The 71,760-nt window shown below is 36.2% G+C and overlaps 5 protein-coding genes across 8 annotated transcripts; 3 read left to right on the forward strand and 2 right to left on the reverse strand.

Moving 5' to 3' along the window:
• Window positions 1-14,828: 14,828 nt before the first annotated feature.
• LOC142637323 (endoplasmic reticulum oxidoreductin-2-like) lies at window positions 14,829-21,073 on the forward strand. The gene is made up of 10 exons (XM_075811597.1): window positions 14,829-15,412; window positions 15,885-16,004; window positions 16,501-16,756; window positions 17,096-17,206; window positions 17,911-18,029; window positions 18,412-18,516; window positions 18,677-18,879; window positions 20,110-20,233; window positions 20,546-20,731; window positions 20,844-21,073. The coding sequence occupies exons 1-10, from the start codon at window positions 15,251-15,253 to the stop codon at window positions 20,859-20,861; spliced, it is 1,404 nt and encodes a 467-aa protein (XP_075667712.1). The 5' UTR covers window positions 14,829-15,250; the 3' UTR covers window positions 20,862-21,073.
• Window positions 21,074-24,577: 3,504 nt separating this feature from the next.
• On the reverse strand, window positions 24,578-28,018 carry LOC142633943 (uncharacterized). Its single transcript, XM_075808200.1, has 3 exons — window positions 27,589-28,018; window positions 26,475-26,587; window positions 24,578-25,011 (listed from the first exon to the last, which is right to left on the reverse strand). The coding sequence occupies exons 1-3, from the start codon at window positions 27,740-27,742 to the stop codon at window positions 24,931-24,933; spliced, it is 348 nt and encodes a 115-aa protein (XP_075664315.1). The 5' UTR covers window positions 27,743-28,018; the 3' UTR covers window positions 24,578-24,930.
• Window positions 28,019-32,754: 4,736 nt separating this feature from the next.
• Window positions 32,755-36,017, forward strand: LOC142633705 (uncharacterized). The gene is made up of 3 exons (XM_075807946.1): window positions 32,755-33,546; window positions 34,956-35,253; window positions 35,736-36,017. The coding sequence occupies exons 1-3, from the start codon at window positions 32,890-32,892 to the stop codon at window positions 35,807-35,809; spliced, it is 1,029 nt and encodes a 342-aa protein (XP_075664061.1). The 5' UTR covers window positions 32,755-32,889; the 3' UTR covers window positions 35,810-36,017.
• Window positions 36,018-36,738: 721 nt separating this feature from the next.
• LOC142637151 (pentatricopeptide repeat-containing protein At4g19191, mitochondrial-like) lies at window positions 36,739-39,775 on the reverse strand. Its single transcript, XM_075811431.1, has 2 exons — window positions 37,495-39,775; window positions 36,739-37,391 (listed from the first exon to the last, which is right to left on the reverse strand). The coding sequence occupies exon 1, from the start codon at window positions 39,773-39,775 to the stop codon at window positions 37,598-37,600; it is 2,178 nt and encodes a 725-aa protein (XP_075667546.1). The 3' UTR covers window positions 36,739-37,391; window positions 37,495-37,597.
• A 1,663-nt stretch (window positions 39,776-41,438) lies between these two features.
• Window positions 41,439-52,249, forward strand: LOC142637467 (putative ALA-interacting subunit 2). Of its 4 annotated transcripts, none has more exons than XM_075811739.1 (9): window positions 41,439-41,577; window positions 42,341-42,436; window positions 43,991-44,052; window positions 44,148-44,222; window positions 44,311-44,427; window positions 48,950-49,020; window positions 49,716-50,013; window positions 50,877-51,166; window positions 51,825-52,249. In XM_075811739.1, exons 2-9 carry the CDS (start codon window positions 42,364-42,366, stop codon window positions 51,847-51,849), a joined length of 1,011 nt encoding a protein of 336 aa, XP_075667854.1. In that variant the 5' UTR covers window positions 41,439-41,577; window positions 42,341-42,363; the 3' UTR covers window positions 51,850-52,249. The 4 variants fall into 4 exon arrangements, with proteins under 4 accessions (XP_075667854.1, XP_075667857.1, XP_075667856.1 ...); XM_075811742.1 differs by having other exon boundaries at window positions 49,899-50,013; XM_075811743.1 differs by having other exon boundaries at window positions 41,464-41,577; window positions 42,351-42,436.
• The last annotated feature ends 19,511 nt before the right edge of the window (window positions 52,250-71,760 follow it).

The raw sequence follows: 71,760 nt of genomic DNA on the forward strand, positions 1-71,760 counted from the left end.
AAGACTCCAAGACCCAAATTTCCAATTATTTAATACCTGAGGTAAAAGAATATGAAAAATACCTTGGCTTACAGGCAATGGTGGGGAGGAAAAAGAAAGAAGGCCTCAACTATATAAAAGAAAGAGTATGGAGCAAACTCTAAGGGTGGAAAGAGAAGCTTTTGTCCCAAGCGGGTAGAGAGATTTTGCTCAAAGTGGTGGTGCAAGCAATTCCCACTTTTGCAATGAGTTGTTTCAAATTACCTAGGGGCCTTTGTGATGAAATTGAAGCGTTAATCCGGAGATTCTTTTGGGGACAAAAGGGGGAACAGAGAAAAATTCATTGGAAAAAATGGGAGGTTTTACGTAAGCCTAAGTCTGAAGATGGGATGGGATTCAAAGACTTGGGAAAATTTAACGATGCAATGTTAGCAAACAGGTTTGGAGACTACTAAAGGACCAAAATTCCCTATTTTCCTGGGTTTTCAAAGCCAAATACTTTCCAAAGTGGTTGATTTTTGAAGCTTAAGTAGCAGGAGGGTCATATGCCTGGCAGAGTATCCTTAAAGCCAGGAAGGTGATTTCGATGGGTATGAGATGGAGGATAGGGGATGGAATAAGCATAAATATTTCTAATGAAAACTGGCTACCTAGGAAGGGATCTACCAAAGTGGTATCTCCACATGTGCCTGCATTGGAAGGTGCACAAGTTGCTGCTCTCATCAACCCGAACACAAGGACCTGGAATCAAAACATGTTACAACAACATTTCTTGAGTTTTGAGGCTGACTGTATAAAAACCATCCCATTGTGCTGGACAGTCCAGAATGATTGTTTGATATGGCTGGCTTGTAATAGTGGTGAGTACTCAGTTAAAACGGGTTATAAGCTCCTTTGTGAGGAAGAAAATGCTAGTGTCGCATCGAGTTCAGATAGTTTGAAGCAGGATCTTTTTTGGAAATGTATTTGGAAGCTACGTATCCTAAATAAAATAAAAATGTTCCTATGGTGAGTCTGTTCAAATGCTTTGCCAAATAAGGAAAATTTGAAGAGGATGAGGATACTAGATGATGCCAAATGCAATGCTTGCCTCTCGGCACAAGAGAGTACATTCCATGTCATTTGGAGTTGCGAGCAACTTCACCATATTTGGAACCCCTGTTTTAGCTAGATCCGAACAGAGCACCCTCATATTCAAGATGTACAGGAGCTAATTCACTTGGTTGGGCAGTGAACAAACAATCTGGAGTTGTTTGCATTTGTGGCTTGGTTTATTTGGAACCACAAAAACTGGCTGCGACTGAATGAGAAGGGGTTGGCGACTGACAAAATTTTTCAAGCGGCTAAGTTGTTCCTCTCGGACTTTCAATTAAAGCTTCCAAAGACCACACCAAAACCTTCCAGGGGCAGTACAAAATGGAGACCTCCTTTGGGTGAGTTGTACAAAACAAATTATGATGGGGCTGTGTTCAGTGAGTCGGGTGAGGCAGGTATCGGAGTTGTAGTTCGAGATGCTAAGGGGGAGGTAATTGCAGCTGAAAAAAATCACCTACTCGGGGTCAATAGTGATGCTAGAAGCCTTAGCTGCAAGAAGGGCTATGAAATTTAGCATTGAATTGGGTATTTCTTTGTCTGAATTTGAGGGGGACTCGGAGGTGGTGTGCAAGGCATTGAGGACAGCGGATTAGGGCCACCCATCTACTGGCCAGATTATCAAAGACACTTTGTCTATTGTGGGTTCGCTTAGAACCTATTATTTCTCTCATACTAGGCGGCAGGGTAATTGTGTAGCCCATGCTTTGGCTAAGAGAGCTATTGTTTCTTTTCCTTTACTAGTGTAGATGGAGCATGTTACATCTGACATAGAACAGTTTATTATTTTAGATTTTGCAACTTCTTAATAAAAGTGATTGGTGTTGATTCTCCCCAAAAAAAAAACTCCATCTAAATCAATATTATCATCATGTTCAACATCTTGCAAAATTATTTTTTCATAGACATTTTCTTCATTATTATCAACATTTACTTTCTCACTTTTTTTAATTCTAATAATCATTTGTGTATTCTTTTTCTTGGCCTTCTAGCTTTTTAGACTCAATAATAACATCAAAATATAAAATAATTATACTTTCATTTAATACATTATTAATAGCATAGAAAATAAATTTTCAATATGAAAGTGAGTGTTATGAGTATAGTCTAAATTTTGTAAGAGAAATAGAAGGGAGGAGAAGAAACTCATGGACTTGCTATTTTATTAAACTCAATTAAGTTTCCCAATATTTTTTGTTAAAAAAGTCTAACAACTTGTTTAAATCAAATTAAACCACAAATTTTAACAAAAAAAACCCATTTTAAACCCACTTGTTTATGTATCGTACGATATGCATGATTTACCGATATGATATTATTTATATGATATGCACCTATGTATCGAACAATTTATGAGCACTTACAATATGAAACTTTTTGTACACGATACGATACGTATTGCACAATACTTATCACATATCGTACGATACTGAAAACTATGGCTATATTCATAATATTTTCGCAATACTTTCATAACAAATTCTAGGTGACAAGTTGTTATTGATTCTAATTTGAATTAATCCACCATTGAAATTACATTTTTATTTACTAGTAACAACTTATCACCTAGAATTTGTTGTGAAAATGTTATGAATATAGCATTTCTCTTAAGAAAATAGGATATGTTAAGATTCTAAAGATAATATGAAAATCCTAGGTAGCACGTTGTTATTAGTTCTAATATGTTTAGATTCTAATTGAGTGTTTAAAATTTTAAATATAAGATAGAATTTAAGTTCAATTAACATATATATATATATATATATATATATATATATATAATATTGACATGTAAAATTGTGAGGCCTCAAAATTTTATGCAACAAAATATCATGGAGTCAACCAAAAGTTAAATGTTTTTAGCATTACTAATCGCTAACTTGTGCAATGCACAAACAAATTAAACATAATATACTACCTCAAAAAAGTTTAGCATAATATAATCTTTTATATTTTTTTTTTGAGAGATTTTTAAATTTTTTATTTATAAAAATGATGAAATTTGATAATTATGGTAGTTATGATTTATTATACATTTATTATGATTTTTAGTGTATATGGAACTACATGTATCAGCACTAAACATTTATTATGATTGTGTTTATATATGAAATTATATATAATACTACTTAAAGAGAATATGATTTACTAAGATTCTAATGAAAAGTTTAAATATAGAATGATATATATATATATATATATATATATATATATATATATATATATATATATATATATATATATATATATATATATATTGAGAGGGAAAGATAATCTTATATTTATATATCTCTTAATCTTGTAAGTACCGGCCTAAAACCCCTTTTCACTCAAAATACCCAAATTTGGACGAAAATGGTTGGGATGGCCAATGGGAATGGACTGGTATTCAAAGTTCAAACTAACATGAGTTCAAAAAAAAGAAAAAAAAAAGTTCAAACTAACATGGAATAGGGGGTGCAATTCTATTGGTTTAGGGAAAATTCTTACCTAGTCCCAGACTATAAGGTAACCAAGCTAACCTTGTAGTCCAAACCAATAAGAACAAACCATGTAGTGCTAACATCATTTAAATAGTACAGCTCATCAACAATGGCAGCACACTCTTGAAGTCCCCAACGTCAATTCTCAAAAAAATAAAAATAAGTATCTAACATTAGACAACTAGTTAACATTATTAAAAGAATAAAATATAAAAAAAGGGAACTAGCTAGCTGTTTTCCAATTGGGACTTAGGACAAAGAGAACCTTTTAGGATTCTCACTCTTGTGAACAAAAGCCACAAGTCTTACTCCTTAGTGCCGACAAAAAACAAGTGCATAGTGTGACCACAAACAAATGTTACTATAAGTGATTTTTAGTGAAATCAAGTGAAAAGTTCTAGTGTAAAGAGACAAAATCTTGTTCACATAAGCATGGAAGAACCCAATTTTCAAGGTAATGGAGGTATAATTTATTTTGTCTTGTTGTGTTTTGTTTCATTTTTTAAAGAATGTATTATGATTTGTTGTCATATGTTTGCTCCTAAATAAAATATATAGAAATGTAATGTGGTATGAATTTAATGCTTTTTTTTTTGGGTGAAAATTTTAATGCTTTGTTGTGATATGTGTGCTCCCAAATAAAACATATGAAAATGTATTGAGGTATGAATTTAATGCTTTTTTTTGTTTGTGAAAAATTTAATGCTTTGTTGTGATATGTTTGTTCCCAAATAAAATATATAAAAGTGTATTGAGGTATGAATTTATTGCTTTGTTGTGATAAGTTTGCTACCAAATAAAATATGTGTAGTGATATATGTTTTTTTTTTGTTATTATATTCTAAATTTACATGTGTGTGTATATAAATATATATATATATAAGAAAAATATGATAGGAATAAATAATATATTCATCTTTATATTGGTTACTATGTCTAATTTCTAATTATATTTGTGCCTAGAAATGGGGAAACTTTGTAATAAAGCATACCATAGGCCTTTAAGAACACATAAAAAAATTTCACACATAAGATAATTATTGTATTGTAAATTCCTTACATTTTATTTCTAACATTTATATTTTTCATAAAAATTATTGTAGATATTTGCAATTCAAGTGATATTGGAGGAATTGAAGATTGTTTGTTTGTTGAATGACTAGAATATAGTGATGACCATTTGTTGGATAAGGTGGCATATATTGAAGTTGAAGCATACAATTTATACAATAATTATGCATTACGAACAAGTTTTAGTATACGGAAAGGAAAGCCAAATATTTTAATGTGACAAAGAACATAAGGCAACGTGAATTTCTATGTTCAAATGAGGGTTTTAAAATAGATGAAGATCCTTATGAAGAGAAAAATTGGAAGAAACTAGAAACTAGAATTGGTTGTAAAGAATTTATTCGTTTCACAGTTGAAAATGATGTGTGGAGGGTTATTGCATTTAATCCAGAGCATAATCATGAACTTGTACTGCCATCAAAGAGACATTTGTTAAGATCGGATCGTCGTATTTCAAAACCTAAGGCAAGTTTAATTGATTCCATGATGAATGCTGGTATAAGTACAAAGAATACTTATTTGTATTTGACAGAAGAAGTTGGAGGGAGTGAGAATGTGGACTTCACTAAAAAAGATTGTTATAATCATGTGAACACAAAAAAGATGTCACCGATTAGTGCTGGAGATGCTCAAAGCCTATTGAATCATTTTAAGAAAAGACAGATAGAAAATCTCATGTTTTTTTACACAGTTCAAGTAGATCAAGAAAATCGCATGATGATTTTTTTTTGGAGAGACGGGAGTTCAAGGGTTGATTATGATTGTTTTGGAGATGTTGTGGTATTTGACACTACTTACTGCACTAATAAATATAATTTGATTTGTGCTCCATTTGTAGGTGTTAATCACCATTAGCAAAATGTAATATTTGGATGTGCATTTCTTTTGGATGAAACTACTGCTTCTTTCAAATGGCTGTTCAAGTCATTCTTAGACTCAATGGGGAATTGATCTCCAATAACAATTTGTACTGACCAAGATCAAGCCATGTCAAATGCTATTGAGGAAATGTTTTCAAACACACATCATCGCCTATGTTTGTGGCATATTTCCAAAAATGTACCTTCCTACTTTGGAGAGTTAAATTCTAATTCGGAGTTTCAGTCCTTGTGGAACAGGTGTCAAAAATATTGTGATTCAGAATTGGAATTTCAAAACACATGGGATAAAATGATGCATAAGTTTAATCTTGAAGATCATCAGTGGCTTAATATGATGTACAAAATTCGACATAAATGGAGCACTGCATTCACTAAGGATAGTTTCACAGCTGAATTTAAAGCTTCCTCGAGGAGTGAAAACACAAACCATGTTTTGAATAATATAGCAGATACAACAATAAGCCTCACTAACATTGTAATTAAATATGAAAGTGTGTTGGCAGGTATGTGTTCTTCAAAATTTAATGAAGATTTTCGAAGCAAGCAAAGCGCCCCACAAAGAGCAATTAAGAAGAGTGGTATTTTGGGTCATGTAGCTCAAGTTTACACATGTAAAATATTCAGATTATTTGAATATGAATTCCTCAATAGTCTTGCAATAGAGTGGAAGCAAGTTGATTGTCAAGATACAATTGATTTCTTTGAGGTGAAAGAAGAAGATAGTGAAAGAGTACGCATTGTCCATTTTGATCATTTTAATAGCAACATTTCTTGTTCTTGCAAGAAAAAGAACAAGAAATTTGAGTCATTGGGAATTCTTTGTTGTCATGCATTGCGGGTCTTCAATTTAAAAAAATTTGACTAAAATTCCAAGCCAATACATTTTGAAATGATGGACAAAGGAGGCTAAGAAAGGGATGATGGCTTATAAACAAGACAATCATTCAAGTGGCAATGCTAAAGAGGCCGAGATAGTGTGGCGTAATAGCATGTTACGTATAGCTAATACAATTATATCCAAAAGCCAAGAGGGTGATAGCCTTAAAAGCATTTGTCAAAAGATACTATTGGGACTTATGAAAAAATTGAAAGAAAGTCATCAAAGTTGGGGTTGAATGCAAATTTGGAAGAAAATGAAGTTGTGGAGCATCATACAGCTGATGAAATGCTTGGCTTATCAAATCATGTGTCAGTTTTAAATTCCCCATGTGTGAGATCAAAAGGCTTACGAAATGAAAGGCTTACGAAACAATAGACTTAAAGGCCACTTTGATAAGCGCAAGGCAAAATCGTCTAAGGATGCATCCTCTTCACATAAGAAATTCTTTTTTATACTAAATATATGCCATATTTTTATTTTTAATAAACCTTTTTATTTACAATTATTATTATGTTTGATTTTTTTTAATGTGCCATTTTATAGGAAAAGCAAAAAAAACAAGTTTCCAAAGAAAATTCAAATGTGTCATTCGGTGGCTCATACAATCCAACTATATACCAACCACCACATCCCTACTCTCATTTAGGATTTACAAGTGATAATGCACATGGTCAATCTTACATGTCATGGACAAATCATTCTCAAGTATTAAGCATCCTTTAATTTACAAATTTAGAATATTTATAATGTATAATCATAATTTTGGTCATTGACGTAATATCTAAATATGAATTTTGTCTCTATATAGGAAACGGGTTGTGTAAATGTTCCATTTACAACTATGTTGCAAGGTACCAATGTTATGACGCAACTTAGTCAGATAAATTGATGCAATTGATTATTTATTTGAAATGAAATAAAATATCTATCATTTATGTATTAACATGTGTACAAAGCTTTTTTTTTGAAATAATGTTTTCTTATATTTTGATCTCTATAGAATCAAACGACTTATATTCCCTCACAAATAAACTTATTGATGTATAGTTCCAAGCAATCAAATTCCACACATATGCAAGAGGTAGATTTGAAAATTCTTGTGGTGTGTTTGCATTATCAATTTTATTACTTATTTCTTGTTCCCAAGGATGACTTACTTTGTACAATGATTTTTTTTAAAAAAAAAACAAAAGACGGTCAACAATGTAGAACAGCAAGGTTGGGGCAATTGAAGAGTCTCTAGATAAGAGAGTTCCAAAGGTATACTTCTGTGGGGTCTTAGGGTTCGACCGAGAGCATGGGGCTTTGACCGAGATCGTGAGTAGTCCGAGTTCGAGGAGGAATATCTCCTCGGATAAGCTAAACGCAGATCAAATATAGATCCTAATGATCAAAGTGACCTTCCAAGAAGTTCTAGTGATAGGGATGAGCATCATGAACATACAAGAGGGATAAGGACTCAAAAATATCTAAGGAAAAGCTACTACACCGCATTGAATGCCCTGCAGCTAACTTTCTGACCGCATTTATGTGGAAAAAATCCCTGAACAGTGCTACCTCAGCAACCATAACTCACAGAAGGCCAGAAAGGGTGTCTGATGGGACAAGCACTCAAGTGGTGGCTTAAAGAATCAACGAGTGTAGGATTAAGATCATCCAAAAGGAACTATATAATGGAAGAGACCCTTCATGAAAAGGGGATAAAAAAAAGGAGAAGAGAAAGCACTGTAGCAATCTCAACAACTCTTGTAACCATTGTCATCCAATATATATTAAAACAGAGCTTCTCGGACTGTGCCGAGGACAAACTTTCTTGTACAAACCGGGTTTAATTCTTGTTGGCTCATCATCCAAAACCATATTAACTGTTATTCATGCACTAAAACCTAGCTCTTTGACTCACTCTCTACAAATTTATTGTACTGGGTTCATTGGGCCAAGATCCCTTATATTTTGAGCTTGGTCTGAAAATCGTGTCCCTAAAATTGGCACCGTCTCTGGGAAGAGCTTGTGTGATAGTGAGTGCAACGGTTAAATATGGTAGGATAAGGCCCCCATCAATAAGAGTCCCTAGGGAAAGCCATTATGGTGGCCAGTTTACCATGTGAGCAAGTCACTACATGAGGCACACACAGTTGTTGTCCTAACTTAGCTTCCACTCAGGTCTATACTACGAAGTGCTAATTATACAGGAAGGATTGCTGAATGGGGCACAATTTTAGGGGCTTCTGACATCATGTACATGCCTCGTACCTCTGTCAAGGGCCAGGTCCTCGCAAATTTAGTGGCCGAGTTCGCTGAACCTCCATTAGAGGAAGTGGCAGCAACACATGAGCAATTCAAAGGGGCTCTGCGGCGGGGCTAGTTCTTGAAGGTATATATTGATATCTTCTAATCTATTGAAGTGGTTAAATAGAACCTTAGCTATGCCGGGTCCTCAGACCTCCTGCTTTGAGAAAATTAACACATCTTTTGGAAGTGGTTAAACAAAACCTTAGCTATGCTGGGTCCTCGGACCTCCTGCTTTGGGGAAATTAACACACACTGGCATCTTTAGAAGTGGTTAAACAGAACCTTAGTTATGCCGGGTCCTCGGACCTCCTGTTTTAGGGAAATTAACGCACACTGGCATCTTTAGAAGTGGTTAAACAGAACCTTAGCTATGCCGGGTCCTCAAACCTCCTGCTTTGGGGAAATTAACATACACTGGCATCTTTAGAAGTGGTTACACAGAACCTTAGCTATGCCGGGTCCTCGGACCTCCTGCTTTGGAGAAATTAACACACACTGACATCTTTAGAAGTGGTTAAACAGAACTTTAGCTATGTCGGGTCCTCGGACCTCCTGCTTTGGGGAAGTTAACACTCCATAACAACTCTCAAAGTATCATGCCTCAGTCCTCGGACCAGATGATGTGGGAAAGTTAACACTCCATGACATCTCTCTTCAAGTATTTAAACTATAACTCAATCATGCCGCAGTCCTCGGACCAGATGATGTGGGAAAGTTAACACTTCATGACATCTCTCTTCAAGTGTTTAAACTATAACTCAATCATGCATCGGTCCTCGGACGAGATGATGTGGGAAAGTTAACACTCCATGATATCTTTCTTCAAGTATTTAAATTATAACTCAATCATGCCTCGATCCTCGGACCAAATGATGTAGGAAAGTTAATACTCCATGACATCTCTCTTCAAGTGTTTAAACTATAACTCAATCATGCATCGGTTCTCGGACGAGATGATGTGGGAAAGTTAACACTCCATGACATCTCTCTTCAAGTGTTTAAACTATAACTCAATCATGCCTCGGTCCTCGGACCAGATGATGTGGGAAAGTTAACACTCCATGACAACTTTCAAAGTGTTCAAACAGAACCTTAGCTATGCATGGCTCCTTGGACCACATACTTTGGGGAATTAACATTCCATGATATCTATTTGTTTCACTAAGTGTCAAGACAGACCCAAGATTATAACCAAATCCTTAGATTGGTAGCTCTGAAAGGAGCAATTTATAGTACAAATATGGGGCGCGTGAAACAACACTCCCCCGGGTGTAAATCAAAGGATCAAAGCATAATTAACTCTTAAGACTTCAAAACTAGAGTTTTAAGGGGCTATTGTGGGGTCTTGGGCTTCGGCCGAGAGCATGGGGTTTTGGCTGAGATCGTGAGTAGTCCTAGTCCGAGTCCGAGTCCGAGTCCGAGTCCGAGTCCGAGTCCGAGGAGGAATATCTCATCGGATAAGCTAAACACAGATCAGATATAGATCCTAATGATCAAAGTGACCTTCCAAGAAGTTCTGATGATATGGATGAGCATCATGAACATACAAGAGGGATAAGGACTCAAAAATATTTAAGGGAAAGCTGCTACACCGCATTGAATGCCCTGCAGCTAACTTTCTGACCGCATTTATGTGGAAAAGACCCCTGAACAGTGCTACCTCGGCAACCATAACTCACAGAAGGCCAGAAAGGGTGTCTAATGGGACAAGCACTCAAGTGGTGGCTCAAAGGATCAACAAGTGTAGGATTAAGATCATCCAAAAGGAACTATATAATGGAAGAAGCCCTTCATGAAAAGGGGATAAAAAAAGGAGAAGAGAAAGCATTGTAGCAATCTCAACAACTCTTGTAACCATTGTCATCCAATATATATTAGAACAGAGCTCCTCGGACTGTGCCGAGGACAAACTTTCTTGTACAAACCAGGTTTAATTCTTGTTAGCTCATCATCCAAAACCATATTAACTGTTATCCATGCACTAAAACCTAGCTCTTTGACTCACTCTTTACAAATGTATTGTATTGGGTTCACTGGGCCAAGGTCCCTTATATTTTGGGCTTGGTCTGAAATTGTGTCCCTACAACTTCATTATTGACTATTTTAATTGGGGTTTGGTTTTTAAATGTGATTGAGTCAATACAAAATAATTAGAATGGTTATTTAACTGTTAATGTATTCATTTTTGTTCCATTCAATATGCTAATATGATTTTTATATGTTTCTAGTAGGAAGACCAAAGATGTCATGCAGCCAAGAACTCTAGGAACTTCACAAATCCAGCACAAATTGTTGGCTTGGAGCCAAGTGACATTTATCATGACACCAAGTTTCTTTTGTTTGTTATTTTATTTTTGAGTAGTACATTTGTTCTCTTTGGATTTATTTTGACTTGTTGCCAAGTGAAAGTTATGCATTAACTATAGTTTAGTATTAATGGAGATAGGAGTATGGCTTTGGAGATTTGCAGTTTGCATTATTTTTCAACATTATTTTTCATTGATTGGTAATACAATTCATGATAAAACACTGGCAAAATTCTGCATCTTCTACGGTTCTACCCATCGTCTCTATCCTTGGTAGTTCAATCTTCACAGATTCTCTATTTTTCTGCCTCCAGTATATTTTATCAAGAATGACTTCTAGACTGCTTGCATTGCTTTGCTTGGATTAGCTTTGATTGAGGTTGGCAGCTTCTCAAAACTCCTGCTCTCGTATTCCACAAATACACCCTTTAAGCACCTTTTTCTAAGTTTTCGGTGATAAACAAAAAAATGAAAAAAGCTACAAGAAGGTGAAAAAACCAATGAGACCATGACTGTCGGCTGGGAGAGAGTTACAAGAAAGTGATTTTCATTTTTATGTTGAAGAGGAGAAATGAAATACAAGATACAAGCGGGTGGATTGAAATTTGAAATTAAAGTGGGCTCGAAAACTTTTGAAACTGGTGAAAGAACTATTGAAAATAGTTGGCTAACGGGAAAGTTAACGGGTTGTCTAATGTTGGGGATTTTTTTTTTTAAAGAATTAACGTTGGGGACTTCAAGAGAGTGTTGCCATTATTGATGAGCTGTACTATTTAAATGATGTCAGCACTTTCATCTTACATGTTTTGTTCTTATTGGCTAGGACTACAAGGTCAGCTTGGTGACCTTGTAGCCTGGGACTAGGTAAGAATGTCCCTTGGTTCAGATACTCATACAAAAAATATCAATCATACGCTAATACTTTACAAAAATCCAAACATTAATCCTATGGGATGAGTTGAAGTTTGAGTTTTTATTTTTGTAGTAATTAGAATGGTTTGTTTAATAATGGACTTAGAAATATCTTTTTTGTGTTGGTTATGCAATAAAGAAATAATATATATGCAACTATCTTTTTTTGGTGGGAGATGTTCAATCAAAGTAAGTTTATAAGTTATAATTCAAAAATAGTTGGGTTTAGTAACGCAAATTTGTAACCTTTGTACTATGTAGGAATATTAAAGTGGTGGAACTTTGGATTCTAAAATAAAATAAAATAAAATAAAATGTGTTGAAAGTTTAAATTCTCAACAAAAAAAATAAACAAACAGAAGAAGTTGTAAATATTTTTTTTGAGAAATAAGTACAACATACTGCTAAGCCCGCAACTCGAACCTTTTACCACTTAGACCCTCAAGCACATTGTACATGAGGAGGTGTCAATTCAGCTACAATGTCTTTTGCAGAACAAGTTGTAATTTGAATATATGGTCAATATTATTTGAAGGTGATGGACATTGTAAAATCAATGTTTAATAGTTAATTGTTACTGTTTGGGCTTTAACCATTTATATATCCACTTTAGCCTCTGTTTGGATAGAGATGAAAAATTAAAATTATTTTAATATTCAACTTATTTTTGTTACAATTCATGGGCTTTATTGTACTTTTTGATACTATTTATAGACCCTACTGTATTATTTCAACTAACTTTTACCTTTATCTATAGTACTTTCAACAATAAGTTTTTAATTTTAACAAAATAAACGATATCCAAGCAAACCTTTAGATTGTTAATTTTGCTCCAATATCCTTGTGTTGATTTCTAGATGTTGTATGATAAATTCTTGGACACTCGAATGTTGTATGAATATGTCTTGATGTTGCTTTTTGAAGCACGTAGTTGACTCTTTCTTCAATACCTTGAAAAAACATAGAAGCATAGAACTCCAAATATTAAGACTTTTGCATATGTAATGCGATAATATAGATTATTACTGAAAAATATCATGATTTTATTATTATACCTTTCACGTTTTAATAACCTACTATGGTTCTTCTCAAAAAACAATAACCTATTGTGGTTGTACCTTTTTGTAAATAAGAATGGTTTCTATTCTATTTTTAGATATAAATTAGTTTGACACATTTAAGAGATAATTATCAATTAGTTATGCTGAATAATATATATATATATATATATTATATCTAAAGACATTAGGGGTAACCATAAGGACTATTTTTTTTTCTCAATTAGTACAAGTGGTAACTTGTTTAACTCAGACAATTGTTTTTTCATAGCTGAGAAAGGGTAATAGGTTCCATGTACATGGTTGATGCTTAACGGTGCATAGCAAGAAGTTTTTACGATCATTGTGATAAGAATCACCTTATTCCTATACAATTAAGAAGAAACAGGGGATTGGGAGAAAAATGGGACAGTGAGAGATTAGAGAGAGGAAGAGATAGAGATTAAGAAAAGAGAAGACACAGGAATTTGCATTAGATTTTTCATACCCTTATACATTCAGACCCTACATTCCTTTATACCCGAGCTTTAACAGAATTGTGGTACAATGGTATTCCCTATAAGGCTATAACTGCTACTAACTTACTAACCAACCACCCCATCACTCAATAGCTGTAACTAACAGAATAATACCAAATACAACTATCCATTAACTAACTACACAATCACTTAGACACCATATACACGGTAGCAGCAACCCTTGATCACAAGCGCAGCAGCACTTGTCCACATCAGCGCTCCACGCACCAGTCATCAGCACCCCACGCACCAACAACACCCAATACACCAGAGCACTCCTATCATTCCATCCCCCTTTGAAAACCTTGTCCACAATGTAAAACTTGTACAACCCAAATGATAACAACCAATAACATTGCCCACAAGGTAAAAGTAAAACACGCACAACCCAAATGGTAACAGCTAATTGTCCACAAGGTAAAACATGTACAACCCAAAACATGTGAACAGTGGTGAAGTAAAGCTGCATACACCAGTTAATCTGTTCTTTGATGTTCTGTACTTGATCAAATGAACTACAACCTTGGACCCATCCAATTCAATCTATAGGAATGTTAAGCAGTAAAATTAACTTTAAATTTACTCTAACAATTGATAATTCAATTAACAGTGGGTTGAAATCCTTTTAAATTTCTAGGTAACTCCATATTGTCAAGCCCATAAAACATTTTACATATTATAGCTCGAACTCTGACCATTAGCCTCGCGCGTAAATCTATCTACACACAAAATAAAAAAATTTCCCTTTATTTCACTTGAAATTAAAACAACATATTTCACTTTTATTGTTAAAATTTTATTTCTACTATATATAAAGTATTATATTATTAAAAAAATTTAATTAAAAAAAAAGTACTAAACACACTTTTTGATTTACACTATTTAATCAAAACTATACAATAAATTTAATTTAAACAGAGAGAATTAATATTATTATATTGGGTAGTGTAAACAGGCACCAGAAGGTGTCCATTAATAACAATTTTTTTTGCAACTTTATGGCAGCTTTTTGTAGTGTTGGATAATTTTTTTTAGTAATTTTTTTTTTTTTCATGTCAATGGTTTTAAAAAAAAAAAATTATGGTGTCCGTATTATAAAGATAGTTTCTTGTCAATACATCAAAACACTAAATATTGTAAATTATATTATATAATATTCCCAACTTTGTTCCCCAAATCACAAAAAGAAAAGTACTCCTAATAAGAACCAGTAAAAGTCAACTGTAGGCTGGGCCTTACTATAAAGTATAAATAGGCTTAGTCCAACCAAACCCAACTACTAGAACATTCGAACCCAAAAAGTCCCCCTTACCCCTGATTTTGATTTTCTATGACTCACACTACTTTTCCTCGTCTGAACCGTTGAATTCAACAAAACAGAAATTAAAAACCATCAACACCACACCGCCCACCAAAATTTTCATTTTCTTAGTGCCAGGGGTTTCTTACAGATTTTCTCAATTTTCCACAAACTTCCTACATTTTGATTGGAAAACCAAATCCTAAGAAAAGTAAATTCCAAAACCATCCATTTAAAGCACACAGCCTATTTATTACCATGAACTAATTTTTACTCTTCAAAAACTCATACACACAGAGAGAGAGAGACAAAGACCCACTTTTGCGTTCATTCCATTTTCCTCAAAAGTAACGCCACTGAGATAGGAAAACTATTTCTGGGATTTTCTTTCGGTTTTCTCGGGAACCAAACAGAGGGGGTGGGGAGAGCGCTGGAATTTTGAGATTTTTTTTTTTTTTTTGAATCAGGCTGGTTGGTGATGGTGATGAAAGCAGAGATTGAAACCAAGGCCCGTGGAAAGCGATGGGGATTAATGGCGGTGTTTGGAGCTCTCTTCGCTCTCTTTATTGCTATGGCTGTCTCTTCCAAAGCCTCTACCGGATTGTCTCTCTTTCGACAGACGCCTTGTCACTGCGCCAAGGTCAATTCTCAACCTCTGTGTGTGTGTGTGTGTGTGTCATTTCTCTTTTCTTCTCTTGTTTGGGTACTGAGAAAATGAAGGAAAGTATGCAGGAAGGAATGGGAATGTTTGATTGTTATTGTTTATGTTGTGTTTAGTTAGTCAATCAATGTTCGTGGCAATGCTTTTGTGTTTCAATTCTCTGAACTAGTTTTGTCATATTACCTGATTTTTGTTGTGTTTAGGGTTTGAGATGGTGAAATTAGAATTGGGTTTGATTCAAATTTTAGTTCTTTATGACTATTTACTGTTAACTGGGTTTTTGGGTTTTACAATTTGTGTTTCAATTCTTTGAACCAGTTTTGTCATATTACCTGATTTTTGTTGTGTTTAGACTTTGAGATGGGGAAATTAGAATTGGGTTTGATTCAAATTTCAGTTCTTTATGATTATGTACTGTTAACTGGGTTTTTGGGTTTTGCAATTTGTGCAGTATACTGGGATTGTTGAGGATTGTTGTTGTGATTACGAGACTGTGGACCGTCTTAATAAGGAAGTGTTGTATCCATCGCTCCAAGAGCTTGTTAAAACCCCGTTCTTCCGGTATTTCAAGGTATGCTAGTTGTTCTGATTTATTGGCTAGAAGTAGACTGATTATATAAGAACTAATATGTGATCCTTCTATTTAATAATCATTTTTTTTAAAGTAATGCTTAGCACAATTTTGATCATTATATAGTTGAATTTTACTACAGTATTAGTATTAATATTGCCGTGGTGTGAAGGTATCTGCATAAGAAACAAGGCATGGATCTTTTGGAGATTTTAGAAGTTTTGTTGATTACATACCAAATATTAATCTGTATGGTTGATTACATATGTGATATTCTTCTCAAGAGTGTAAATTTGAATAGCCTGAATATACTATTTACCTAGAGTCTCCCATAATAATGAGACGGAGGGTGAGGTCTGGGACCAAGACACAGTAGATGCACGTGTAACTTACCAATATATATATATAGAAATTTTCAAGCATTGTTGCTTGCATCTATTCTTGAAATTTGGTGTTGTCCTTAGCTGATCGTCCTTGTGAATCTTATTTATGGTAGGTTAAGTTGTGGTGTGACTGTCCTTTCTGGCCTGATGATGGTATGTGCCGTCTGCGGGATTGCAGTGTTTGTGAATGCCCAGAAAGTGAGTTCCCTGAATTATTTAAGGAGCCCCGTAATGTCCTCTCACCAGATGATCCTATCTGTCAAGAAGGGAAGCCACAGGCAGCCGTGGATCGTACAATAGATAGTAAAGCTTTCAGAGGCTGGACAGAAACAGACAATCCCTGGACAAATGATGACGAAACTGATAATTGTTAGTGTCATATTGTTCCTGCACAATTCATTGGTTTTTTGTTGTTATGAATATCTAAATATTGGGACAAGATCCCCTCCCATTTAATCCTCTGATTCCCTCCAATTTTAGCCAAGTGCAAAACTTGGCATTCATTTGATTTTGTGTGTGTGTTTTGAGACTATCGGATTTTTTGAATTCCCCATGTTGTACATCCGGATTAAAATTGGAGGAAACTAGAGGGTTAAATGGGAGGAGATCCTTTATTGTTGATGTAAATGTCAAATACAGAAAATGTGGATAACATTCATTGTTTTTATTTTATTCTATGAAGATTGTCTTACCCATTTATATTTGCAGCTGAGATGACATATGTTAACCTACAACTCAATCCTGAACGCTATACTGGTTACACTGGTCCATCTGCTAGAAGGATTTGGGATTCTGTCTATAGTGAGAACTGCCCCAAATGTGAGTTGTCCTCTTTGTGTATGCCAAATGTTCATCAATAATACTTGATCTCTATCTCACAGGGCATAATTTATTTTTATGTTCATCATTAATTTCTGTTGTTAAATGCTGCTATTCTCTCTCTCTCTCTCTTATTTTGTATGGCTTAGCTGAGCAGTCGTTATTGCTATCACATAAATGTTTCCTTCACCCTTGCCATAGAATATTTTGGGAAACCCTTCATTGAATTCGTTATGACGAGCTGGAATGTTATTCTAAAATTGGTGACTAACATGCCTACTTCACCTGTATGCTGGGTTCCCACTGCAATCTTTGTCTCTTTTTATTGTCAGTGCCTGTTGAGCTCCTAACAATGATTTGCATTTATGATGAGGACATAGGACACTATATCTTTACTTATGTTGAAGATGAAAAGACTTTGATTCCAGTGAATATTCTTACCTATTTTTGGGGGGGAATTATTGTTGAAGTACTGTGTTTCATGATGACAGTTAAATTTGCATCCATGTACTTGATTATTTAGTAGCAAATTGTAATTTAGAATTTAACTGTGGTCTTCTTTGAGAGTTTTTCCAGTTTCTCCATATTTTTGTGTGGGTGGTTGGGGGGGGGGGGCGGCGCTGTTGTGATGTGAGTTTTCTTGCTTCATAACGAGTAATCGATCCTTACCTCAACAATATTTTGTTGATATTCAACTTCTGCAGATCCATCTGAAGAGTTATGCCAAGAGGAAAAAATTTTGTACAAACTGATATCTGGTCTTCATTCCTCAATTTCAATTCATATAGCTGCTGAGTATCTACTCGATGAAGCTACAAACTTGGTAAAAATTCTAATTTTGCATACCTTTAGACACTTACCTTTTTGCTTTTTAAAGATAGACAGTTCACAAGGTGTTTGCAAAAAAATTGCATATTTGACCCATGTGATCATTATAGTTTCTACACCCGTGATCAATGTGCTTCAAATTTAAGTTAGTGCAGAATGAAAATGTTGCCTCAATTACATGATCTGGGCTGTAACTTGCCTCACAGAACACTCGCACTAGTGGTGGGTAGTTTGAGATGCTTTAAAGGGTAAAGGATGAGAAATTGTTCCCATCACTGGGGTCAAAGTATAACCTTCCTTAATTTAGTTTATGAATGATAATATATTGAAAGATCTGACCATTCTTTATTTTTACCTTTTTATTTGTTTAATTCCAGTGGGGTCAAAATCTATCATTGATGTATGATAGAGTCCTAAGATATCCAGATCGTGTCAGAAACTTGTACTTCACTTATCTCTTTGTTCTTCGAGCTGTGACAAAGGTGAGTATAAGCTCTTGAGTTGTTTTTATAGTGCCATATTTTTTTTATGTGAGAAATGTTTTTCACTTGATGGAATATTCTGTTATATAAACTGTGTGCCTTGATGGGGTTATAATAATGAATTAAAATTCATCCCGATGGTATGCTGAATGCATTTTAGGCAGCAGATTATTTGGAACATGCTGAGTATGATACTGCTAACCCTACTGAGGACTTGAAGACACAGTCCTTGATAAGACAGCTACTTTTCAATCCCAAATTGCAAGCTGCATGCCCAGTCCCATTTGACGAAGCTAAGTTGTGGAAAGGCCAACGTGGACCTGAACTAAAGCAGGAAATACAAAAGCAATTCAGAAACATAAGGTATTTCTCATTAGCCATTTGATCATTGATTGTTTTTACTTATGAAGAAGGGGAAACACAAATCTTGGATCCATTCTGGATAGTGTCTCAAGATGTTTCTAGAATTTATTTTTAACACTTTGGGGCTAGGAAGCATGGACACAGTCACACAGACATGGGTATGACATGGCAACACGACAATTTTTGAAAAATTAGGACACAACACGGCAAGGATACGCATATTAATTAATCATTAAATATATATATTTTTTATATTTTTAAATATTGTTAAGCATTTATTTTTTTCTTGTAATGTTAAACACATATCAATTTAAGAGCATCAATGGATACTAAAGTGAATTCATGACTAATAATGATCTTTATACATTAGAATACGAACCAAGAATAAGATCCAAAACAGTAAATAAAAGATAGCTAGATAAGCGTTCATGATTGAAAATAAAAAGAAATAAAAGATAAGTGTCTCTCATGTGTCCTGGCTATGTCTAGAAATTTTTTAAAAAGAAAAGAAAAGAAAGGACTCAGCTGGGACATGCGTGCAAAAGTGTCCCAGACCTGTCCCATGTCCAACAGAGCTATAGCCCCCCAAATGAAGTGTCCATGCTTCCTAGTTTGGGGGCATCATAGGAAATGGAGTGGAATAAGAAAGGAGCAAAGAAAGGATCAGGGAAGGAAAGATATTTCTCCGTTTAGATGTCTAGATAAGTAGAACCCTGGAAAGAAGGGGAGGAGAATGTTTTTCCATTGTTTGGTTTGTCCAACTTATATGCCCTTCTATGAAGGATATGTTGGCATAAAGTACAAGTGGCATGGAGGTAATCTCATGGTATAAGCTGCTTCCTTACCTCCCTTTCTGCCCACTTTGGGAAGGCATAAATATGTGGGCCTGAAGGAAATTACATCTGCCCAAATCTCTCTGTTCCCTGTTTCTCCTTACAACTAGACAATGGAAATACCTTTTCCTTCGATCTTTTTCCTTCATTTTTCCCCTCTTCCCTTTCCACCAAACTAAATGCACTATGTAGTTATTGTTTGTGTAGAATGTTGTTCTCAATTTTTGTCTAGTATCATAGTGTTGCCGCTCTTGGTATTAAATATCACTCCCAGAGCTGGAGAAACTGTAGAACAAGTTCCACTCGACATATTTTGACTCACTTTGATTGCTTTACTACTAATATGACTGGCCCATGCCTTTAGAAATGATATAACAAATCCTCATTGGCATTGCAGTGCAATAATGGACTGTGTAGGATGTGAGAAGTGTCGTCTGTGGGGAAAGCTTCAGGTCCTTGGGCTGGGAACTGCATTGAAAATCCTCTTCTCTGTTGATGGTCAGAAACACTTGCTTCAGAATGTAAGTATCTATTTCCTTAAGTAAATTTGAAGTTTCAAATTACCTTTAGGTAGCATGTCACGTTTTTTGTCACCTGCTGAACTTCCTACAGTACTAGTATCTATGAATTTCTCTAAAAGAAAAATATTTTAGAAGCCTCTCAAATATTTCCTCCAAAATTGGGACTTCTAATATGGTGACCCTTATACAAGACATTTTGCAAAAATTCAAAACTAAAAAAGTAACATATCATGCCACTTTGGTTTATTCATGAGCGAAAGTATATTCTTTTTTCCTTTTAATCACTAAAGCATATTGCATTGGCCTTGACAGCTGCAATTGCAACGGAATGAAGTGATTGCGTTGATGAACCTACTGAATCGACTGTCAGAGTCTGTCAAGTTTGTCCATGAAATGGGACCTTCAGTTGAAATGATTATGGAGGGGCAGATTTCTTCACCCAGTTCCCCTAATAAGTTATGGGAAATGATAAGGACATTCATAGTTAAAAAAACCGAGGTATACCCTACTCACTATTAGAACCCCTCTCTCTCTCTGTCTCCTTGTTAAATTTAATTCTTAATTTAGCTAAAGAGATTGTGTTGTCTGATTTTGTTTATGTTACTTGCAGGTAAGTAGTAATCAGTGAATTTAGTTTGAATCAGCTATATATTACATCAAAAGGAATAGGTTATAGGAAAGCGCAGTGTGGGTTTAAGGAGAGAATGGCCCCATGGAAAGAGGATATGATAGAAAGTGTAAAAAAACCATTTCAAGACCCTTTGAGGTGGTAAATTTGTAATTTTCCGGATTTGAAAATTTTGAAAGGTCAAGAGCATAATACTTCTGCATTTTCTTCAACTTCTTTGTTACTTATTTCTTTTTGGTATACACTTTTGGGTAATTATGGGTGTTTGGAGTCTTTCTTTGAGAAACCCAAAACAAACGGCTGAAGCAAAAATAGGAGGTCCAATGCTACAAGCTACTAGTCTAAATGAACTTGAGCCCATTATCCTTACTTTCTCTATCTCAATGTGAGAAAAACTCATTGGGGGAATTCAGTAGGGGTTTAATCGGTTCGGTTCGGTTGGTTTGAAGTGCGATTTTTCCACCGAACCGACATTTTGGTTTTACCAAATTTGGCATCGACACCGAACCAAAAGGGAGGAACACCGACACCGAACTGACTGGATTTCAATCGGTTTGGTTCAGTTGGTTTTCAGTTGTTTCCAATTTCTTAGAATCAAACAGATCAAAAAAAAAAAAAAAGCTTATTTTTCTTTACTTTCCCACATTTTCTCAGCACCCAAACACCAAGCAAACAAAAAAAAAAATCAAAATCATGTATATAATCAGAAAACATACCAAAATAAGAAAATATATATATTTTTTTTGCTTTCCCACGTTTTCTCACCACCCAAACATGAAGCACCAAGCAAGTAGCAAACACACAAAAAAAAAAGAAAAATAAGAAAAAGGAACGGAGAAGAAGCACTGAAGCAACGTGATAACGTTTAATGGTTTTAAAAAATGGGCGAGAGCTCGAACCAAAGAACGCTTAGTCATTAAAGTCACAAAATACCACTAAGCTACAAACTCCAACATGACTTAGTGTTAAATAAATAAATAAATAAATAAATATATATATATATATATATATATATATATATATATATATATATATCGGTTTGGTTCAATTGGTTCGGTGCATTAAAATTTGCCACCGACAACTGAACCAAAATTTTTGCATCTTTGCCACCGACAACTGAACCAAAATTTTTGCATCGGTTCGGTTGGTTTAAAGCGGTTTTTTTGGTTCCTCGGTTTTTTGTACACCCCTAGAATTCAAAGAAATATGATTTGGAGAGCAAAAGAGAGATTTCATTCATACACCCTGAGCCTCAAAGAAAAATTAACAAATGGGTTTGGAGCACTTGCATCCATGAGCCCAAGGATGGTGCACCATGCAAACCAAGCACAAGTTGACAACTAGCTTATACCATTAAAACACCGGTTAATTTTTGCCAAAAAAATGACCTAACTATAGATGTTTGTTCGTCACCATTAATGTTTGTTCGTCACCATTAATGTCAATTGTCAACTGACATAATCCCTCAATTTTAGCAATTTCAACACAATACTACTAAGTTGTTTTAAATTAAGTCAATTTTATCAGGGACGAATACAAGTAGGATTTGGGTAACCAATTTAACTCAATTGGCATGATATCAAATGGTTTTAGTCACTACCTTAAAACCTACTACTAAACTCTAGCAACTCCTTGAAAGATGATTTTTTTTTATTTTTGTAAACGACTTTTGTTTTGAGAAGAGATTTTTTGAACCATAAACATAAAGTCATTTCACCTATCAAAGAGATTATAATTAAAGTTTGTGAGCCAAATACAAGGCCATGTTTAGTTTGGAGGATACTCAGTTGTCATATCCCATCACTCTAACTCATTACCCAATCCTCATGTTTGTAACTCAAAATTTTCTCATAACTCTACTTGCAATGTGTTTGGATGGAAATTCTTAGTGGATGGAAATTCTCATCTGAGATCTTTCACAAGAGAGACCCACGGCTTCTTGCAACCAACCGAAATGCGAGACCACTACAACCTTCACAACACACAGGGACACCCAAGAGCAGAGACTGAAGCTAAAGATTTTGCAAGGCTGAGATCTGAAGAAGAAGAAGAGGGAGATCTTCTTCACTACTTCGGATGCAAGAGCTTTCAAAGATGTTCAACTGACTTTTTTGAAAACACAGCAAAATGGAAACCAAAACAAATGTTAAGGGAAAGTGAAAGTAAAAGAAAAGTAAGGAAAAAACATAAGGCTGGTACTTGCATAGTAAAAGAGCTGTTGGAGTGTAATTAGTGCTTTGCACTTGATGGCGACAAAACATATAGGTGGGATCTATTTAGTTGAGCAAAATTACAAAATTGTCATGGTAACTCTGTTTTCATAATTCGAAAACAACAAGCTAAACAACTAGAATGAACTGCTGGAATGAATGTGGACTCTACATAAAGTGAGTTATGAGTTATGGAAATTGAGTGATGAGCGATGAAAATCTCTCTAACCAAACAAAATGTCAAAATAAGTTTTCTCCATGCTTGATATCACAGGCAAAACACACACAAACTCTCTCTCTCTCTCTCTCTCTCCTATGATGCAAGTCGTAGTCACTAGATGATTCTAGTTTGACTCATTTGTCTATGGACTCGCTTCATTTGTGTAGCTTCTACGACATGTCGCTAGCCTTCATCATTGTGTGTGTTGATGTGAGTGAGTACTGGGGTTTGGCTGTCCATCTTGAGATCAGGTTCAAGAACAAAGAGCATCTAGTCTATCGAGACATGTCACGAGGCGATGAAATTGGCCCATTACAATAAGTTTTACTAATACTAAAAGGGTCCCGTTAATATGTACCCTAAAAACACACATTAAGCCATCCATTTATGGTAAAATTTTCTCGAGAATTGAAAAAACTGTCAATACTTTTTCAATTTCCGAGAAATTTTTGTCCAAAAATAGATACTTATTGTGTGCCCTAAGGGCACACATTAAAACTGATAATCGATAGTAATGGGCCAATTTCATCGCCTCATGACATGTCTCGATAGACTAGATGCTCTTTGTTCTTGAAGGCTCCAGACCTTTCTTTGTGATCATTTCTTTGTATTTTGATGAACGAGAATTATGGGAGCTTGTCCTACTATGTGTTGTGCCATAATTCTCGTTCATCAAAATACAAAGAAATAATCACCGAATTGGCATTACTAGTGTTTAAATAAAATGATGTATCATGGCTTGGAGCAAATTCAAGTTCATATATAATAGATTCTTGGCATTACCAGTGTTTAAATAAAGTTATGCAGTATGGCTTGGAGTAAAATCAAGTTCATATATATAATTGATATACTGTATACATGCTAAAATATTCATACATCGTCCTTTTGTTTAATTAAATAGATTTATAATTTGATTTGAAACACTGTTAAAAGTATAGGGTTTAATTTAAAACTTCTAGATGTGTTAAACTTATATTGAAACCATGCTTAAATTATGGTTATGGAGTTTAAAATATAATTTTCCCCCAAAAATTATTCATTGTCCTAAGTCAAAAAAGATCATGTATCCGCCACTGTATGCGTGTGTGCAAAACAGAACTCTCCACAACCAGTTAATTTCTAAATGGTGAAGAATTACACTGTGACTAGTGTAACCATTTTATTTTCTACATGAAGCTTTCAAATTAAATCATCAATGTAAACTGATGACTAGAAATAAAACAAATCAAATCCATAACTATATGTATGTAAAGGAGAGAAAAAAATCGAAGAGCTAAAAAGCACACTAGCATCCAATATATTTGTCATAACATCAAATTAAATCGGTGCCTACTTGACCAGAGCACCCATGTATTATGTACAATACAGTTCACCAATATTAATATACACATTTCTTAAAGAACCACCCCTCGCTCTTACCCACTTCATTCAGCAACAAGTGGTTTAGAAATTGCTTCACTAGTAGACTTAAAAAAGCCCATGAAAGACTGATTACATAGCAAACTGTAAAACAAGGAACTGTAACCTACGTAAAATCTATGTTATATAAGCCCAGCAAAGGTGATCTAGGAAAATTTGGACACGCCAACAGAATTTGTAATGCATAAGCAAGATCACAATGCCAAAGCTTACGTTATACCTAGCGGGCCTTTTTTAGACGTTTGGGTGGCCGCATTGTCTCTTTCCTTGAAAGGTCTGGAGCCTTCAAGTCAATAAATGGCTGCAAGCATTTTAAAGACTCACTCAAGTGAGAAATAATTAAGATTTAAGGCAGTTTATCATATTGAAAAATCTAGATTGATTAACACAAAAACACTTAAACACAGCAATGAAATTCCAATAGTTGAAAATGAGCTCTAGGATAGGATTTACCAAAAAAACAATTGTCAATATCATGAAAGTTGCACCACTTAAAGAAGAAGAGGTAAGATTAGACCCTAATGGACAAGAAAGCAATCAAACCATGACCACACTATCATAAAGGCAAGTCAGATAAATAAAACCTACGTATTAAAAGTATTATAGCAGCATTTTTCATTCAAATTAAGTATTATATTAAATCTGTATGCTAAATTGAACACTGTGGCAGCGCAAGTGCAGCAGTAAACATAGCAAAATATCAACTACTGAGCTAGATAATGTTGGAGCCACATGGCACCTATATGGTTAGCATGGGTTGGTTAAATCCCATCTGATCTGATTTGTTGATTATCTGCATTATGATCTTGAAAGCAAGGGAGAGCTAAAAAAAAGCTAGAAGGGAATGAATACTAGAGATGTTTGACGGACAACTAAATGTTCCTACATGAACTTTGAAAAATTTTGATGGTTTTATTCCATTTTGTTAAAAAGAATGATCATAGGCCTATGAAATGTACTAAGACACTTGCAATCATTATTTTACAGTGTCATTTTATCTGAGGCACAAGAAGATTAAACAGATGCAAAAATAGAGAATGTCTAAATTCTTAGCATTAAAGTAATCAATCTAAAGTAATTACAATCAAGATGGTCTCCTCAAATGTCTCTCATGTCTTACCTAGGCCCTTCAGTTCACCCTGTGGTCAAGATGACATGACAACATTTGAAAAACAGAATAATCCAAACCCAACACCAATTCTCACCCTATGAACATGGTCCATTATAAAATCACCCTCAAGGAAAATAACTCAAAGTCTGTGTTACTTCTCCAAATGAGGAGGTTCTAGCTTAAAAAGAGTTCCTAGATAATTTTCAGGAAGGTTTAAAAGACTTGCCTTCAAAATTTAAAGACCATACATGACTTGTCCTTTCTCAGGCCCCAAAAAAACCCCAAATCAAGGTGTTTAAGACCAGTTCAAGAATGATAGCATGGAAGCAAAACTATAAGAAATCCATTTTTGTCAATAGGTTATAAGATACAACCAATCAGATATTCCAATTTGGCAATCTAAAGACATAATGAGGTTGAGAAAAGACCATACACATAACCTGCTAAAGTCCACACATGGACAAATCCGAATAGGAAATGTGCAAGGATACCAATAACCAGCTTAATGGGTAGTTATCTAATCAATTGTTCAATAAGAAACTTTTTACACTTATGACTATACCTTTTCAAGTGAAGATTATGAAATATAATACAAAGTGAAAACATTGCAGCATATAAATGCACAGCTGAAATAGGAAGGCAGTATTTCTAACCTCATCCCATTTTTTTTGAAGTTCCAAAAGCTCCTGACAATAAGTGAGACACTCAGCATGGTATAGCGCAGCTAACTCTTTTATCAAGGCCTTCCTTTTAATTATGCCAATCACTTCAAAGAAAGAAAAATATGGCAATTGTGAGATATAGAAAAAAAAAAAAGAAGAAGAAGAAGAAGAAGAAGAAGAAGAAGAAGAAGATGGATCATAATTCATAAGTCAGCTTCTATAACAAACACAGAAAATTAGGCCAAACAACTCATGAAGAAACAATATTTTGATGCTTTCTGGAATGTTAACATTATTTTTAAAATATCCATGCCTGTCTGATCTCATATCAATAACCAAATTGTTTAAACTTAGAAGAACCTAAAATTCCATCTTGGCATGAAAGGAATGTATGTAACTAACATCAAAACTATGCACAAGTCGAGTAAGTATGAAACTTGAAAATTTGTGTTTAGAGAAATCATGCTGACAACACTTTAAAAAAAAAAAGACATATGTAGGCATATCCATAAGTGGCAAGAAACAAGTCCATAACTTCAAAGAAAACTTGTTAATTTTCATGGTTCCCAAAAATCTTATCATGGATCCATTAATTGCATTATACAAAAAGAAAAGGTTTTGAAATTGTTTTTTTTTTTTTTTGGGTTCATGGGGGAGACAATGTTGATACTACTAATCCCATGTAAAATCAGCAAAATTAAGTCAAACCCACAACTACAATGGTAAAATACCATGTAATTGATATAAAAAGATCCCATTTTTATCACATACACACTTCTAGCGGGTTTTGAATTGGCAAAAATTGTGTTAGTTTCTTGGTAAAAAGAAAAGCAAAGAAAGAAAGAAAGAAAGTAAGCCAGCCCAAACAATAGCGTAAAAACTAAATTTTTTCACGGGTCAAAATCTGAGAGTGCCACATTCTACATAAAAAAGGACTAAAACCCACAAAAAATATTTAAAATTGAAACCCAAAAGAAAGATCACCAAAATCCAAATTAATTCCATGAGTTGAAACAAACCTAAAGGAAATCGAATGAGATATTATGGTAAACAGAGAAATTAAAAAAACCAAAGAAAACAAAGAGAGAGAGAGAGAATAATGTACTTCGACTGGGATCGAATGGGGGTGGTGGCGGCGGCGGAGGATGAGTCGGGTCGGCCTGAGTCGAATCCGGCTGAGGCGGGGCGGCAGGAATTGGCTGAGACGGCGTAACAGGAGGAAGAGGAGGAGGAGGAGCTTGTTTAGGGTCTTGAGACATGATTCTTGGAACAAAGTCAGCCTGTGTGTTGTGGTGGGTTGGGTTATGTTCTGTTGTCCCCAAAAAGAACAAAAGAAAGAGAAATATGGGACTAGTTTCGTTTAATTAGGAGCGTGCAAGACATTATGGGACGGACCGAGAAAAGTTGTATATGTTAATGTTAATGTAACTAGTAAAAGTGATATAAATGGGTGTCCAGTCCAGCGTCCACATCTCAACCGTGATTGATGAATGGTCACCGTCCTAGTTAGTGATTTCAAAGTCTAAGTCAAGTGCAGGCCTGCCCAGTACCGCCTCCTCACATATATACAGGATTATCAGGTGCAATTGTTAAAAAAAATAAAATAAAATAAAAAAAGTAAAAAATGTAAAAAAAATTAGTGAAAGAAAATGGGTGAATTGCATGAAGGTATTGCACCTATACTCAACCCGTAAAGAGTAAAGACATTACAAATTTCATCCGAAGTCTAGACTTTTGTAATATTGTCCGGTATTTCTAGCAGGTCTTTTTTTTTTTTTTTTTTGGTGCGAAATATTTAGTTTTAATAATAAAAAATATATTATTGGAAAATCTCTACCTAAAGTTATTTTGTTACATAGCTCATTTTGAAACTCAAGTTTAGCTAACCTTGATTTCCTCCCAAGTTTAACCTTTTATTTGACTTCAAAATACTTCTACCCAGAGACTAAGGCCCTGTTTCGATTTTTTTTTTTTATCACTCATCACCCCTCACTCAATTTTTGTCACTCATCACTTATCACTTAAAATACTCTAATTTTCTAATACCCACCCGTTTGGTTTTTGTTTTCACTTCACATCACTCAAATATTTCCACATTTTTGTAGGTCCCATACCTGAGCACTTAGTTAGAGACCCATACATGATTTTCTATTAGCCTACATGCCTCACTCCACCTTACTCTGCCTTGATCCAATCTTCAGCTCTCACTCCGCCTCTCATAAAATACCATACCAACTTCAGCAAAAAAAAAAAAACCTGGACCCAGATGCGTGAAGAACAGAGTAGATGAAGCCCAACAAACTTTTCTCACCTTTCTCTTCCACTGCGACGATCTCCACCGTCACCAGCGGCGGCACCAAGCATTCCTTTTTCTTTTTTTTCCCTTCAACCCCCAATACCCACAACGATGATCGGACCTGCAGCGACGATCGGACCTGCACAAACCCAAAACTGATGCTACAACGATTGGACCTGCGACGATTAGACCTGCACAAACGACGAACTGATGCAGCGATGACCGGACCTGCAACGATCTCCACTATCACCACCGGCGGCGAAGACTAAATGGGTTCTATGATGATGAACAAAAAAAAAAAGAACTGCAGCAAAGACCAAATGGATTCTGTGATTAAGAAAAAAAAAAAGCGTATGAGACCATTAAAAGAAAGAAGAAAGAATTGAAGGCAGCGAAGACCAAAGAAAGGAGAGAAAAAAGAAAGAAAAGTGGAGAAGAAAGCAGCGCCTGAAACCATTAAAAGCAGTGTCTCACGTGTGTTGCTCTGACAATAGGTCCCTCTGTGTGTGTTTAATTATGAAAATGTCATTGGAAACTAAGTTTTAAAAACTGAAAACACCTAAAATATATTTTCAGTTTCCATAACTCATCACTCAAAAATCAAAGAATTGAGTGATGGAAATAAAAACAGGAAAGACAGTCAAAAAAGCTTTCTTAGAGTGGGTCCCACTTATTTTGAGTTATGGGTGATGGAAACAAAGTTATGAGTTATGGAAACAGCAAATCTAAATAGCCCCTAACTCGTCATTGGAGCGATTGGATTCAAAGAACCCCCAAGATTCCCTCCTTTTGTGCCTGGCCGGCTCGACTAGAAATGGACTGGGACTTGTGCTCTGGTCTAAAAACAAGAAGTGGGTCAAGAAAGAATGGCAGAGGAGAAGAACTAGGTGCTTCAAAGTAGCAAAGCTAGTAGAGAAGTACCAACACAGTGATTGTACTTGCCAAATCAATATGGGTAATTTTATCTCCCTTAAACTATGTGTATTATTTGTGTGTGTATGGCCATTGAAGGGACTCAAGTCTCTAAGACTAGAGCTCCATGTGGATTTTTAGTCCACCTCAACTTTGCCACCACTTTGAACTCGAGTCTTAGAGACTCAAGATGCTACTTAACTAGTATGTTTGATTATAATGTTACATAACAAAAATGTTAGCACAATCAGGCCAAGTAGCACTAAAAAAAAAACCCTTTTTTGTTTAATGTACTAAATTTAGATGTGATATGGGCAAAATATTTGCCCAAAATTAGCCATATTGTGGCCTTAAAATAATTTAGGGCACGTTTGGTAGACTGTTGTCGGGGTAGGCTTTGCTACGAAGGCCGAGATTGTAGAAATGAGCCAAAAACTCCCCTTGGGTTCATTAAATTTGTCCGTTATTGGATTGTCAAGCCCAAAATTTCCAATGCGGGGTACACAAAGGCTAATGGTTTTTTATGGAAAGAGAAACCAAACCAAGTGAAACACGAGAAAGTACAGAATACACACACACACACACACACACAAGTCAGAAATCTCAGCCCTCAGTCAGCGAGAGGGAGAAATTAAGGGAGGTCTTAAGTAAGAGAGGGAGAGTTCCCTTGTACCAGTATTCTCTACCTTCAAGCTTCCAAATCGTCCATACACTAGGTAGCTGATTGGGCTTTTGTATCAAAGTTTTGGGTTTTTTGTAGGGAAAACGTTTTGCCTCTCTTGTGGGCTGGTGATGAATATTTATATCAAGCTTTAGGGGATGCTTGTGACAAGTTTTTAGTTGGGAGGAAGGCCTTGGACCTTTCAGATGCTATTTTTATGATTTGGTGTATCATGTTTTATGCTTAGGGGAATGTTTGGTTGCTTTTTACATGATTTTGGAAACAAAGTTGTTTCCTCTGCATGGCTATTGTCTCTGGTATTTGCAAGCCTTGGAAAACTACATTTGGGTGGCTGAGTGGGCTAGATTGTTCAACCTTTTTTTTTTAGTCAATTGTGCTTTGGTGTGGAAAATGGAGTTAGGCTGAAAATTAGGGGCATAATCACCCAGAGCATGGAGCCAATTTTGAGGTCGAAATTTCTGACACTAGACCTCCTTCATGGGCCTTAAGTGCCTCCAGCGTCCCTAGCCCGCTTTGTGGCACATACGAACTGGGCCCATGTAAAGAGTCCGATAGGAACTAACCCAAAGCCACCAAACCATTCCTACTTAATTCCCCAACTGTTTGCATGGGCTTGGGCCATGCAAGAAAGCAAAATACAACTAATAAGATGCATTAGTCAGATCTGCTAAGCAATTGAGCTTAGCTGTTTAGTCGAACCATAAAATTTGTCGCGAAAATGACTATTAACAACTGTAAAAGGCATCGTAATGTAACAACTATTCCTATGGTTTAACTATTCAATAATTTGGTTATATTTTTATTACATAGAATAGTCATTTCTTATGAATAACTATTATTTAAAATGAGGAATAACTATTCCTCTCTAAAAGGGTTGTAATAGTTATTCATTAGTAGATGTAATAATTTCTAACATTAATATTTCCAAATAAATAAACTTTCCATATTCACCTAACAATTATGGAAAAAGAAATCATCAAAAAATAACTCATCTCTCTAAAATTTAAAATATATTATTTTATAGGAAATATAATTGTATGAATAAGATATTTCCTAAAATAGATCATAAATTTTATTCTAATGTTACATTTCACAACTAAGCTAATGAAAATGTTTAGTTTTTCCATTACAACACATTTTATTCCCGGTAATAAAGATTATCATTCTTGTTGTAATCCACATTTAGTGTACCAAACATACCCTTAGTGCACTAAACATAAGCCATTTTGTAATAGAAACCAATTGCAACTCATATAATAGTAGAGACTCCTCGTGACCCAACTCGTATCAATTGCAACCTATGCCATTATTTGAATTCACTGACTAAGAATCACAACTCATGTCACAAATCCTAGACGGTCGATTCCAACTTATTCCCCCCCTTTTTTTAAATTTTCTCTAGTCATAAAATAAGTAAATTTATCTTCTTCCCTGCTTTAATTGTGCCTATGACACCATTGGTGGGTTTTAAGGTTAATTTGGATGTTTTTGAAAATGATTTTGTGAATTATATGTTTCAGCCTTTGTTTGGTTATTAAAAAAAATGTAATTATTATGTTTTTAGTACCCAAAAGTTTTTTTTTTTTTCTTTATATTGATTGTTATATTATATTATATTTATTTAATTTTTTTTCCAAAAAGTTTATTATTTTTTAGGATAAAAATTAAAAAAACATATTTTTTTGGTATTTGTTAAATTCGAAAAGTGAGAAATATTATGATTTATGTCATTTTTAAACATCATAATACATGAAATAACTAAGTTGAAAACATAATAAAGTTAAGATATTGGAATGAAAGAATGAAATTGAAAACATGTCAAGCATACAGAGTGTAATTTGTAATTTAAACTTTACAAAACATATTTACACTTTTTCAAAGTAAATATATATATATATATATTTGTTTTTTTCCATTATTTTTTCCTCCTAGTAATGGGATAGAAACAAAAGAAGAGAGGGAATTATACAATCCAAACCCTATAGTTTAGCGTTTGTAACAAATTAACTCATAATTCCAAAATCAAATTTTTTTGAAAATTAATAAATTAAACCCTAAAACTTCAAAAGTAAAAAATTTAACTTTATAAATTCAAAAAAGCAAATGAAATCATATAAAATTATAAATAATAACTAATTAAACTCAAGTCTATCTATTAAAGTAGAACAACACTATCTTTGAGATTTAATATGAAATTATGAACTGAGTGCTTGAATTTTTTTTTTTTTAAAAGGTATTGATATCGATTAATTTGTTACACATCTCAAGGTAAAGAATAATCCCATACTCAAAAATATCTAGATACTCTCTTTTGTGAAATTAAAAAAAAAAAAAAAAAATTAAAGGAAAACAAATAAAGGGTATTTGTTATTATTATTATTATTATTTTAACGCCAAAACCCAAAAGGGCCAAAACTAAAACCTTTGCTCCTCCCATCTCGCAAGGGTTTTCAAGTTTCCATTGAGCAGAGCAAGAGAGGCTGCAGCCAGAAAGCAAAGCAAAAGCAAAAGCAAACATGAGTTTGATAGCAGGGTCGTACGAGAAATACATATGGGGTTTCAAGCTCAAACCCCACCCAACCCCAAACGGCCTCACCTTAACCCCACTCTTCTCCTACCCATCTCACCAGTCCCCAATCACCACCGTCGCTTCATGCGGCGCCGCCGCCGCTTCAGGCGGAGCCGACGACACAATCCACCTCTACGACCTCCCCTCAGCCTCCTGCTTGGGCTCTCTCCATGACCACTCCGCTTCTCTCACTTCCCTCTCCTTCTACTCTCCGCCCCACCTCTCTTCTTTCCCTCGCAACCTCATCTCCGCCTCCGCCGACGGCACCGTTTGCATTTTCGACGCCGACCCATTTGTCCTCCTCAAGTCTCTTCGCCCCCACAAGAAGCAAATCAATGATCTCTCTGTCCACCCTTCTGGGAAGCTCGCTTTGACGGTTGCTAGGGACTGTTGTTTGGCTATGGTTAACTTGGTTCGTGGGAAGAGGAGCTTCTGTGGTCGCTTGGATAAGGAGGCTAGTTTGGTCAAGTTTGATGCTAGTGGGGACAAGTTTTTTATGGTTGTGGAGGATAAGGTTGGAGTGCACGAGGCTGAGGATGCTAGGTTGGTTTTTGAGTTGGAGAATCCCAAGCAGAAAAGGGTTCTTTGTGCCTCGCCCGGCGAGGTTAGTTCGTTTTCGGAATTGGTTTCTTTTGTATTAATGCTTTGCTTTGCTTTGTTGTTACATTTACTTGTGTTTTGTTGTTTTATATGAATTATAAAGATGAAATTTTGAGCATCATTTGGGATTGGAACTACATTTATGCCGCGCTTCCTTGAACTTATCACAAGTTGCCTTTAGATCATTTCCATATTTATGCTGTTAGATAGGTTAGGGGTCTTTGTTTGTTGCAATGGTAAGAACTAAACTATGTAATGGCCTTTATGCTGCAACATAATTAAGGTTGTTCATGAATTGGTTCTCACTATTTATTATGGGGATCCCTGTTTGATTATTTATCAGAATGCTCAAGGTCTTTTACACTGATCAGTCAAACTGACTTGCTCATGAAATTTATTGAATTTGAAAATTTTCTTTGTAAGAGTGGACTAGTGGTTGTTGGTGAATCAATCAGCTTCACCTCCATGAAGTGCAAATTGTATAGGTTCATGTCTGCCAGACCATCATCTTGATATTGCTTGTGTATTTTATGGCCTCGCTGTGTTGAGTGGGTTAACTACAACAAATTAGCTCTTCTATTGATCATGGAATTCCTTTTCTCATTAAAATCCTTGATTAGATTTATCTTGTCAAAGTCATCTACTGAACAGACACATATACTATGTAACTCTTGTTCGGTTCATGAGTGGGAGCACGTATGCATATGGCACATAATAAGCCAACAAAATAGATTTGATTAGTGGCATTTTGTTTTACCCTTATTAACAGCCTGCCATTGTTAATAGTATTAATATGGTTCTTAGTCCATACGTAATGCAACATCCAGTAACTGTGTGTGTGTGATAGAAGTTGCCAGATTTAGTTCTGCTTATACTTACTTAGAATGTTAAAGAAAATGCTAGACCTGATAAAGTAAAACATCAATAATTGATCATACGGACCCTCTGAAACCTATGCCTTTTTGTACAATTTTCACAATTTTATTCATATGAGTGGCTTCAAAGGAAAAGAGATATACTCACCTTCATCATCATGATTTAGCATTAGAAAATGTGAGAGGTTGGAAGTTCTTAGCATAAAGGTCAATATTTGAATTGATACAGATGTGAGAGGCTGCAAAGTATCACCAATTTAGGCTTACATGTGATGTAAGCTTTAATTTCTTGACAGTTTAGGAGGCAGAGTAATTGTGGGACTTACAAGATCTTTTATTTTTATGAGATTTGATATTTAACTCTTTCAAGTACCAGGAAGGGAAAAAATTTCCCCCTGGGAACTGGAAGCAACTGAATGGATAATTTCAGATGCTATTTTCTAGTGATGGGCTAAGCTCTGCTGAATTCCATTGTTAGATTTCGGTTATCAATTTCTTCTCTTGCTTTTAATTAATAGATTATTTTAAAAATTGACAGAATGGACTTCTATACACTGGTGGTGAGGACCGGAGCATTACGGCATGGGATACAAACAGTGGGAAGGTTGCATATTGCATTGAGGACGCACATTCTGTCCGTTTGAAAGGTATTGTAGTACTCACAAGAAGTGATGGATCTGTTTCTGTTGATGATCCACATTTAGTGGCATCTGCATCGTCAGATGGGGTTATACGTGTATGGGATGTTCGCATGGCCATTAAGGAAAAGCCAAATCCGTTGGCTGAGGCTAATACAAAGTCAAGGCTAACTTGTCTTGCTGGATCATCTCTCAAATGTGAGTAATATATTCCCTCTTGTTATTGACCCAATGACACATTGCTGTGCATTTAACAAGATCAATGCCAACTTTTGTTATTTATAATTACTTACATTTGTGCTATTGAAATTATTTGTGTTATATTTTCTTTTTTGTTTTTTTTTTTTCTACAACAAACTATGAGTAGTTCTCATCTTGGATTTTTCCTTTTTTTAGTTCTCCTTTCATTATTTTCTGTCATTTTTCATTGATTTGGGCTTTGTAATTTCATGGCCCTTTGGGAAATGGTTGAATTGTCATAAAACTTGATAAGTTATGTTTTCTACTACTTGGAAATGGTAATATTTAACAGCTTTTTTAACAGTCTTTTAGAATAATATGAAGTCCTGCATCAGTATAATTTTGGTGACCTTTGTTTCCAGGCTTGATACTTCCTCAATCTTGCTTCATGTTCTTGTAAATTGTGAGTCTTATTAATACGTTCTTTGCTTCTCTTTCAGCTTTCAAACGACCAGAATCTGGAAGCAGCAGTATTCCAAAAGGAGAGCAGGATGAAGAGATGGAAGGTTCATAATAACCATCAAGAAAATGATGCTTCTAGAAGAAGAAAACAAACAATTTTTGTATGGCTGGTAGAGGAATTTATTTAAACCTGTTGAAGGGCTTATGGATGTTCTGTTAACTGTTGGGTTCAATCAGTCCAACCCATAAATTTTGACATTAATGATACTTGTGTAGTTTGTTTATATTAATTTAAATATATATAATTTGAGTTTCCAACATGCTTATGGATACGTATGCTAGCATCTTGTGAAATTGTTGTTTTGGGTTTGCTCTTGAAAATGTTCTTGGGACTGAGACATTGCAAATGGCTTTAATGGTGCTTGTGAATTACTATGAACTTCTTAGATTTAATGAAGCAAGGATCCGGCTTTTCTAAAGCTGTGGCATAAGTTGCTGGTTCATTAGACAAGGCCATCATAGAATCCCGTTACATGGTTTTTGTGTGTTCAGTACCAATCTGAATCTCATCATCATCTTCTTGGGAAAAGTCTATCTTGTTCATGGAACTGCATTTATCCCAGTGCACACAAGGACAATAATTTTTTTTTGTTCTTCACTTTGCTTTGTCGCAATTGCAAAAATAGACATCCACATTTGGAAAACAATGCAAGCAAGAGAAGCATATACTTTCACAAAATATTCTTCTTTGGTCCATCCAACGAGTTATATTCTCTAAGACGCAAGAAAACAGAACAGTAATAACTTATGGCTCAACATAGAAACTTTATTCTCATTACTGAAGGGTAGCCCCGATGATGGAACACACCAGACAATCAGACATTGAGGAAATTGCAATTTGACCTCTTTTTAACTAAGCTCCTTACACAGGAAAAAGTATAATTAAATTTTAAGATGTAAAACAACAATAAAACTAGTCTCATTAAATAATAATGAACAGATTTGATTTCTATTATATACATCTTGGGCTGGATGAGATTTGTGGTTCAAAAACATGAAATTCTGAAATGAAAGCCACCCCTGCAATGTGATGTTGAATGGAGAAGGTCAGAGGCATTTCTTCAAGGGTAAACAAGTGACTGGAAACAATTAACTATTCCATTTTTGGGAATGTAAAATAGAAAATTCAGTGGCAATTTTAATTGTATTGAGCCACTGCCTCTACCGGGAGTTGCCTTGAAAAAACTAGGTCTACTGCTCATTATACAATTTAAGAGAGGATGGATCCAGTGAGGGAGAGAATGCTTTGCTGTGTATGAAAGAAAAATCAGGAAAAAGAAAAATTAGGGAGGAGGTCCCTCGTCTAATTCTACGTCAGTTTGTTTGTCAAAGTACACTTTGAGCCACTGTAAACAGTCATGCCTTTTCGGCTAGTGTGAGAATCCTCTAGGCACAATAGCTCTACCTCAATTTGCTTCTTCCTGCATTGATTCAATATTGTCTTTGATCCTGCAAGGGGTAGCCCTCAACATGAAACACGGTACTGCAAGGCGGACATGTATAATGGGCAGCAAGAGATGGTCAAATGGACAATAGAACCAGAACAACAAAAGATAGCCGATAGCCTGTCCTAATTGTTTGGATTGGCTTTACGGAGCAAAGTAACATCCAAGGAGAACCATGAAGAGAATGCCCTGACAATGAATTTGTTTATCTTAGGTGGTTGAGGATCAAAAAGCTCCATAAAATGGTAGCTAAAAATTAACCTCTGTCCTTCAATCCTTCCTATGATATTACCTCTTTGACACCAACCCATAATGCAGTCATGATTCATCTCAATAAAAGGCTGTTAATGGCTGTCATATGCACCCTGCATTTCACCAAAGAAGAAAATTGAAGTTTAAGAAAGCTTTTCTGCCTTCTTGTATTTAGCCTCCTTGATTTCCAACTCTATGTTTCTTAAAATGGTATATATATCATCTGACCTAGGATGAGATTCATCAGCAACACGAAACTCATGTACATGTCCATTTACTTCTAGCCAGCTAGAGCCAGGGGTTTTCTTCAATCCTTTATCTCTAAGAAAGCTCCTCATTTTAGCAACCCCATCCCACTTTCCAGCTGCAGCATAAATATTGGAGAGCAATATGTAATTTCCAGCATTTTTTGGTTCCATAGTTATAAGCTTCTCAGCAGCAAACTCTGCAAGCCCGGTTTCTGAGTGCATCTTACAAGCACTTAACAATGGGCCCCATACCCGAGCATCTGGTTTGAAGGGCATAGTTTTTACAAGTTCTCTGGCTTCATTTATATGCCCAGCACGCCCTAATAAATCCACCATGCAAGCATAGTGTTCTTGGCTTGGTTGCAAATCATAAGTTTCCATCATCTCCTTGAAACACTCCTTACCTTCTTCAACAAGGCCTGAATTTACACAAGCTGTCAATAGCCCAAGAAAGGTTACTTGATCTGGAATCAAATTTGATTGCTCCATTTGGTTGTACAGATCAAAACATTTAGACCAGTCTCCATGCTTAGCATATGCACTGATCATAGAGTTCCACATGATTAGATCTTTGCCATTGATTTTCTCCTCATCAAAAATCTTTCGGGCCATTTCTATGCATCCACATTTTGCATAGCTGATAAGAAGTGCCGTATTAACAGATGAAAGTATGTTAAGGCCGAATTTCACTGAGTACCCATGAAGGTATTTTACATTTTCTAATGCCCCAATGCTGACACAAGCAGGCAAAACATTAATAAGAGTAATAAAATCGACTCTGACTCCTTCTGCTTTCATCTTGGCAAAGAGAGACAAAGCATCAACAGACTGATCATGGGTTACATATCCTTTAATCATTGTGCTCCATGAAACCACAGTCTTGTTCTCCAATAAGTCAAAAATCTTCCTCGCTGAATTTAAGTTATAACACTCACAATACATGTCAACAAGGGAATTATGAACTGATACTTGATAGTCTGAACCATTTCTTATCACATGAGCATGCAATTGTTTGCCCCACTCAATAGACTTTAATTGCGCAATTGAAGAAATTGCAGGTAATGCTGTGAACAGATCAGCTCTAACCCCTGAATTTACCATAAACCTTAATAATTCAAGGGATTTATGGGCATGCCTATTTCGAGAATAGGCTGATATCATTATATTCCAAACAACACAGTCCTTCTCGGGCATTTTTTCAAATAACAATTTTGCATCTTTCAAACAACCCAGCTTAGCATACATAGACAATAATGCAGTACTCACTAACAAATCCTTACACAAGTTGCTCACTACTACCAAACAATGAATAGCCTTTCCTGCCTTCAGTGAGTTCAAATCAACGCTTGTCCTTAACAAGTTAATCATAGTAACTGAATCCGGCTCAACTCTCTCCAATTTCATTCTCTCAAAAAGCCTAAAACTTTCCTCAGAATTTCCATTTTGAGAAGCCTCAAGAATCAGAGAATTCCAACAATCCAAATCCCATTCTGACATTCTTACAACCAGTTCTTGCTCATTCTCAAAACCACCACAGTTCCCATACATCTCAACCAAAGCAGCATCCACCACATCAAATGAATCAAAACCAAGTTTCAAAACATGCCCATGAACCTTTTTCCCATATTCAACATCTGGGAAGCAAGAACATGACCTCAGAACAAAAGGGTAACTATCTTCATCTGGGTACATGGACTTCATGACCATTTCATGGTACACCAAAAGGGTTCTCTCAAAATCACCAAACTTGGACAGATTTCTCAAAATGGTGTTGTAAAGAGAAGAACTTGGATTGGTAATGGAAATGAAGACTTGTTGGGAGAGATGGAGGAGGCCAAGATTGGCATAGCAGTCAATGAGTTTGGAAGAGAGTGTTGGGTTTTGGTGTAGGCCAAGAAGGGTGAACCTGGCATGGATTTGTTGAAGGTGTTGGGGTTTGGTGCAGAGGTTAAAGAGGGAAGAGAAGGTGCTGAAAGGCTTTGTTTGGGTGGTGGGAAAATGTGGGAAAGTGTCATGGAGGAGATGGAGATGGAGATGGAGATTTCTTAACCGCTGCATGCAAGGCATAGTCATTTTTGGTGTGGTGACCATGCCGCCTACTTCTGGTACTTCCAAGGTTGGCGCTCTCTCCACAACCACAAGGGTCACAAATTTGGATCCGGATCCGGTGACCCGACTTGAACTCGAAAAAAAGTACTTGATTTTGACTGGAAGCAAAAAACGGATTAATGTGTAACCCGACTTATTTTTAACCTAAAATTTAAGGGTGTTTGAATTTTATAGGGTCTATTTGGATAGAACTTATTACTGAAAATTGAAAGCACTGTAGCAAAATAATTTTTAAATGTGTGAATAGTATTGTGAGATCCATTTTTAATAAAAAAATTGGCTAAAAAGTGAAGTTGTGAGTCCCATGAACAGTACACGAGACCCACAGATGTGACAAAAAGGACGAAAAAGTCAATAAATCACGGTTACTGTTTATGAACAGTACCATTGTCCACCCTGACGCGTGCAGCAGCAGAAGAAAAAAAAGAAAAAAAAGAAAGGAAACGTGAAAACCTAGCTTTGCAAAACGCAACGTGCATCCAAACGGGCAAATACTTTAAAATTTTAGAATTTAGATTTTACATTACTAAAGTTTAGAGGTGTTTGGATTTTATACCTTAAATTTTGAAACTTTCGGATATAAAATTCAAATACCCTTAAATTTTAAGAAGTAAAATCTAAACAACTTTCTAATTTTAGGGGTAAAATTCAAATTTTGAAACGTTAAGTTAAAAAATTTAAGCATTCTCAAATTTTAGGGTGTAAAATTTAAAATTTGAAATTTCAAGTTCAAGGTGTAAAATTTAAACACCCCAAACTTTAAGGGTGTAAGTTGTAAATTTACTAAAAAGAAAAAGAAAATACAAATTAACAGAAAAAGGAGCAATGTCAATTGTCAAACACCTTCCAAAAATTATAAAAACTGTTGCTCACATGGACTATTTTCCTGTACATAAAGCAAATAAAAAATTTCAGTTAAAATTTTCTCTAGAAATTATCGGCATGCCATTAAACAATGCCAAGCATGTCACAATCAAGTTTTTCATGCATTGATAATATCAACTATTTTCCGGCAGACAAATCAATATATAAATCAATTGGCCTTTTCTCTATGATTGGAAAACTGAAAATAGAAAAAAAAAAACCGCCCTCCTATAATGCTAATTTTACCTTTTATTTATTTATTTATTATTATTGCTGCTAATTGTGATTGGTTTTATTGTTATCATATAAACTAGCACGTAGAGACAGAGTAATGAGTGGAAATAATATTATTGCCCCCCAAAGGAAAGATGAAAAATGTTAAATCTGCGGACTATTTTTCAAAATATTTTACAAATTAAATTTAAAGAGTAATTATTAGTAAATAAAAATATAATGTTGTGAACGGGCTAATAAATGTCTCTCTCTCTCTCTCGTATCAAATGTCTTTCATTCGTGGATTCTAGTAAAATCTTTTATGGTTCAATAAAAAATTTAGATTCAATTCTCATTTATAAAAAAAACTAAATAGAATCTTGATCTAATGATAAAAAATTATTGTGACGCAGTGGAGACTCTTAAAAAAAAAAAAAAAAAAAAAGTCTTATCCTATGATGCGGGCGGACTAATAAATGTCTTTCATATCATACGTGTCTCTGCGTGGCAACTGGCAAGTCTCCCCTGAAAAGGAAAGAATATAAAGCAGGGAAATATTAAAGTTTCAAGCATCCAAAAATTCCATCACACCAAGCAATATCTCTCCCCTCATTCCTCTTCTTCAACATCTTCGCCTCTCCTCTAGAATTCAATCCATCACCTTCCCATTTCTGCTCAATATCTATCAGGTACTCTTCTTCTCTTGCTCACAAAACGTGCATGCTCTAATCAACTATTTTCTTCACCTTCTTTCATTATGTATGTATGTATGTTACTTAGGACAAGTTGAACAGAAAAAATAACGCTAGCGGTTTCTGAATGTTACAATGTACGTACTACATTTGGGGTTTGCCTATTCAATCCTATCTTTGCTTGACAACCTTAAAATCTTCAATATTTATAGGGAATGTTTTGGGTAGTTTAAAAATAGAACCATGCTTTTTTTTTAATAAAAGAATTGTACCAGTTTGCACAATCAACTGGGTTTAACTCGTTGTTTTGTATTCTAAAATCATAATGATATGCCCCGCTTGGTTATCCAAACAATTCTAAAGGAAATTAATTTATTCTGGAACTGAGGCAGAGTATGGCATTCTGATTTCTTCCCAAAAAATAGGAATTTGGGCATAAATTTTTGAAATTTGAAATCGGGTCACGGTCACCAGTTTTTTACTCCTTGTTGTTGTGTGCAACAACCTATCTTACTGCATTGAACCCATATTTTGTATCTTGAATATATGAAAGTTCAAGATTTCTATCAGCCACAACCCTGAGGTTGAAGCATTGTTTTCCCAGCAATCTTTGGTGTTTAGTTTGAGGCCGACTTTGCGACAACTCTACGTGAAAAAAGAAAATATTTTTCTTTATGGTGCAATGTGTGGGAAAGTTTCATTTCTGGTGCAGTTTTTGTATTGTTGTTGGAACTTATATGGGCTGACTTCAAAAGATTAGTTCTGTGCAGTGGCATTGCTGAAATGGATAATGGGAGTGCCTCAACAGTTGAAAGATCAGATCCGCCTACTCGAAAGCCTTTATGGAGAAGTCAAGGCAATTGTCTCTGTTTTTGTTGTTTACTACTTCTCATTCATGACAGTTATTTTCATGGGAAGATTAATTTTAAGATTTCTCTCTGTGTTTGTGTCTTTACATTTATTGATTCTCTTGTAGAGATTGTAGAAATAAGTTGAGCTGAGTGTTCATGTGCACTTTTTACAACTAATTGAAGAATTGCACTAGTTATACTTTTATTCAATGGACTTTTGATATCTTAATTGTCTTAGTCATATAACTAGGAGAGGATTTTGTGCTGGTTTTAACCATTGTGGGGAAGAATGGGTACCGTGTATTAGATTATTAACTGAAAAGACAAAAAATTGATTCATACTTGATAAAACTTTAGGAAGTTTTAGACATGTGAGGGGTTAATGCTAGAAAAAGTGTCTGATTCCCACGTTATGTGCACGATTGCATATACCTTATTATCTATTTTGCTACCATTTTTTATTATCCCCTAATGATCATTATATTTGACTGAAATTATTGCAATGGGATTGTATTTATATTTTACTTATGTTCCTTAAAGAAGACTGGTTGTCATTACAGTATCCCTTTCCAACTTTTTATTCTAGACAGTTCAGCTGGTAGGAGGTGCCTTAGAAGGGGTACTTATGAGAAGCAGATTCTTAAGGGTGTTGAGCTTTCTAAACTAGTGTAGAAATTAAGATAATTGTTTAATTTCCATACATCTGGATTTAGATGTCTTTATATCATTTACTTCAGTTCATGCTCATTTGAATTATCTTTGTTGGTTATAATTATGGATAAGTGATTAAATTCTCAATTTCCTAATAAGTTAAGCTTTTGGGACAATCGGTAATTTAACATGGTATCAGAGTAGAAGATCTTGAGTTTGATCACTGTCTTTACTCTACCTTCTATTTAAAATATTAATATGGCTCTGCACATGCTTATAGGAAACCAATATTGTGCCTCATTTCTAATTGTTGGGTTTAATAGTGCATAGCCAAGAATGTTAATTACCCCATCTTGAATTTTATGGCATAGTTCTCTCTCTCTCTCTCTCATATAGGGATTTACTTGACTGCATGCATAAATGAAAGCCATCTGTCTGAACATTGCTTGGAAGGACGTCACATCACTTCTTTCTCAGATAGATACTGATTTCTCCAGTATGTTAAGAGGAACTAATGTTGTCCAGATGCACTGTATTCCCATTTTTGTGATTGAGCTTGAGTTATTGGAAGAATTATAAAAGTTAATAATATGGAATCAAATATATCCACCATTAGTTGAGCCTTTTTTTCTTCTCTCTAATTTATTGGTTAATCTTGCAACTTGGAGATTATCTTCCCAGAAAATTCCCATTGGCATGATATCAACTGTCTTTCTATCCATTCTAGATGAGTGAGTTTGGTCCCTAGGCGAGGGGGAGAATAGAATTAGTGACCTTCACTGCATAAGCTATAATCACCCAATGATTGTACTATCCTTTGGGGATATGTCAACATTTTTCAATAAACATATTTTTATTAACTAAATCTAGGTTGATGTATAATAGATTTTAGTATGGTGCTTTTGCAGCTATTAATAAGTTTACACAGCAGAATCTTCCGGCTTGTAAACCTGTACTAACACCAACATGGGTAATTTCTCAAGGCTGCTATTTATATCTGAATCTTCCATAAGCAACCATTCATTATTATGTGTCTACTTTGTGGTTTTGACTATTCCTCTGCAGGTCATTTTGACATTTCTATTGATCGGTACTATTTTCATTCCTATTGGCCTTGTTTCTCTTCATGCATCGCGAAGTGTAAGTACTCTCTATTTCCCTTCAAAGGCTCACACTCTTATGGAGCACAGATTTGTGAATGATTATCTATATGATATATGATTTATAGGTTGTTGAAATTGTGGACCGATATGATATTGATTGTGTACCAGAACAATTTAAAAGCAATAAGCTGGGATATATTAAAGATAGCTCATATCCAAAAAATTGTTCTCGCACCTTAAAGGTAATGTTTTTCCTTTTTTGGTGTTTACCCCATTCAATGAAAATTTCTGATTTATGTGCTTCCTTTTCAAAATTCATTCTTCAATTTTGACAAATATTTTCCTTTAATTAATGTACATGCTATCTTAGGTTTAGCTGACCACAATTTTCTATCCTAAATCTCCTGACAATTCCTAGCATCTTACAGATGAAAATGTTGATATTATAATCAAGTAGTTTGGGTTGAGAACTTGGGGTAGTTCAGTTGCCAAAGGAAGAAAAGAAGAAGCAGCAGTTAGGAAAGTTTAAATGGGTAGAATGATGTGCTCCTTGCTGTTCAAGTGCTTAAATTACTGTCATATAGTAGTAGAATAGCTGGTAGCTAGACTCCTATACATGATCAAATCTAGGGAGAGCTATTTTTCAGAAGAAATTTCATGTGTGCTCTTAGTATAGATTCAGTAGTCCAACCAGTTTATATTATTTTTTCTCTTCTAAAGTGTTAATAATAGTTCTGCATAAAATTTTGACTGTGTCTATATCATTTGTTTTATGGAATTTCAGTCTCTTACATGTAAAGAGCACTTGATCTTTTACTGAAGGAGGTAACAATGGAGTCATAGATTTGTCATCACCTTCATCATATTGACTGCCAGCAAGTGTAGGTGATCAGGCAATATTAGTTTTTTTGAACAATACAAAGTATAAAATCCATCTGCTTGAGTAATATAGCTTGTTTTAAGCACATCATCAAAATGATCAGCACTTGATCTATCAGCTACTGCTGAGGTCAATCCATGTACATATTAGTGAGTAAACCTGGTAGGTTGTCTTCTTTAGAAGTCTCTATCTACAAATGCTATTGCTTTAAATATAAAGTTGCAATAGGGCATCAGATGGCTTAAAGATCTTTTTAGCTGCTTCCTTGTTATGTTGAGTCCCAGGTGAATGCAAAAAATTTTCACACAATATTTCATTTCATGTAAGCAATTAGTGGGCCAACCAATCCACAAGCTTACGAGCTTCATGTTTTAATTAAAATAATTTTAGTTTTTTTCCCCTTTCCTGATTTAAGTTTCTTTCAAAGTCATTGGTTAAGTCTCAAATTTGTCTGCCAATCTACCATATTCTTTGTTTATTTGTTGCTTTCCCCCACCCTCTACCTAGAAGGCCTTCTAATTTTGAGCTAAATTGATGGCATAGATGGACTTTTCTAGATCAGTTTTGACTTACTATGGTGAAACAAACTCATGCTTACAGAAGCCTTTACTGAAGTTTATAACTGCACCTTTTTTTTAGTCCTTCCCTTATTTTACAGGTTTTGAAATATAAATTCTCTAATAGCTCTGTGTACTGTTCAATCTCTCTCTCTAGTCTATAACAAAACTTTTATGATATTTAGGTGTGACGCATGACGTTAGGGATTTTAGTTTTTTCTTTACTTGATAAGTAATAAATTTTATTGATGAGGAAACTGATACATCAAGTTTCAGGTTGTATATGTTTCTCAAAAAAAAAAAAAAAAAAATTCAGGGGGTATACTAGATGAATAACACATTTAGGTTCTAAGATTACAATCATCCATAAAATCTAATAAATTATAGAAAGGATATGCTCCTACTGCCATCATCCACTGGGACAAAGTTTGGAAAATGCATGTTCACTTCTAAGATAGATGCTTAGATCCTTCGAAAATCCTAGCATTTCTTTCACGCCAAATGCACCACATCAAGTAGTGTGGAATAACCTTCCATATTGCATTGTTTCTATGTCTTCACAATCTACCTTGCCAACAAGCTAGTAAATCTACGACATTCTTAGGCATCACCCAATGAACTCCAAATACCCAAAAACCATATCCCATATTTCTCTAGCAAAAGGCAATGCAAAAGCAAATGAGTCACCGTCTCCCCATCTTGCTTACGCATACAACACCAACTAACCAAAATGATATTTCTCTTCTTCAGATTTTCTGCTGTTAAAGTTCTCCCCACAGATGCAGTCCAAATAAAGAAGGAAACTCTTGAAGGAACCTTAGGTTATGTTTGGTAACCTTTTTTGTTTTCTATTTTCAAAAACTTGTTTGTGGGAATATAATGAAAAAACAATTTTATTGTATTTTTGAAATAAAAAACATGTTTGGTTAGTTGAAATTAAAAAGATAGTTTTTTGAAGAAAAAAATAGAAAACACTAAAATATGTTGTGATTAAGGATTTGAACTCTAGCTAACTCATTAAATGAGACAGTTTCATTAAATTAAATGCGTGTTTTCATTGATTTTTGATAATTAGAAATTGAAATCAGTATTTTATACGTTTTCAATTTCTTTCACAAATTGAGTTTTGAGAACAATTTTTGTTTATTGTCCATTTTGGGTTGCCAAAAAAGTTTTTTAGTCTCAAAAATAGAAAATTGTTTTTGGAAACAAAAAATAAGGGGAAAAAACAGTTACCAAACATACCCTTAGGCTTTGAACTACTTTTCCATGGAACTTCACAGCTCCACCAGGAGCTAAAGGTCTATGGTAAGAACTCACCTCAAAACCCTTCTGACTAGCCAGCTTCCAACACATTTTATCCTCTCCCTGACCTTGCACTAAAACTGACTATATCAATTCCAAGAAGGTTAAGATAGACTCCTGCTCCCAATCTGGCACCATTCTAGTAAGATTAAATGCCCAATGTCCCGGCTCATTACTAAAATGCATGTAGCTTGCAACCAAAGCCTCCTTATTCCTTGCTATACGAAATAACTCGTGGAAAGATTCCTTTAAAGGAGTGTCATCATACCATACATCACCCCAAAATCTAATTCTTGTCCCATCTCCTACTTCCAAAGTTATAAAACCTACTTCCAAAGTTATAAAACGTGAGAAACTTTCCTATCCCCTTTTTATATATTTCCTAAGTGTCACCCCTTAAGGCCCATTCACAGAAGTGGTACACCTTCCAAGCTCCCCCCATAGAACCATACTTCCTATCCATCACCTGCTCCATATAGCCTCTCTCTCCCTCCCAAAACACCACAGCCTATTCCCAAATAATGCTTGTTTGAACAACTTTAAGTTCTTTACAGCCAGCCCCCCAATTTGAAGGAATATGTTGGAAGGTTGGAAAGGGTACTCTTGATCAAAGTAATTCTTCCTCATGCAGACAAATATAACCGCTTCCATTCCACCAGTCTTCTTTCCATTTTCTACAAAATAGTGTTCCAAATGGAACTCACTTTTAATATGGCTCCTAAAGGAAGACCCAAATATTTCATCAGTAACACACATGTTTTTCATCCCAAGATTTTTGCCAAGGCATCTATATTTTGTACCATCCCCAACCGGTGCCAACTCTGATTTTCCCAGGTTCATATTCAAGCCTGAAATAGCTTCAAACCATGTAAAAATATAACTCAAATGCCCAATCTTATTAGGGTTTGCATCAGAAAAAAGTAGGGTATCATGAGAAAAAAGCAAATGGGATATCATTAGATCATGATTGTCTGCATTGCCTACCGTAAAACCTGACAAGAAACCACCCTCATGGATTTTTATTTTATTTTTTTTATCATACAACTCAATGTCTCTATAACAATTAGAAACAAAAGAGGAGAGAATGGATCACCTTGGCCCTAAGCTCTTGAACTTTTTAAGATCCACATAATCTAACATTAAACAGAATGGAACATTGAAGAGTCGGAATACAAATGAATATCCATTTATCTGAAAACCCACACTACACAATAAAAAAACTAGAAAGTCATAGTCAGAATGATCTCCGCCTTCTTTATGTCCAGTTTGCACAAAACCCCTAATTCCCCTGACCTCAATCTACTATTCAAGCAGTCATTGGCTCTAAGAGCAGAATCCAATATTGTCTCCCTGCACAGAAGCGTTTTGGGATTCTGATGTTAGGGCTTTTTTTTTCTTTGTGTGGATTGGTGGAAGGTAATCAGTTTTATTGTGGTAGGGCATGAGGTAAAGAAATAAGGGCCAATTTTGGGATTCAATATAGAACATGCAAAAGTACATGGAATTAAAGAGAAATAAGAAGTTGAAAGAGAAGAAAAACAGAAATCCTTGCAATTATGCCTTTGATTGGCCGAATACTAAAAACAATTGCACCCTTTTTCCATGCCTGCATCAAGTTGGTGCTGTCTCTTTAGTGCATTAATTTCATTGGTTAGGTTGGTGGCCATTGAGCCCATTGCCTGGTTTTTGGGGTTTGTTATGGTAATTTTGTGCCCATTTTTCTGGGGAATTCTGGTGTTGTTTGGCCCTTGAAGAACCGATGCATGCTGGATATGATACTCTGGATCTTCAAAGTTCACAATCCTTGATGAATGGCAATTAATTATTTTTGTTGCTTAAAATGCAAATGCATCAGTTGATGTTTCCCTACATGATTCTCTACACGTGAAGTTAATCATATACATGTTGGAAATTTGTAGAAATAGTGGACCTTTTTTGCTCCTTAGAGTTAGGTCATTGTTCTTCACATTCTTTTCTGCATTATCTATTTCCTTTATTTTGTGTTTTTAACTTTTGGTGCAGGTGAACAGACATATGAAAGCTCCAATTTACATCTACTATCAGCTTGATAACTACTATCAAAACCACCGAAGGTGAGTGTTCTTTAGTTTTAATTTCTGATATAGTGAAAGGCACAATCTTTACTGTCTATTTCCTCTGCTTCTATAATTATTTATTTCTCTTGTTATCTTTTAATTGTTTCTTTTATTATTATTATTATTATTTTAAATCCTGTTTATCTATGCATAAAATCTGGCTCTTTTTTATGGGCTTCTTGATGATAATTGTATAGTTCTATGGATTCATAGAGGGAATTGTGGTGGAATTGTTTTGCTATTATCTAGATTTTATGGCTTCAGATCTACAGTATTGCCATGTGGCCTCCTTTGGTTCCATGTGGTTCAATAGAATTATTTTCAAATGGAAAAAAAGGGGGAAAGAAAAGAAAAGAAAAGAAACAGGCTTTAAAGTTATGTACTGTTCTAGATATATCTGTATCTTATATATAGAATTTCTGGAACTTCAATGTAAAGTATTCATTGACAGTTAAAAAGTTTAAGAGCCTTGATAATAAAATCAAAATTTGATTTTTAACTTGATTAGATGGAAAATTTAGTCATTTCTCGATTGTTAGATTTGAGAAATATTTTTTTATGCCTAAATTCTTTAGAAGAATTGTGGGTTTTTATTTTTTTTGTGGGTCAGGCCAAATGATTTGAACATTTTGTACTACTTGTAATCTCTACTGTGTGCTTCCACTTAGTGACATCTCCCAAAACTTTTCCAGGTATGTCAAAAGTAGAAGTAATCAGCAACTCTTGCATGGATTAGGGTCCAATAAAACGAGTCTCTGTAAACCTGAACAGTCCAACAATGGTCTTCCAATTGTCCCATGTGGTTTGGTAGCATGGAGTCTGTTTAATGATACATACAAATTTATTCGTGGGAAATCAGAATTGAATGTTAACAGGAAGAACATAGCATGGAAGAGTGACCGTGATCACAAATTTGGGAAGCATGTTTATCCCTTCAATTTCCAGAATGGGACCTTGATTGGGGGTGGAAAGCTAAATTCAAGTGTTCCTGTGAGTAATACCAGTGTGCAAAAATTCATTTTTCTTTGTTTGTATTCCTTTATTCTTGAATATGAGGCTACTGAATTATAACTTGCAACTGCTTTACAACCATCCCTCTCCAGTACTTATGCAGTTTTTTTTCCCTGTATAGTTTGCAGCCCTACACAAAGCATGTGTCCAAATTTAGTTGGTAACTGACAATATAATTTGGAATATAATAAAACTTTGGTTTTTAATGCCATGATTTTGCTACGTGGTAACACGTGCTGACTGTTTATCACTTGGCTTATGGTGGGTTTCTTTTTCTCCGAAATTCACTATTAAAATTATTAAGATAATTTGTTCTAGCATCAATTCTTTTACCGAAAGTTCTAAGAAATTAAAAAACTGTTATGATTGAAACTTATGGAAAGTATTAAATAATTGATAATACCTTCACTTTGTTGCACAAAAATGAGTTGCATTATAGTAGGACTAGTTGAAAGGGGTTTGTACAGTGGTTGTTCTCTTTCCTTTTCTATCTAGTGTCAGATGAATGCTGCACTGAGTAAATGTTAACATCGATGACATGATGAGATTGATTGTTGTGTCCTCTGATTAGGGAAATTCTGTTTTGGATTTACAAGCTGGGAATTTTGGGAGAATTAATAGGGACCCCTAGTCCCGAATCAATTTCAGTACCTGCCTTATATGGATATGATATGTTGGAAAAGTTATTGCTTTTTTTTGGTCATCTTCTTGGTGTGTCTATTCCCCTTGTTCTGCACCATCTCTCTCTCTCTCTCTATTGGCTAAAATATGAGTTCTTATAATGTTATCTGGCCTTATCTTTTTCTTTTGTATTGGTTGGTGGGGTGCTTCACCATAATTAGCTAAGTGATCAAGAAGATCTTATTGTATGGATGCGCACAGCTGCTCTCCCTAGCTTCCGGAAGTTGTATGGTAGAATTGAAGAAAATTTGCATGCAAATGATGTTATAGTAGTCAACCTAATGAACAACTACAACACTTATAGTTTTGGTGGGAAAAAGAAGCTTGTTCTTTCAACATCAAGCTGGTTGGGAGGAAAGAATGACTTCCCCGGGTTTGCCTACATTTTTGTTGGTTCTTATTGTATAGTCATTGCCATTGTCTTCATGTTGCTTCATGTGAAAAATTCAAGGTAATATTTTTTGGATACCCATCATAACTTGTTGCTTTCTCTGCATATCCATCCTCTGCTAAATCTAAATATATACATATTTTTTTGTTATGTCTCTGCAACATCTAAATATATAGGCCTTCTAACCGGGTCTAACTTGAATTCTTTCTCATCTTTGACTCACTTATGCTAGCCACGATTTGTTAGTCCTGTTATTCATCACCAATCCAAATCTTTTGCTCCCCCCTCCCCCTCCCCCTACTGCCTCTCTCTCTCTCTCTCCAACCCCCCCCCCCCCCCCCCCCCCCCCCCCCCACACACACACACACACACACACAAACAGAGCCATCTGAAAAGATCTCTAACAGGCTAACATGCTTTCATTAGTGTTCAATTTTTTGAAATCACTTTGGAGTATGAATATCTACTACTTTATCATATAGACACCTCAGCTTTATCTTTTGGAGTGTGTAATGTGTATAAACTAAAATAGTCTCTTGGTAAATTTGACTGGTATTTCTTGACGTCCTTGCTGATTTTTTTATTAAATAAGTGGCATCCTTGCTGATATTTGTGTGTTAAAAAAAAAAATTGTTGGAAGTTTGAGTTTATGTAGGAATAGTTCACGTATTGACTGGCCATTTAGGCATATTAATGATTTTATTATTTATTGCAACAGGAACACACATGTTGGATATAATTAAGTGAAGTCTCATTGAAGTTGTAGGTTCCAGGTGTAAGGAATTAAAGACACACAGAGCATTCTTTGATTTAAAAGAAGACACTTTACAATTGGAGTTTGTTGAAAACATGGTGGTGGGGTTCGAACGCATCCACGGTTTTACAAGATTACTATTCTTCCCATTGTTACTATAATTTTTTTAAAAATTTATTTATTGAGTGAGGATTGATCATTGTTAGAGGATGACCTTGAACATTATACGTTTTGCAGTTTTTGATGCACCATATTGGAAGCTGAAAGTGTAAACAGGTGTACTGATTGTTTAAATAGACATTTGTTTAATCCGAAGGGAGGTAAAAATTACATACAATTGTATTGGCCAGAATAGTATAATTATGCAGAAAAAACTGGTAACTTGTGTGCTTTCCCACTTCCAACATCAAGTTTTCATTTTTTGTTTATTTGGCAAGTTTTAAGTACTTCAATTGAGACAATTCAACTGTATAAAAATTCTGATTTGAGTGTAATGTATTGTAAAATGAGAACAAGAAAGAAAGGATTTATAATATCAGAAAACCCGGGTAAAGAGCTAGCCTCCAATTTAAACTTGTCTGTCACGACTTGAATTTAAAAAGAGAGAGAAAGGAGTATCACACTATCGCCTCATTATTGTGTTACTATGATTCCATGAATAATTAAATGCTACAAACAAACTATTTTATAACATTTTTACAAATGACTGATGTGACATTTGTTTTTTTCAAATAGTTATTATAAGTAAAAATGTAATGTTAATGGTGGATTCAGATTATAATTAATGAGAATTTGTTATATCAATAGGTTACAAAATTGTTGTAAAATAATTTATCTGTAGTATGAGAAAGTCCAGATCTATAGCTTTTATACCCTAATTTATATAACAATTTTGATATGATCGATTGTAAAAGGCAGAGGAAAAATAATAGATTAAATTAATGTGGAAGTGATTATTTATGGTATAGTTGACTATTTTGTCAGGTTATGACAAATAACACGAGGGAGAAGCAACGTGTTGGATTATAGCGGAGAGCACGGATTGGTTGCAAGTTGGTCGGCTGATCCACCCATAATTGCTTGGTTGGTTTCTTAATTATAATGCCACCCTCCCATTAGTACGTGGCACACCTGTTTCTATTCAGTTCGTTTGCTTGCTTTTCACACGCACCTCGTAAGCACGTTTGTCACGGTGTTTATGATAGTAATAATTTGATATGGGACATTTCTTAATTAATTTTGCATGTGAATGAAATGGTAAATCCAAATTTTTGAACGTGTGAAATAGTAAATGTAAGAGCATTGCATCAGTTTGTCCAAATTTTTGAACGTGTGAAATAGTAAATGTAAGGACACAATTCAAGTTCCCAAACTACGACTGGGAGAAAAATGGGCTTGAAAGGCCTTTCTTTACAATGAATTTGTAGAGGATGGGCTTGTAATTTAGATTTCAAGGATGGTTTAGACAATTACAAAAAGAAATCTGCTTGATAGAAAACAAAGAATCGTTTGCAAAAGAGTAGTGAGAAATCGTCCTCGGATTGTGTCCAGGATGGTTTCTAATGATATTTCTCAAGTTTGGATACAAGTGTTGATTATCATTTACTATTGGCTCTATCTCTTTTACTCGAGAAAGTCCCTCCCCTTCTTCGTATGCCTTTCCTCCTATTTATATCCTTTCCTTTCCCTTCATCACCTTCCACTTTTCTGGTTGCAATCCCCCTTTTTGGATACTTGTCCCATCCATTCTTCCCTAAAGCCCGCTGGGATTAGGGACCAAGTTCCAAGCTCGATGTTCAGGTCCCATCCTTCCATCTATACTCTAGGCCGTATCAATTTACAGAGCTTTTTAATGTATGGCTGGTAGCAGCTTTATTTTTAGGCATTCCACCGTTCTTTCTCTCGCCCTCCACGTATACCGTGCATCCCCATAATTGTAGGACTCATTATAATATAACCCAGGGATACCAAACTTCTCTTTCTATGTCCTCGGCCTTGAAATCCGAGGACAAATCTACTCCTCGACGTGTTTGGATATGTAAATAGTCCACGACCATTTTGATGTCTTCGGATTTTGGGTTTCCAGAAAATACTTCGTTGGGCCATCCTTCACATACTATCGGGCCCAATACCCCTACAATAGCCCCTCGAGTTTCTTTATTTTTTCACCTCGGGAGAAAAATAGAATCTCGACTTAAAAAGACCCTGTTACCCTGCAGACTTTTGGCAACATTGTTGACGAAATAACTTTTGAATCACCCATCGCGTGTTCCCAATGCTTCGGTATGCGAACGCCCCGAATTGATTGTTGGCGCTTCTATGTCCCCCACGTTTCATTAATATGACACATATCCAACGGTCGAGCGATTCTGGGTTGAGGCGGGAATTCGCCCGCTTTAAACATCTTCTAACATATAAATACTAATTTTCTTCAAAATTCTTCACACTGAAGAAACCTCATAACGTACTGCCACACTTTTCATCTCCCCGTACTCTCTCTCGTCTATCAAGTACCCCGTCCGAGGTGACCGTGCTTTCTTCCTTTTTAAAAGTAAGTTCTTCAATACTCGCCCTCCTTACGAGCTTTTTGTTTTCTTTTGTTTCTTTTCTTTCCCATCTTCTCTTTTTCTTGTGTCTTTCATCCTTTCTGCATAGTTATTTTTTCTCCACACCCCCCCTTTTTTCAAAAGAATGGGTAGATTTGCGTCCTACGGTGGATTCAAACGAAAAAATAGAACAGTTTAAGGTTAAGTACAAAATTCCCTCGGATGTATCCATTAGGTAATGGAACGAGGAAGAGTTTTATACAAAAAGAAAAACGGGGAAGTTGTAATCCCGATGATTGCGTTCATCGAAGCTGGAATGAAAATACGGGAACCGTGACTAGGGATTATCTTAAGGCTTTTAGGTTGGCTCCCACCCGGTGTGCCCCAAATGTCTTTAGGATCTTAGGTTCCATAGACGCTTTAAATGAGAAGATGAACCTAGGGCTCACTCACCACGACGTGAACCGGGTTTATAACCTCCATCACCTAAGCAAAAAAGATGAATATTACCTAAAGTCTAGACACCCGGAAGTCAAGGCTAATTCAATGTCCGCCCGAATCAAATAAGGGCCTAAAAAATGACTTCTGATCATATCAGGAAATTGGCACGACGGCCTCCCCGTCCGACAAGGGAAGGGACTCAGGTGAAGTTTCTTTTACATACTTTTATCTTTCGTCTTTTTACTTACTCTTACCCACTTTTACTTGGACAACCTCTGCAGATCCACACGCAGCGGATCGTCATCCTAACCTTGTGGATTTCGGGCGATTGGATAGGATCCTACAAGCCGAGATCTTCGTGCACACCGACGGCCAACTCCGTGCGGCCATCTGATCTCGGCTACACTCCAATATCAAAAGCCTTTCGGGCGCGAAGTGCGTGATTAAAGCCCGCGATCCTCGTCTTCCTCGGATTAGCGTTGCTTGTGGAGGGTTTCGCTACCGGGGGGACCACCATTTCCTCAAGGTACCTTGGTCACCCAACCAATCCAACCGCCACCATTTGTTCCAGTTTGGGATTCCCACAGTTCCTTTCTCCACAATTTTAACCTACGGTGAAGCCTGATCTTCCTACCTTCTTGTAAAGGAAGAAGAAGAAGAAGAAGAAGTTGACGTACCAGATTCGAGGACGAGTTCGAGGTTTTTAATCAACTCCACTCTCCTAAGACTCAACTTCCATCCTCTGCACTTCTACCCAAATCTCAAAGGTTACTACTGAAGAACTTGACGTTATGGGCATTCAACGAAAGATTAAAACCAGCCTGAAAGATGTCCTTGAGTGCGCTGACAATGACCCTAGAGTCAAAGAACCTCCAACAGAGGTGCGCCCTCGGACTCAAGAAAAGTGTGATGACAAACGCCACGAAGCTAGGCTTCCTCCTCCTCCTCCATCCTCCCAAACTCAACGTGCCAACATAGCTGATCTCAAAAGAAAAAGGGATCAGCCGAAAGGGAAAGGAAGTTGTGGAGGTAGGAAAGGGTTACGTATCCAAGGAGCCCCGAGGTTGAAAAGGGTGCAAAGCAAGCCCGCACCATAGAGACTAGGTCGGAAGAAGAACCGACCAACAGTCGGTCGTACGCGTCCGTGTATGGCTTCCTGAACTTTCTATGGACGATGAGGTCATCACCGTGGATGCGTCCATTAGAAATTCCGATGAAGGGACAGAGCGGCATGCGTCGCAGATGCTTTGGAGCAAGCACGTTACTCCCCGAGGATATGATTGAGCTAGAAAGAAAAGGGACCACACCGTCTTCATGACTTTGAAGAAGGAGCTTGCAATGGTGAGTTTTCTCTAAAACCTTGACTTTTGTTTTTATTTCCTATATATATCTATACGTCTAAGGTTTATATGTTTTGTTTGTAGGCCGTTCAATCCGCCCATAGGGCGGAAGAGATTGCCATTAATTCCTACAAGTCTGCGAGGGCCGAGGAGTCCAGGCGTGAAAGCCGTCAAAAGATCTCGGACCTTCATGAAGAAACCTAGGAGGTCACAGCAAAATTGGCTAAGGTTGAGAGTGCCAAGGCCTGGGCTTAGAGGCTGATCTGAAACGACGACTAAACGGGCCGAGGATGGTGCTAATGCTTCGCCAAGCCGAGGATAACCTCTTAGTAGCACGAAGGCTCGTGAGGATCTTAAGAAAGATCTGATCAGTCCGAGAAGGCCAAAGAAGAAGCCATCAAGGGCAAAGAAGAAGCCATTGAGGAGAAGAAAAAGGCCGAGAAAGCAAAGGAAGAGGCCGAGAACTCGAGGGACCAGTTAGCCGAACAAGACGGTTATGATAGAAGGCGTGAAGGAGGTCATGAAACCTTCAAGGCTCAGGTTCCCGAGGTATGTAGGCACTACGCACTCCAAGTGTGGAATGAGGCACTTTCCCAAGCCGGGGTTGATGCCTCTTCCACTCTTTGGAAAGCAGAGAGTGTCTACTGATCCTCCTCAATGGTCGCGCTTCTTCCATTCTTGACACCGCACAAGAAGCCGCCCAGGGATCATCCGAGGGATAAGGGGGTGATTTGGTGAAGACTCAACTCTTCCCCGAAGATGCCCCTGAACAACTTGACCTGCACAAGAAAGGCAATTGAAGACGTACAGCCTTCAAGTGATCTTCGGGAATCTTCAAAGGATGAGTTGGGTGATCAAGCTAACCCAATAACCTTGATAGATGATCCCAAAGGCAAAGGAATTGCCGTTGGGTCCTCGGTTCACTTCCATCTCCTCAAGACTCCAAAGGCCCTCCGAAGATTAAGCAGAAACTGACTTGCTTGTTGTCTTTCCTTTCTTTATTTTTATTTTGTCTCCAAGTGTAATACCTAAGTATAGGTGCAAAAGTACTTTTTTGGAATTTAATACAAGAATGAATGTTTGTTTTTAGATGATTCTTATACATATATTTTTTTTTTGTTTTTATGCTGATCATATCATTCCATAAATATCATCTTCTTGTCTTTTACCAAAGTTACTAGCAACAACTTGAATTGAAATTTGATACTCCAGGAGGGTTTAATTATGCCGGTAAAACTGCATAAAGTGATGTTTTTTTTTGAGTATTTGATTCTTCATTTTGGATCTCTAGTTTGAACTATGTAAAGATAAGGCATATGGTCTATGCAAATATCTGATGTTTATGTCAAAAAAAAAAAAAAGAACAGAAGTATTAATTTTTCCCAAGTAATTGATCCGAGGATCGAGGCATACCAAGTTTCAGCTTGACACTTAGATGAATAAATTTAAAAATGTTAATTTTCCCAAAGTAGATGATCCGAGGACCAGACGTAACTTAGGTTCTGTTTAACACTTAGTAAAGAATATCAATTTAGACGAGGTATGTGGTCCGAGGATCGAGGCATACCAAGTTTCAGCTTGACACTTAGATGAATAAATTTAAAATGTTAATTTTCCCAAAGTAGATGATCCGAGGACCAGACGTAACTTAGGTTCTGTTTAACACTTAGTAAAGAATATCAATTTAGACGAGGTATGTGGTCGAGGATCCAGGGCATACCAAGTTTCAGCTTGATATACTTAGATGAATAAATTTAAAGTGTTAATTTTCCCAAAGTAGATGATCCGAGGACCAGACGTAACTTAGGTTCCGTTTTAACACTTAGTAAAGAATATCAATTTAGACGAGGTACGTGGTCCGAGGATCCAGGCATACCAAGTTTCAGCTTGATACTTAGATGAATAAATTTAAAGTGTTAATTTTCCCAAAGTAGATGATCCGAGGACCGGACGTAACTTAGGTTCCGTTTAACACTTAGTAAAGAATATCAATTTAGACGAGGTATGTGGTCCGAGGATCCAGGCATACCAAGTTTCGGCTTGAAACGTAGATGAATAAATTAAAAGTGTATAAATTCGCAAAGTAGATGATCCGAGGACCAGACGTAACTTAGGTTCCGTTTAACACTTAGTAAAGAATATCAATTTAGACGAGGTATGTGGTCCGAGGATCCGAGGCATACCAAGTTTCGATTTGATACTTAGACGAATGAAGATAACGAATATAATGTAGTTTACAACAAAGAACGGCCGAAGTGCCCTTTATTTAGTAATAGTACCTTCGTAGATTATTTACATTCCAGGGGACGTTGTACAACATTCTCGTCCAAATCTTCCAGATTGTAGGCCCCTATTCCTTGAACCGAAGTAATACGATAAGGTCCTTCCCAGCCGGGGCCCCAATTTTCCCCACGTAGGATTCTTCATCGTGCCCAAAACTTTCCTTAATACTAAGTCACCTGGTCCAAGAGGTCGAAGTTTCACATGAGAATCATATCCCTGCTTGAGCTTATGTTGATAATAAGCTAGTTGAACCATGGCGCTTTCTGCGCCGTTCCTCAACTAAGTCTAAGTTTCTCATTAATAGATCATCATTGCTATCTGAAATAAAGGAGCTTTTCTTCAGGGTTGGGAACCCAGCTTCTAAGGGGATTCTTGCCTCGGCTCCATAAGTCATGGCGAAGGGTGTTTCACCTGCATCTTCGTGGTGTAGTTCTATACGTCCACAAGACATGTGGCAGTTCTTCCACCCACCTCCCCTTGGCGTCACCCAACCTCTTTTTGAGTCCGCTCACTATTACTTTGTTGACTTCGGCTTGCCCATTTCCTTGGGGATAAGCCGGAGTGGAATATCTATTCGTAATGCCCAGGATCACAGCAGGATTTCCGAAAGGCTTTGCTATCAAATTGTAAACCGTTATACGAAATGAGAGTATGAGGGATGCCGAACCAGGTAACGATATTCTTCCATACAAACTTTTTTGCTTCCGTGTTTTATGTTTGATAATGGCTCGGCTTCAACCCATTTGGTAAAGTAATCGTTCCCACGAGAAGCCACCGTCGGTTTCCCGTTGCTTTGGGAAGGGTCCAACAATGTCCAAGCCCCATTGGGCAAAAGGCCATGGGCTAGATAGAGGATTTAGGACTCCACCTGGTTGATGTATATTTGGAGCGAACCTTTGACATTGGTCACATTTCTTTGCATAATTTTGCGCTTCTCTCTGCATATTTGGCCACCAATAGCCCCGAGTAAGGGCCCTGAGCTAAAGACCTTCCTCCTGTGTGACTTCCGCAAATCCCTTCGTGTAGCTCTTCCAAAGTAGCTCTGTTGCCTCGGGGTGTATGCATAGCAAATATGGTCCCGAAAAGGAACGTTTGTACAATTTTTGGTCCTCCTAGAACCGAAAACGAGTGGCTTTTCTGCGAACCTTATCCGCTTCAGCTTTTCTCCAGGTAGGATGTCATTTCGAGAAATGTTACTATTTGATCCATCCAACTAGGTCCTGTCCCTAATTTGAAGAATTTGAGTGGAGTTACCATCCGTCCCTGGGCTTCAACGAGATCTTCAACGAGGATAACTCGTGGTAGACTTTGTGCCGAGGACGTCGCGAGCGTGGCTAATGAGTCGGCATGGGTATTGCCACATGCGGATACATGCAATAGTAGAAAAGACTCAAATTTAGATTGCATAAACCCACCTTGCCAGGTTAGGTATTCTCGCATCTGGAATCCCTTGCTTCTAGCTTCCCTTCTACTTGGCCTACCACCAATAGTGAGTCCGAGAACATTTGCACCGCCTTTCCTCCCATTTTATGAACCATGTTCATCCCTGCGAGGACCGCTTCATACCGCTTCGTTGTTGGTGGCCGAGAATCCTAATCTTAGGGATTTCTCAAAAGTAATACCCGGGGGATATCAAAACTAATCCGATACCTGATCCCCTCGATCGCCTGCTCCATCAACATGGACTTTCCATAACGGAGGCCCTTCACACGAAATCATGCCTACCGATTTTTTACCCATGCCTTCTTGATAGTCTTCTAACGAAGGCTCAGGAAACTCTGCCACAAGGTCCCGCGATGACCTGCCCCTTTATAGAGGTGCGAGGCATATACTTGATATCGAAAGCTCCTAGGCAGTTCCCCATTTGGCAATTCTTCCCATATAATCCGCACTTCGCAAAATTGATTTGAGAGGGAGTTGTGTAAGAACAACAACCGTATGATGGAAGTAATGGGGAAGTCTTCGTGTAGCATGTACCACAGCCAAGATAGCTTTTTCCATGGCAAATAACTCAGCTCGGCCTCTACGAGATTTGCTTACACATAGGAATACCGGTCTCCGGATGTTATTGTCATCTCGGATAAGAACCAGACTAATGCATGTTTAGCCACCGCAATATATGCAAACGAATCTCATCACCCTCTCGTCGATACATAACTGGTTGTCGCGAGAGATATTCTTTTAGCTGTTGGAAAGCTGTTGCACACTCCTCGGTCCATTCAAAACCCTTCCATTTATTTAATAACTGAAAGAAAGGCCTGCATTTGTCCGCGACCGAGATATAAATCGGTTTGAGAGCACATACCCATGTTAGCCTTTGCACCTCTTTAGGATTCCGAGGTGGGTGTAAGCTGCTTATTGCCTTAACCTGAGCAGGATTCACTTCAATTCCTCGGTGAGTCACCATATATCCTAGAAACTTGCCCGACCCTACACCGAAAGAGCATTTAGAGGCATTGAGCCGCAATTTATACTCTCTTAGCTTCTGAAAAGTGTTGCTCAGATCTTCCAGATGTGCAGAAACTTCTTTACTCTTTACTACCATATCATCCACGTATACCTCAATATTTTTTCCTAGCTGTGCCTCAAACATCCTCGTCATCATCCTTTGGTAGGTAGCCCTGCGTTTTTTCAAGCCAAAAGGCATTACCTTATAATGATAATTTCCCGTAGGAGTGACGAATGCCGTCTTCTCTGGTCCTCAACGGCTAAAGGTATCTGGTGATAACCTTGGAAAGCATCAAGAAAACTCATCCGAGGATGTCCAACGGATGGCGCCAACGGTTGATCAATCCGAGGCATCGGGAATGAGTCCTTTGGGCAAGCCTTGTTTAAATCTGTGAAATCTACACATACTCTCCACTTCCCATTCTTCTTTTTCACCACCACAGCGGTGGGCTAACCATTCAGGGATAAAACACTTCTTTGATAGCCCCTGCCGCTTTGAGTTTGAGCACTTCCTCTTTGACGGCTTCCGAATGTTCCTTCGAGGACCTCCGAGGTGGTCCGCCTCGGCACTGACGGTTGGATTGACCCTTAAATGATGACATATGAAGTTCGGATCAACCCGGGCCTCATACGCGTTCCAAGCAAATACATCCATATTTTTCTTTAAAAATAAAATCAGCTCATCCTTCTCTTTCGCGCAATTGAACTCCAACCTGGAAGAACTTTTCAGGATCATTGTCTATGATAATTTTCTCCAATTCTTCACACGTTGCTTCATCTACCTCGGCTATGGGAAGAGACTTTGATTGCTATGCTTCACCGTTAGCCGAGGACGGGAGTCTGGTTTGGTCGACGCAGGTTGCCGGCTTTGTGACACACCCGTCGAGCCACGGAGACCGACTCCCAAGTAACTCCACCACCTGATCTCCGAATGAAATTTGATTTTGACATGCAAGGTTGAGAGAATAGCCCAACGCATGCAGCCAAGGTCTCGCCACAATAGCCGTATAGGGAGAGTAGGCATCGACCACGATGAAATCTACGTCTACTACCTCCTGACCTGATTGCACAGAATACCCGTCCCTTTGAACGACAGCTCTCCTTCGAAGCTTATCAAGGGTGAGTCATATGGCATAAGATCTTCAACTCTTAACTTCAAGCCTCTAAATAGGTCAGTGTACATGATATCCGCACCACTACCTTGATCAACCATTACCCTCTTTACATCATAGTTCCCAATTCTGAGGGGTTACCACTAAGGCATCATCATGAGGCTTGGATGGTCCCCATCTTGTCCTCTTCGAGAGAAACTTAGGACTGGAGGATACTTGCCTTGATCCTCTTCGGGCGATCCCGTGACTCCTCGGCCAATGTTCGAGCAACTGACATTACACTGAAGGAGTGAGCCAGTCCTACCAGGTGCGCAAAAATGACGTTGATAGTACCTAGAGGAAGGTGCGGATGAAGGACCGTCGTGGTTTGCCACTCCCGATTGGTTTCCTCGTCCGTTGGGTTGGTACGAAGCTGCTTCAGCTTTCCCTCTTTAACCAATTGTTCCAGATGATTCCACAAAGTGCGATCTTCCTGGTATGACCTCTCCCTAGTGATAATGGCAGTGGAGATTTTGGTTGCGTCTCGAAGGGTCCCCGCCATTTCATTTGGCCATTTGAAAAAAGGCTCATGCCTTATTTTCTCCACAGCCGCTGCACCGGCTCCCGAAGACGGTGTTGACCACTGTGGGGGTATGTGGCCGGCCTGCCTGGAAAAATACCGCGTAGGCCTATAGTTGTTGTATCGGTCCGACCCTGAAATCCCTCCTTCTTGTGGGATAACCTTCGCCTTGCCCTTTCCCTGCCGCCGATCTTCCTCAACCCTTTTGTACTCGTCGATGCGATCCATCCAGGTCGACGTACGCTTCGGAGTTTCTTCGTTAAGGATTTCCTCAAGTCATGCTCTGTTGGTAGGCCGACCTTGAAGGTCCTTATTGCTACATCGTCAAAGTCTCCGTCAATTTCGTTGAACATTTCCCAGTACCGGTCCGAATATGTTTTCAGGGTTTCCCCTTCCCTCATGGCCATGGATAGTAAAGAATCCAATGGAAGAGGAACTCTCTTGCACGTGATAAAGCGAGAACCAAATGCCCTAGTAAGCTCTTTGAAAGAATCAATGGAGCCCGCCCTTAAGCCGTCAAACCATCTCATGGCTACGGCCTGAGCTAGAAGGAAAAATCTTGCATAACAAAGTTTCATTCCTGGAATGCACTGCCATTCTCTGGCTGAAGTGGCTTACGTGCTCTACAGGATCCGTCCGACCATTGTAAAGAGTGAAGGCCGGTTGTGTGAAGCGCCGAGGCAACCTTCCTTCTTCCAATCTGCGCGCGAAGGGTGACCTGGAGATTTGGTGCAATGCTCTTCCCATTGCGTCATTTCCTAAGCCCCTGAGCCCTGGGTAGTCTCTGCCACGTCTCCCATGCAGAATTGTCTTCTTCGAAGAGGCATATTCACCTGGGGAGTTCGGATCTTTGCCCGTAATTGTCATCCTCGGATCCTTCCGAAGAGGGTCGGAGGGTCGGAGGAGTTCTCCTTCGCCTCTCGTGGCGCAATCTCCTCGAGGCCGTCAATCTCCTTCTGCATGGCCCCTGCATTTCTTTCATAAGGAGCTCTGCTTCCTCCTTGCGAATGACTTGCACTTCGATGGTATGTGTAGTATGTACACTTCCCTCGGTTCTCTCCGTGATCGGATGCAAGGAGAGATCCTCACGGCGAGAGCCCACGCGACTCCGCACCGCGTTGTGGTCCCGATCCTACCATGATGTCCTAAACTTCCTTAAAGACTAAATTCCCACGGAGCCGCCAATTGTAAGGACACAATTCAGGTTCCCAAACTACGACTGGGAGAAAAATGGGCTTGAAAGGCCTTTCTTTACAATGAATTTGTAGAGGATGGGCTTGTAATTTAGATTTCAAGGATGGTTTAGACAATTACAAAAAGAACGGGCTTTGGGCCCAATAGAACAGAACAAAGAATCGTTTGCAAAGAGTAAGACGAAATCGTCCTCGGATTGTGTCCGAGGATGGTTTCTAATGATATTTCTCAAGTTTGGATACAAGTGTTGATTATCATTTACTATTGGCTCTATCTCTTTTACTCAGAAAAGTCCTCCCTCCTTCGTATGCCTTTCCTCCTATTTATATCCTTTCCTTTCCCTTCATCACCTTCCACTTTCCTGGTTGCAATCCCCCTTTTTGGATACTTGTCCCATCCATTCTTCCCTAAAGCCCGCCGGGGATTAGGGACCAAGTTCCAAGCTCGATGTTCCTTCCATCCTTCCATCTATACATCAGCGTATCAATTTGAGAGCTTTTAATCTGCGGTGGTAGCGACTTTATTTTTAGGCATTCCACCGTTCTTTCTCTCGCCCTCCACGTATACCGTGCATCCCCATAATTGTAGGACTCATTATAATATAACCCAGGGATACCAAACTTCTCTTTCTATGTCCTCGGCCTTGAAATCCGAGGACAAATCTACTCCTCGGACGTGTTTGGATATGTAAATAGTCCACGACCATTTTGATGTCTTCGGATTTTGGGTTTCCAGCCCAAAATACTTCGTTGGGCCATCCTTCATATACTATTGGGCCCAATACCCCTACAGTAAATGTAAGAGCATTGCATCAATTTGTCCAAATTCTATTTATTTATTTTAGAATAATAACTTAAGTATTTTATTTTATATACTCACTTTTTAAAAAATACACATGAATCATATTAGAATGGATATTTTACATTACATATGATTTTTTTTAATTGTTTATCTTTCTTCATGTACAATAACTAATTGATTCTCTTCCTTCATCCTGGGATACTATTAGTGATTATTATAGAAAACTTGTAAATTAATTTACGCAATTATACATTTACTAATATGAGTCATTTTTAAACAAAAACATATGAATTTTACATTTTTTTTTTGGATATTATACATGCATTAATATGAGTGCTCTAAGTGAAAGAATATTGATGCTCCACACTTTATTGGATGCTCCTCTTCAACTTTACGCTTTATCTGATGGAAAAATTCTGGTTTTGCATTTCATGCAAAACACATAGCGGAAGCAACGAATTAGGATCTATTTCATTCATGATTGATAACGTGCACAATGTAAATTTCAGAATTTAAGAACAAGATTGCGTACCTTGGTGTGGAGAAATTCAAAACAAAGATTAGAAGCACTTGGGAACACTTTTAATCTTCACTCCAATTCCACTTTACGCCCAAGATGTGTGGTCTCTCAATCAGTTTTTCAAAGGGAGAATGAAAGTGTGTCTCACACTTTCTCACACACCGTTTCTTTTTCTTTTCTAATCTCTTCTAATAAAAATTCTGTATGTTTCTCCCTTTATAACTAACTGATTATCTAATTGGACTGGCCTATTGGGTCTTTCCAATTGGGCTTTAGTGTGTGGCTTGGAGTGGGACCAAAAGGGACCAATAAGACACTAGCTCCAATGGGCCTTGGGCTTTTCCGTCAACTCTTGACAAGTCCAAAGTTACCATTAATTATATTTAATACAACTATATAAATATAATTGCACTCTAGGCCTTATTAATAAATTATATCCCAAGACTTTATTAAACACGTAACCCCTTCATAAAATATTCGTAGTAACACAAAGTCATAAACGTAGACTGCCACTTTGTAAATTACTACATCTTATCATTGAGTACCCGGTTTAATTCTTTAAAGTTATTCATTATATATTTATGAAATCCAATTTCATAAATATATACTTTAATAATTTCTTACTAAAGTGGTTAGGCCTAACTCTCTGAATAACTGAAAACATTAAACTTATCTCAAGGGAATATTTTATATCTCCATCAAGAGACTATGAATTCCATCTTGAGAATATATGTTCCATCAACACTAAATGTGGCTGCCCAACATACTGAGGTTTTGACCGTCACTTCAGATCTCACTCCTAATATATCAAAGCAACCTACACTTCATAATCAGGTCCATTATTGTCTCAGGATTAAGAGTTCATGCAAATAGAAGTTGTGAGGTTTATTATTCATTTGACAGTCGTTAGAAGAATAATAAATCTCACAGTGGTCCTGTTCAATATGTTTTAACTCTTAAAACATATCAACATATCAACTAGAAGCTTCCATTTCTATGATCAAGACAAATCATCTTAGTTGACACGTTATAGTCTTCGCAGATGAAATGCCCAATTTCATCACCGACTACGAACTATAAATTCTGAGTTTACAAAGAACTTGTGATTTACATCTTCTGTGACTTTTCACATAAATCACATACAATACATCTCATGGACTATATGATAATGTCCTATATTCATGTTACCATTATTTTAGATAATAATAAAATAACTTTATCAATCACAATATTAAGTCATACATCATGTCTTACATAATGTTATACATAATATCATACATAGCATCATACAATAGGATTTAAGGGCACTAATCCTAACATTATCAACATATTATAAATCTAAATCCAAATTAGACTAAATTTTAAACTCATTCAATGATCTCGAGACCCATTGGTTCACACGTGTTCCTCCACGGGTGACTGGGGACTGGAAGACTTGACTTGAGGACATGTGTCTTCTACTCACAGTTTTTTTTTTTTGGCTGAACGGGTCTTCCACTCACTTGGAAGCAGCTCTTATTAAAGGATATCAAACTTTCCGACCAAAAGTTCTAGTGCTTAAAAATGTTGAAGGAGCTACTGCATGGGTCAAAGGTTCAAAGTGAAAGCATTGTCGTTGATGTTATAAGTTCTATGCTAAAATAACAACGCGGAAAGTTCAAGAACTCCAATTAAGTTGATCTTTCATGCTTTAAAAAAGCGAAGATGGAAAAGAAGAAGAAGTCAATTACAGTTCTATAAAGCTTATCATAAATAAAGAGGGCGGCTGTCCCCCAACAACTCTTTTTTTTTTTTTTAATAAATAAAACATATTATAAACGAATATATTTGTATTCTGCATTAATTCTAATAAAAGGAAAAAAAAAAAAGATCTTATCTTTATAAGATCTATGAATACAAGAAGTTTTAGAAAAAAAAAAAAAAAGTTATTTCCAGTATAAAAAACTCTCGTTTTCACTAAAGAGATACACATAATTAAAAGAAATTATATATCTTTTTATAAAGATAATTTATGTTGTATTAATTGTTTCGTATCTGGTAGTATCTATACTCTTTTACATCATGTTCCTGTTATTTCAATGCATAAAATATAGACATTATGTGGATTATTTAGTTTGAAACAAATACTCTTTATTTTTATTTTTTTTTGAGAAAGAAATACTCTTTATTTGGTTCTGATAGTAATGAATGAAAAACAAATACATTCATTTCAAATAATGACATAACAATCTCACCCTAACAATATTCTAATTGTATCCTTAAACCATCAAGACTTGTTTAAATTTTAAAAAATATAAAAGATAATACAAGTTTTACTTCTTAATACTTACAAACTGATGTGATAATAACTGTAACTAATAAATTTCAAAAAATAATATATGTACGTCCAACATACTTTTTTGTGATTGATTATGCATCATTAATTTTGTAAAATTTATAATATCTTACTCTTAAAGTTCAAACTTTTTTTAACTAATTCTTAAAGTTCAAACATTTGTTCACGTGTAACAACTTATATCATTAATTGGTCCTAAGTTGTGGACAACCTTCTAACTTCAAAGCCCTTTCCTTCTTCTTTCCTCATTTCGCACTGATACACCTTTAAGCCCTTATATAATCCTAGTTTACCTCAATACTCTATCTCCAATCCACTCCTGTCTCTCCCCAAAACCCATTGACAAATTTGATAGTCTTCATCAACCGCAACAAAACCAAAACCACTCCACAAAAACTCCATTTTCTAAAGCTTTTTCTTTGAGGGATGGTGAAGGAGAGATACATGCAAAACTGGGGTGCTGATGCAGTTGCGCCAGCCCCTCTCATATCTCACAAGAAATGTTCGAATTCTCCTAAACTAGAGCCAATTATTGAAGAGGGGTCTGAAAACTTTGAAGTTATGCAAAAGGAAGCGTGCTTGGTTCTTCCTTTGCTTCTGCCTGTGGTTTTGTTCCTTTTCTTACAAAGTGACGAGGTTGACATGGTGCGTTAGTTTAATAATATAGCATGAGAGGAATTATGAGATAGTTTTGGCTGTAGTTTGAGGTCCGGAAATGAAGAGAAAAATCAAATGTCTCCAGGGGAGTGTTTATATATTTGAACATTTGTTGTTATATGAGGTTGAGTGCTTTAATTCTATAAATTAGCCTAATTTTTTTTAATCTAAATTCTATATCATTTGATTATTAGTTTATGAATTGAATATTCTTGTCCTCTCTCTCTCTCTCTCTCTCTCTCTCTCTCTCTCTCTCTCTCTCTCTCTCTCTCTCTCTCTCTCTCTCTCTCTCTCTCTCTCTCTCTCTCTCTCTCTCTCTCTCTCTAAAGAGGCAAGAGGATTACGGATTACTCTCATAATTATGTTTGATATTAATAATGGATGACATGGGCCTTTAAAGTTTAAATACTGTATGGAAATTTCAGGAAATGAACCAGCTTAAACATTCCGAGTTTTAGGGTGGGCAGGAATCATGGGCAATAAATTAAGAACAAAGTATCTCTCCAAATTAGTTTGGAGAGAAACTCTTTAAACTTCTCATATATTATTTTTTTGGGTGTGAATTTTGAAAATGTAACCGTTGAACTTTATGTTCCTTATGTTCTCAATATACGTATCAAATTTCGTTCAAATTGGATGTTATTTACTATTTGATCAATTAACTTATTTTTTATATACAACTTTAGATCACAAAAACTTGAAATTGTAACATTTATTTGATGACATAGCAATTGATCTTTGATCTTTTTGAAATTTTGTAAGCATTAAGAATGTAATAAGAACATGCAATCTATCAGTTAGATTTTTAAAATTCATACTCAATATAAAGATATATGATGAGTTTGTAGAGTTTCTCTCCAAACTAGTTTGGAGAGAAACTTTGTTCATAAATTAATAGACATAAGACATTTTATGTTGTCTCGCTAGGACAAACTTTGAATATAAACTATACGATATTACTGGATTGTGCATGGATGCTAAATGAAAACCAAATTATGAAAGAAAAATGATTCATTACTCAAGCTTGAACATAATGATGCATTCTTCAATTTCAATTTACATATATGGTAGATTTCATTATAAATTTAATTAATAAAATTCATTATTATGTAAAGAGGAAGTATTATATATAATTTTACTTCAAATAATTATGAGAGAAGTCAATCATTGAAATGATAATTTTTTTTTTGAGAAACATTGAAATGATAATTGATATAATGAACGTACAAGACATCAAATATTAAGTTTCATATAGATGTCAAAAATAATTTTAAAAAAAGTTTCATATGGATGTAACCCCTATATATGCCAAATAATGGATGCAGGCCCACTAAATAGACATGTAAAAATAAATAAAATATTAAAGCAATTTCAAAAGAAATAAATAATTTCCTCATTCTCTGAGCTTGGCATAGAAGAAAGAAAAGAAGAAATCGAGAAGAAAATATCTTTTAAATGCTTTCTCAACCTAAAAAATTATTTGACTCTTTTTTTTTCTCTCTTTAACAAAGATAAAATAAAACATAACTCTTATCATTGTTGTTGAAGTAATTTGCAGAGAAATACCTACTACAAAATAGTGAAATGAATGAATTCTGTTAGTCTTTGACTAAACATTAGAAAATCATTTAATGGAGAATACAAACTTCTTTTCATGGGCTAGGGACCTCTTTAATTTTATGGTTGATTCCCTTTTATACTCCTTCCATCAATAAGTACCATTGATAATTATTGTTGAAGTGTTTGTTTACCAAATAAGATGTTCCTTTATTTATTACTATAATAATTATTATTAAATATAATAATTCTATGCGGGACACATGACATCTTCTAATAGAGATAATTTAACAACTCGTTGTATATAATTTAGGGCAAATTTGGATTTTGACCTTTAAAATGTGCTATGGAACCAATTCTTTCAAATTTAATTTTAGGAAGATTATTCTCACACACTCAGTGTACATGCAATATTCATAATTTTAGACATGACATTTATATATATATATTTTTTTTTTTGAGAGAGAGAGAGAGAGAGTTTATCATGAATTTTGCTACATTCAAGAATTTTGGAGATCGATTCATTTCACAATCTAAAGGTGCCAATTAACAAGCACTCTCAAATAACTAATCGTATACATTTCCTTTCCCTTCCATGTAGAAAAAAAATTTCCCACCTCAAACAACATGTCTACACAACAAACTGTAAGAGAGGAAAGTAAATAATACAGGAAGAAGAAACATAACCGGACTCTTTGGTACACTCTCAAACTTCTCAGTCGATGCTTCCTCAACAATGGTCTCTAGCTTGGGACAGCAAGAATATCTTTGGTGTGATATGAGAGGGGCTGGTGCAACTTCAATGTAGTTTTGCATGTATCTCAATTCCTTCGCCATGTCTATGCTTCCAGAGAAAAAAAATGGGGTCTCTCCACAAAGCCTCAGCAATGTGAGAGACAGACAAACGATTAGCTTTGGATCGCAACAAAGTGAATGCTATTTAGCCTATTAGGCTTCAAGAGATGGATTCTTTGGTTAGCAAAAAAGGGAAGGGTTAGCTGTGCCTTATATAGGTGAACAATTGAGGCAAAGGGCACAAAATATAGGCGTAATTGGTTGGCTTGTTAAACAAATTTCTGGTGTATATAAAGCCAAGAAAGCAAAGACTTCAAATGGTCAAGTAATAATGGTAAGATCTTACAGAGAATATAAACAAATATACGTTTCAAAAACGTGGTTATATTAAGAAAATTACGTGGCATAAATGCTGGCCTTAGGTATGGTTACACAGAGTTATAAATATTGCTGGTCTAAAAGCTAGATTTGTGGAAAATTTAAGCATTAGTACCGGGGATAGCAAGGCCATATATAGCAGGAGTTTAACCGGTCACAATGGAAATTGACTTGTTCTCAAATATTGGTTGTGGGAAAAAAATATAGAATATTCTGGAAATATAATAAATATATAATCTCTTCTCTCACATGAATAGTGGCAATGGTACTTATTTTTGTGTAACACACCTAAAGTTGATCCAGCAAAGGGTAGTTTATTGTGCCAAACTTGTTGGGTTCAGTTCTACAGGCTAATCCTTGAAGGGGATGATGCTCTTTCTCAACTTTTTTTATACATTATCAAGTTGGCAGATTGTAATACAATATTACTTCACATGAGACTACAACTAATATTACTTTTATTATGCGCCAATGCTACTTCAGAATCGATTGTTATGAAAAAAAAATTGTGAATTTGTTGTGTTTGTACATAGGGAACTCAATTTTGCCTGCATAATTTGGCCATTTGCCCTCCTTTGTAGTGAGTCTAGGACCATTTCTCTTTTGGGTTGGGTTGGGTTGTGTAATAGAGTTGGGTGAGGTCCCTTCCCTTTTTAAGAATGAAATGATTTATCCAGAAAAGAAAAGGTCCTCAAACCTCAAAGGACCCCAATTCATTTTATATAGCCTATTGGTCTGTCTTCATATGAGAGACAACAGGATTAGGCTTCACTTTACAAAGAATTGAAAATGGGCCAAGTGGGACTCGCAAGCAAATTGGATTTCACTAGAATAAGATCATTTGACCCAAAAAATAAAAATGCCAATGCCATTCCAACTTTGAGGCCCATTCCTTCTTTCAATAAATCTGATCCCTCTATTTCCAATCAATAAC

The sequence above is a fragment of the Castanea sativa genome, chromosome 5 (genome assembly GCF_040712315.1).
Source record: "Castanea sativa cultivar Marrone di Chiusa Pesio chromosome 5, ASM4071231v1".
Taxonomy (NCBI): Eukaryota; Viridiplantae; Streptophyta; class Magnoliopsida; order Fagales; family Fagaceae; genus Castanea; species Castanea sativa.

Excerpts from the sequence above, each read along its gene's own strand:
- LOC142637323 (XM_075811597.1), top strand. The coding sequence starts at position 15,251 with ATGGTGATGAAAGCAGAGATTGAAACCAAGGCCCGTGGAAAGCGATGG. Across the intron at positions 15,413-15,884 it reads CGCCTTGTCACTGCGCCAAG|TATACTGGGATTGTTGAGGA; the intron begins GTCAATTCTCAA and ends CAATTTGTGCAG. Across the intron at positions 16,005-16,500 it reads CGTTCTTCCGGTATTTCAAG|GTTAAGTTGTGGTGTGACTG; the intron begins GTATGCTAGTTG and ends TATTTATGGTAG.
- LOC142633943 (XM_075808200.1), bottom strand. The coding sequence starts at position 27,742 with ATGTCTCAAGACCCTAAACAAGCTCCTCCTCCTCCTCTTCCTCCTGTT. Across the intron at positions 26,588-27,588 it reads CCCATTCGATCCCAGTCGAA|TGATTGGCATAATTAAAAGG; the intron begins GTACATTATTCT and ends CTTTCTTTGAAG. Across the intron at positions 25,012-26,474 it reads TTCAAAAAAAATGGGATGAG|CCATTTATTGACTTGAAGGC; the intron begins GTTAGAAATACT and ends AAATGCTTGCAG.
- LOC142637467 (XM_075811739.1), top strand. The coding sequence starts at position 42,364 with ATGGATAATGGGAGTGCCTCAACAGTTGAAAGATCAGATCCGCCTACT. Across the intron at positions 44,053-44,147 it reads CTGTACTAACACCAACATGG|GTCATTTTGACATTTCTATT; the intron begins GTAATTTCTCAA and ends ATTCCTCTGCAG. Across the intron at positions 44,223-44,310 it reads CTCTTCATGCATCGCGAAGT|GTTGTTGAAATTGTGGACCG; the intron begins GTAAGTACTCTC and ends TATGATTTATAG.
- LOC142633705 (XM_075807946.1), top strand. The coding sequence starts at position 32,890 with ATGAGTTTGATAGCAGGGTCGTACGAGAAATACATATGGGGTTTCAAG. Across the intron at positions 33,547-34,955 it reads TTTGTGCCTCGCCCGGCGAG|AATGGACTTCTATACACTGG; the intron begins GTTAGTTCGTTT and ends AAAAATTGACAG. Across the intron at positions 35,254-35,735 it reads TGCTGGATCATCTCTCAAAT|CTTTCAAACGACCAGAATCT; the intron begins GTGAGTAATATA and ends CTTCTCTTTCAG.
- LOC142637151 (XM_075811431.1), bottom strand. The coding sequence starts at position 39,775 with ATGACTATGCCTTGCATGCAGCGGTTAAGAAATCTCCATCTCCATCTC.